The 72,089-nt window shown below is 46.2% G+C and overlaps 1 protein-coding gene across 1 annotated transcript; it reads right to left on the bottom strand.

The window, feature by feature from the left end:
• Positions 1-13,560: 13,560 nt before the first annotated feature.
• Positions 13,561-55,132, bottom strand: UBE2G2 (ubiquitin conjugating enzyme E2 G2). Its single transcript, XM_068096276.2, has 6 exons — positions 54,859-55,132; positions 52,896-52,931; positions 47,750-47,795; positions 43,311-43,429; positions 15,803-15,943; positions 13,561-15,048 (listed from the first exon to the last, which is right to left on the bottom strand). Exons 1-6 carry the CDS (start codon positions 54,899-54,901, stop codon positions 14,936-14,938), a joined length of 498 nt encoding a protein of 165 aa, XP_067952377.1. The 5' UTR covers positions 54,902-55,132; the 3' UTR covers positions 13,561-14,935.
• Between the last annotated feature and the right edge of the window lie 16,957 nt (positions 55,133-72,089).

Here is a 72,089-nt window from a genome sequence, read left to right as displayed (position 1 = left end):
TTGCGAATATGGAATTTGGCCTCCATATCCGCTTGTAAATATTCCCCTATTTCCCCAATACTCCCCAACTATCCCCAATCCCCCATTCCCTAGTCCCATTGTCTGTAAACAACAATCAGTAGAGCCGACCTTCCCCTTATTCCCCCATTAAATGTCGTGCCCAGGTCCACCGCACCACACGTAGACAACTTTCGGACATCTTGCTAGTTATACTTAGTCTATGTCAGTTAAGGCCTCGTTTCCATTAATTATGACTCTTCGTTGCACCAGAATGTGATTATATGGCATCAGTAGTGAGTTTAGGACCTTTCCCATACCTCCTTCCATCTTCTTCCCCAACAATTACAACAACAACAGAGGAGATGGCGGCGGCGCGGGGGAGGATGCGTCCTCACACCGGCTCGATTAGCGCCATTGACCACGCGCTCCACGGGGTTACCACGGAGGGGCTGGCTGTCAGCTCCTCCTCAAGGGCGGAGCCTGGTAACCCCCCGCACCCAATCAGAAGGGCGGACCGATTCCATCTGGGGCGGCGCTAACGAGCCGAGGGCGTGTCACTCCCCGCCGGATATACGCGGCCCCGCGCCGGATGTGACGTCAGATGCGCCCCGCCTGAGAAAGAACGTTGCCTGCGATCGCTGAGAGGAAGAGAACCCGCCTGTGAAAGAACGTTACCTCCGAGCGCTGTGACCTCCCCGCATCTTTGGACCGGACCGAACCGTGTTGATTCTGCCCCGAGCCCAGGTGCACCTGGAGCCACCGATACCTGCCTTTCCCTGCCATCAACCCCCGTGTGAGTCAGCCGTTGTCCCGTTTATCTGTCGTCTGTCCGGGGTCAATATAAGAGTGTGTCTAAGTGCCTGTCTTCCTGTGATATACCTCTAGCCCCTGTAATCTAACCTTTCCGTACGAATACAATTGAGAATCGAAACATTGGTGTCTGTCATTATAACCCAGCCGGGTGTCTTCTTTTTCTTATTGAGCCAGCGTGGCGCGGCTTCGTCAACGTTCGAGTACAATCGGGTAATTTGTGCGGACACGACGGCCATTCCGCTCGGCCCATCTTAACATCAAAGTCGTGTCTGTAACAATATATATATATATATATATATATATATATATATATATATATATATATATATATATATATATATATATATATATATAATATTATATATATATATATATATATATATATATATATATATATATATATATATATATATATTATATTATATATATATATATATATATATATATATATATATTGTTGTGAATATGAGAATGTTTTTTTATTTTGTTGTGGTGGTAAAATGTTGTAAAAGGTTGTTGTAAATATCACCCCTCCTCCCTCCGTTGTGGTTGTATAAAGGTCAAAGGGCGTTCCCGTAGTTAGTCCATAAAAAACATACATGCAGGACACGATATATCTTTTCTTTTGATAGTTATCTCTTATTCTGTGTTTTAGGATAAGGCTGTGTCTCCCATTAATTAAAAGTACTCCATTGCACCAGTGAAAGAGAATAGACCCCCTTTCCTTCCCATCCCCAAAAATCTCCCTTTCCATCCCCTCCAAAACCTCCAATGACCTCATATTACATCCCCCTCTCATCATTGGCGAGCCTCGATTGCCCATATTACCTCCCCTCCAATAACCACCATTGACCACGAGGCTCGAGTCAGGGAAGAAAGGCGTGTCTCCACCTCGTCAGAGGAGGGGAGGGGCGCGCCCGCCCGTCGTCGTCCGGGGCGGAGCCCGAGGGTCGTGCGACCAGCCAGGGCCGAGGTGAGCGCCCCGATGGGCGTGTCCAAAGCGCCGGGGGCGTGATCGCTGGGAGCGCTATAAAAGGGCGCAACCGGAAGTGGGAAAAAGAGAGAAGAAGAAAGAGAGATGCACTCTGGGTTGGAAAAAGAAGGGTTGTGAAGAGAGGAGGAGTTGGTTGCAAGGAGTTGGTCACAGTCGGTTGCCAGAGAGAGGAGTCGGTGGTGAGAAGTGAGAGAAGCAAGAAAGAGTTTAGGGTTGAGGGTTGAGGGACCAGACCAGTGAGACAAGTCCTGGGAACGCAGCGGACGGAGGCCGCCGCAGCCGCGCCACCCCACCGCCAAAGGGGGCCTGAACGGCGGTTCGGAGCAGGGCCGAAACGGAACGGCGGCTGCTAAACGCGCCGGTTGTGCTGCAAGACCCCCCCTTGGACCTTTCCTCTCCCGCCAGCCATCCACCTTCTGCCATCCCTGGCATTCCCCGTGTGAGTCGTCTTTGTTTGTTCTGTCCTGGGTAATAAGTTAAGTCTGTAGATAAGCTAAATTTGCACTGTGTCACCTGCGTCTTGTACTTGTAAATAAACTGAATTGCTTTTTGTTGCTTGTGTGTAAATAGTAGAAATAAATTCAGTAGTAATATTTCAAACCTTTTTTTTGTCTCCGTTTTCCTCTTGCATTGCGTCGCTTTTGTCTTTTCCCTCATTGAGCAGCTAGGGTGTGATACAACCAACGTTCGGGTGGAATCGGGTGAGTTTTGTTAGGTCGCGGTTTTAAACCACCGCTCGGTCTATAACATCCAAACCGCGATCTATAACAATATATATATATATATATATATATATATATATTCCATCTACTTATTACATGCGCAAAAAGTGACCCTTTTTGTTTTTTCAATTGTTGCTTTCCATGCTTATGTAATATGTAGATAGCCCCTTTTCAGTTTCTTACATCATGTTGTGGGCCCCAGAGATGGATAAATACGTCGTTTTTAGGTCATCTCATCTCGATATTTTCTTATAGAACTTTATAGAATTTGTCTTATAGATGCAATCAACATTTGGGGAGGGCATGAAATATGTAACGATTTTTTTTTTTTGAATTGACCCCCGGTTAATGCCCCAGTGGTTGCGTACTTCGGCTCACAGTGGTCAAAGCAGATAATTTCTTTTTCTCAAATTGGGTCATTCCTGGTGGAATATTTTTGCTATCTCTCAAATTTTCTTTCGGTGGGAAGCGTGTGGATTCGAAACTTCACTCTAGTTTCGATTATCATTTAATCAGACTTTGTCTAATGGTGGTAATTGAGTGGCGTATTATGGTTAGAATGAGTCTGCTCTGAGTCTGGGAGGTCAGTGGTTGATAACCCCAGACAAATCATACCAAATACTTTTAAAATGGCATGTGCTGCTCCTTTGCCTGAAGCTTAATATTTAGAAAGGATACATCATGGACAAATAAACATAGGTTGGCAGCCACTGTGCAGGTTTTTTTATTTTCATTTGTTGGGATACAAGATCGAGGCTCGTGTAAGAGCTAACATTAATCACAAAAAAAACAAATGGACACATCAAACATAATAACTGGAGCGGGAGACAAGATGGGGAGAGAGAGGGAAGCACACAAGTACAACATTCGAGAAGAGGGACATCGGGAGATCTGTGGGAGGGAGAGGACTTGGGGGGAGGAGGCATGGGAAGGAGGAGGCATGTGTCTCATCATCCAGGATGCCTAAGCTGTGGAAAAAAACCAACATGCTCACTCTCTTAAGCCCAACAAGCCTAGTAATGACCCAAAGCGCTACGAGCCAATATCACTGCTATCCGTGCCCTTCAATTTCCTCAAGAGCCTCATCCTAAACAAGATGGAGCCTATTATAGAAAAGGCTATCACACAGAAAGAAACAAGCTTCAGGAAGAGCCAGAGCACTGAAGACCAGGTCTGAGCTGCAACTGACCTCACAGAAGCAGCTGTTGAAGTTAACCATAAATGTGGTGCTGTCTTCATTGACCTGTCATCAGCATACGCCACCGTTTGGCAGCAACGTCTCTTTCTGAAATGCCAGTTTGCTTCAGAACTACTATCTGATCAACTTCATCCAAATAATGATATCCAACCACTGCTTCTGGGTTCACCTGAATGGACAGAAAGCATCACCTGTACCATAAAATGGAGATCCTCAAAGCTCTGTTCTAACACCAGTATTGTGCAACGTGTATCCCTCAGAGCCCCTTGGAGTACGGGCACCATATTTACATATGCTGAGGACTTTGCAACCCAGCACACAAGACCTTTGAGGAAGTTGAAGACCCTCTGTTTGAGGAAGCTGTTTCCCAAACACAAAGGAAACTTCAGCAGAACTGCAAGACAAAAAATCAACTAGAAGTGTGGTTTAACATCCCGCTGCCCTTCACTCGCATACCTCAGCATCCAACTCTATCGGGCCCTGACTTTCAGGCAGCATGCAGAACGGGTGGTGGGGAAAACAGCCACAGTAGTAAACCTAATCCAAAGACTCTGTTTATGACTGGGCAGCAGCCTTTCTCCCATCCGCACCTCAATACTCATACTAGTGTATGCTCCTCGAGAATACTGTGTCCCTGTCTAGGGTAGAAGCCACCACACAATGAAGGTTGCCATGCAACTGAATACATCTTTGAGATCTAGCAATGGCTGTCCACGGAGCTGTCCACCCACCCACCACCTTCCATTTCTTACAGGCATCCAGCCCCTTTACATCAGGTGCACAGCTATCACAAGACAGGCAGCCTTCAGAGCTTAAAACAACCCAGAACCTCCATTCCTCAATATACTTGTGGTAAAATTTCCCCCCTTGCAGACTGAAAAGCCGTACCACTTTCATCAGCGTCCTGAACCTGTATTACATCTGATGACACGTCTAGCAGACGCACATGGCATCTCAACCAGTAGCGAACCAACCAACCCGGCAGCTATCTGCAACAACTCCCCATTTCCACTCAACCTCCAGGAAGGATTTCCAGTCGGGATTCTCACTCACCTACATTGCCATTGTGGTGCTGTCTGCTTCTGTGCCAGAATAGCTTCCCCCATCCTGCTCGAATCATTTTGCATGACATGTGGATTCAGTCTTTCGAACAAGGCAATGTTTTGGTTCACCACTTGAAGCAGTTTTGGTCAATTTAGCAACATGTTCACCTGACCACTGAGAGTCACCACATTGCAAATGTAGGCCCAACCCAACTCACCACCTGGCAGGGCAAAAAACTAGAGCCTGACACTGGCTAAGGACATCAGCCATCATGTCATAGATCCAGCACTGAAGCCAGAAGAAAGAAATTGTAGTATAGCTCGATTAATCTTTGTAGCCTCCAGTTTTGAACTTCAGTATATCAGTTATAAAGCACTGACATCTAGTGATAGACAAACACCGTGATCAATCCGTGGAATTCAACACATCCATTATTTGGAATTGAAAGTACAGGGTGGCCTGAAAGTCACTTTACCCCTGCTATAATTCTCGCAACTCCTTTACTCCCCCTCCACAGTATGCGGCGATACTGACTCACTGAGGTGGGAGCCAATAGTAAGATAGATGGCTTGGCAGACACAAGTTGTTAGAGTCGAAGAGTGGTTGGTTGCTTGTGTGGATGAAAGATGTCCAAGAGGACTTGATGACAAATTAAGTGGTGCAAGGAGAATGACAGAGGGCATACAGATACAACTAGAATGGTACTTGGTAAATTGCATACCTCCACCAGGCTGAGGTTTACGTTTTGTATCCCATTGATAGGCCGGATCTGCATCTGGACCTTAACCAAAATTGAAACGGCTTGTTCTTGTCACCTACCCAACTCATCCACTTAGTTTTGTCATAATCCGTTCACAACTGTGAGATATCCTGCTCAGATGGACAGACAAACAAAAAGGAGTAAAACCAACCTCGGTTCACATTCGGTGGTGGAGGTAATGACGGATTAATTGTTTTAAGTACAATACTGCACAATGAAACTTGTATATCAAAAGAGTTTAAGAACAAATGCTCTATGGGGGAGGTGGCAAATCGAATTTCAGGCCACCTTTTATAATCGCTGGCACCCTGCCCCACCAAAACAGACATGCTTTTGGTTATCAAGAGATACTGTCAATATTAAACTGGTACAGAGAACATGCTCTGTTAGACACAATGTCAAGCTTAAAGCAAATCAGAAACAAACTTTATTCAACATACATTGTTCAAAATATTTGAGCTGTGCTGTGGAACTATCCAAAGTGCTTTTAGCTATTTTGCTAAACGAGGTTTCATGGTTAATTGATGAGGTGGCAAATCAGAGTACAATATAGATGTTCCAACAAAACCAAATTATGAGCAGTACATGTTGTTTTTAAACAAATAAGTTGAGAACTCACATGTTAAGGGCGTATACTTACCGATTGTGCTGTGCTGGCACAGAGACGAATGGGGTACACACTGGTGTCATAAGCACATGAGGGCTCAATGTGGGTAACGGTCCAGTTCCACAAAGATAATTGGACCTTATCAATGTAAAAGTAAATTAGCCAAGTAATTCTCAATTCCATTGTGCATTTTAATTTCAAGTAAGGCATATAATATTGTACATATACATACACATATACACAAATATATATATATATATATATATATATATATATATATATATATATATATATATATATATATATATATACATATATACATATATACATATATACATACATACACACACACACACTACATGGCCAAAAGTATGCGGACACCCTTTCTAATTGGTGGATTCGGTTTTATTGCTGACAGGTATATATAATCAAGCACACAGTCATGCAATCTCCATAGACAAACATTGGCAGAAGAATGGGCCATACTGAAGAGCTCAGTGACTTTCAAAGTGGTAGGATGCCACCTTTCAAACAAGTCAGTTCGTCAATTTCTGCCCTGCTAGAGCTGCCCCGGTCAACTGTAAGTGCTGTTATTGTGAAGTGGAAACGTCTAGGAGCAACAACAGCTCAGCAGCGAAGTGGGAGGCCAAACAAGCTCACAGAACGGGACCGCCGAGTGCTGAAGTGCGTAAAAATCATCTGTCCTCGGTTGCAACATTCACTGCCGAGTTCCAAACTGCCTCTGGAAGCAACGTCAGCATAACAACTGTTCGTCAGGAGCTTCATGAAATGGGTTTCCATGGCCGAGCAGCCGCACACAAGCCTTAGATCACCATGCGCAATACCAAGCGTCAGCTGGAGTGGTGTAAAGCTCGCCGCCATTGGACTCTGGAGCAGTGGAAACGTGTTCTCTGGAGTGATTAATCACGCTTCACCATCTGACAGTCTGACGGACTAATCTGGGTTTGGTGGATGCCAGAAAAACACTACCTGCCCGAATGCATAATGCCAACTGTAAAGTTTGGTGGAGGAGGAATAATGGGCTGGGGCTGTTTTTCATGGTTCGGGCTAGGCCCCTTAGTTCCAGTGAAATGAAATCTTAACGCTACAGCATACAATGACATTCTCGACGATTGTGTGCTTCCAATTTTGTGGCAACAGTTTGGGGAAGGCCCTTTCCTGTTTCAGCATGACAATGCCCCCGTGCATAAAGTGAGTTTCATACAGAAATGATTTGTTGAGAACTTGTGGAAAGGTGTGGAAGAACTTGACTGGCCTGCACAGAGCCCTGACCTCAACCCCATCGAACACCTTTGGGATGAATTGGAACACCGACTGGGACCCAGGCCTAATCGCCCCAAATCAGTGCCCAACCTCACTAATGCTCTTGTGGCTGAATGGAAGCAAATCCCTGCAGCAATGATCAACATCTGGAAGAGTGGAGGCTGTTATTACACCAACCACATTTCCAAGCTGGCCGCCAAAGCCAGTCGCCGACTGGGCATCCTCCATCGTGCGAAGTCCTTCCTTGGCACACCTGAGCTCACCACATACAAGGCGTTCATCCGCAGCTCAATGGAATGCTGTTCCCCCCTCTGGGCCGGTGCTGCTGCCTCACACCTCGCTCGGCTTCACGCTGTTGAAACCAAAGCTTTCAGAATCATTGGAATCTGCTGTGATGAAGCTAACTCCAAGGGCCTTTCACTCACTCACCACAGGCAGGTTGGTGGTCTTTCTGTCTTCTACAGACTCCTCTCTGGCCTTGCTCCCCCAGCTCTCTCTGTGCTCTGTCCCCCAAATATTCCTACAGGTCGCACAAGATCGGCCAGCAACCCTCTCATGGTTAAACTGCCAAAATCTAGGCTCTCTGCTCACCTTCACTCTTTCATTCCCCTTTTCTCCCGCCTCTGGAACAAACTCCCCCACTCCCTTCAATCCCAGTCCTCCCTCCAGGTCTTTAAAACAGCTGTTCACCACCATCTCTCGTCTTCCCCCATCCAAAACCTTGATGTTTTCTACCCCCGCTAATTCACACCAGATCCACTTTTTTTAAATTCCAACTTCTTTACTGGAAGTCCTTGCAGTGTCCATGTGTTTTATACTTCTCCCACCTCCCCCCAAGCCCTCTCCCTCCCACAGTTCTCTCGATGTCCCTGCTCTCAGATGTTGTTTGTGTCCTTCCCCCTCTCTCCCCATATTGTCTACCGCTCCCCTTATTTTGTGTTTTATGTGTCGGTTTGACTTTTTGTGTGATTAATGTTAACTTTCACGAGCCTCGATTTTGCATACAACAACAAAAAACAAACAAAAAAAAAAAAACCATATTAATGCCCATGGTTTTGGAATGAGATGTTTGACAAGCACTTACGGGTGTGATGTTCGGGTGTCCACATACTTTTGGCCATGTCGTGTTTATCAATTAATGCTCTACTATGTCAAGCTTGCGAAATATGAAAAACTGAAGAAAATAAATTCCAATGCAGCAGGTACAGGTAAGCATCAGTGGGTACGGAGGGAAAACTGCCATTTCAGGACATGCTTTGCTAAATGATGTGGAACGCAGGCATTCAGTTTAACCTTAGCAACGAGTTTGCAACACTCAATCCTTTTTACATTTGGTAGAGTCGTGATGCAGAACAATTCCCGCAAAGAGCAGCTTTTTTTGTCCCACAAGGACTTTTTTTCGATTCAAAAAGATAGAAATTAAATACCGCACCTGCAGTTTAATTTAACGATCATGCACATTCAAGCATTCTCCATGAATACTCTATCTAAATTCTCTAGTCTTCTTTATTAACCGAATATGGCAAATTCGATCAGAGCTATTGACGAAAGGATAAGCCAAATCATGGGTTTTCACTATACCGGAAGCAAATGCACTGAAGGACATTACACGCAGAAGTTGAAATTTGGTTGGGTTTAAAGCAAAATATTGTTGCATGTCAAGTTATTTTCTGAGAGGGAAAACTAACAAAGGGAAGGGAGAGGGGGCCAGTGGTGAGTTGTGATAGGTCAAAAGTAAAGTGTAATGCCATAAAAGATTGCAAATTAAGTAAGATGAATAGGATGGGCAATTTAATAATTTTAGGGTCACGTTAATTTTTTTTTATTAATGTGGCAGGGCTGGAGGGAGAGGAGTACACAGAATGATGACAAAGCAACTTATCAATAACTTAATATTTAAGCATATACACTACCGGTCAAAAGTTTTAGAACACCTCAATTTTTATTGAAATTTATGCAGTTTAATGTCCAGTGAATAACCTGAAATGGTAAAAAGGTAAGCAGTAAACTGCTCAAGGTTAAATAAAATTTTAGGTTAGCAAAAACAGGAAAATAATGTAAATTGCAGTTACAGTCACGTGAAAAAATAAGTACACCCCATGACTTTTTCTCAACATGACTTTTTTCAACATGACCCATGACTTTTTTTCAACAAAAGCTTTGACCTTTTCAACATATTTCAACATACAACTATTTGATCTTCATTTCAACAATATTGAGAGATAAAGGTGATATAATATAACAAATATCATGAAACATTTACATTTTGTAGTCGATTGCATAATTTAAATAAACATAAATGCAAAGTTCGCATGTGGAAAAAGTAAGTACACCCCATGAAATGTTTTTTTAAAATCTTTTTAACATATGTGGACATATCAATATTTGATCATTTAAACAGTATCTATAGATAAAGGTGATCTAATTGAAAAAAAAACAATGGGAAATTTACTTTTCAATAATTTATTCAACAAAAAATTAACAGAGATGCCATTTTCTTCTGTGGAAAAAGTAAGTAGACCCTTGGCTCTAATAGGTGGTATTGCCCCCTTTGGCAGAAACAACCTCAAGTAGGTGTTTCTTATAACCGTCTACCAGTCTCTGACATCGAATGGGAGAAATTTTTGCCCACTCCTCCATGCAGAATTCTTTCAACTGTGCGATGTTTGAGGGGGTTCTTGCATGCACAGCTCGTTTCAAATCCCCCCACATCTCGATGGGATTTAGATCCAGGCTTTGACTTGGCCATTCCAGAACCCTCCATTTCTTTCTTTTCAGCCATTCCTTGGTGGATTTACTGGTATGTTTAGGGTCATTGTCATGTTGCAAGGTCCACCGATGGTTGAGCTTCAACTTTCCAACAGATGGCGTCACATTATCCTCAAGCACCCTCTGGTACAATGAAAAATTCATAGTGGATTCTATGATGGTGAGCTGCCCAGGCCCTGATGCAGCAAAGCTGCCCCAAACTATAATATTTCCACCACCATGCTTTACAGTTGGTATCAGGTTCTTGTGGTAAAATGCTGTCTTTGGTTTTCGCCAAACGTCTTCTGGTACTGTGGCCAAATAGCTCTACCTTTGACTCATCTGTCCAGAGCACATTGTTCCAGAAGTGCTGGTCTTTGCCGAGGTGTTCATTGGCAAACTTTAGTCTTGCCCTGATGTTCTTTCTGGACAGCAAAGGTTTCCTCCTGGCACACCTCCCATGTAGATCAAATTTGTGCAGCCTCTTTCTAATGGTAGACTCGTGCACTTTGACATCAACAGTGGCAAGAGCTACCTGTAGGTCCCGTGATGACATTCTGGGGTTCTTAGAGACTTCTTTCAGCATCTTGTGGTCTGCTCTTGGGCTGAACTTGCTGGGGCAGCTTGGCCTGAACAAGTTGGCAGTTGTTTGGAATCTTCTCCACTTGTAGATGATCTTCCGGACAGTCGAATGATTGATTTCAAATTGTTTGGAGATCTTTTTAAATCCCTTCCCAGACTTGGAGGCATCCATAACCTTCTTTCTGAAGGCCTCCTGAGCTCTTTTGATCTAGGCGTGGTGACGCTGCACACTTCAACAACAAAGAGCAAACCAAACTAAATGTCTGAGGTTTAAATAAGACAGGTTCCTCCAAGATCCTCTCTAACGATGTTCTAATCATTTGCACCTGAGCTGGTGCACCTGATTCTAATTTTAGGTATTTGAAGTAGTGATAAATGTAGGGGTGTACTTACTTTTTCCACCTGTGAAATTTGCATTTATGTTTATTTAAATTCTACAATGGACTACAAAATGTAAATGCTTCATGATATTTGTTATATTATATCACCTTTATCTATCAATATTGTTGAAACTAGGGCATGCCCGTACTATATATATATCTAAAATTATATCCCCCCCCTCTATTTACATGAAATGGTTTGGTCCAAAGCGAACGGCTTGCGAGTACGGTGACAATCCCCCCCTTCTATTTACATGAAATGGTTTGGTCCAAAGCGAACGGCTTGCGAGTACGGTGACAATCCCCCCCCTCTATTTACATGGAATGGTTTGGTCCAAAGCGAACGGCTTGCGAGTACGGTGACAATCCCCCCCCTCTATTTACATGCAATGGTTTGGTCCAAAGCGAACGGCTTGCGGAGTTTGGTAAAGAAATCGCCATAGCTCGGTAACTACTTGTCCGATTAATTTAAAACCTTGAAAAGGCACATCCTCGGGTCCCCAGCAATATACCTGGCAAGTTTCAAGTATATCGGACCGGTAGTTGTCGAGAAACAGCGGACACGGACACACACACACACACACACACACACACACACACACACACACACACACACACACACACACACACACACACACACACACACACACACACACACACACACACACACACACACACACACACACACACACACACACACACACACACACACACACACACACACACACACACACACACACACACACACAGAGATTACTGGAATTATAGATAGATGAAGATCAAATAGCTGTATGTTGAAATATGTTGAAAAAGTCAAAACTTTACATGGGGTGTACTTACTTTTTCACATGACTGTATATTGTAAAAACAGACCTTCTTCAGGGAACAAGAAATGGGTTGACAACTTACAGCTGTTCTGCAGCAATGTAAGTAAATTAAGCCTTGAAAGTTGATGCAAACAATTCCTACAGGTGTCCCAACCCCTGCTGATTACTTGATTACAAACCCCCTGTCTGTATAAAAGCAGTATTGGAACAGACTGTTATTACACCCTCTGAAGCATTATTTGGACAATATTGCACTGCAGGAAGTAGTATATTGGAAACTGGAGGAAAATCTGACAGGAAGAGGTCTGGCAGACCCAAAGCCACAACAGAATCAGAAGACAAGGTTCTGAGAGTCAACAGCTTGCATGATAGGTGGCTCACAGGACAACAGCTTCAAGCACAGCTTAACACTGGTCGAAGTAAGGAAATCTCAGTTTCAACTGTGAAGAGAAGACTTCGAGTTGCAGGTTCGACAGGTCGAGTGGCAGTAAGAAAGCCATTGTTAAGGTGGCAAAATAAGAAAAAGAGGCTTGCCTGGGCCATGAAGCACCACCAGTGGACTACTGAAGACGGGAAGGTCTTATGGACCGATGAATCAAAATTTGAAATCTTTGGTTCATCACGCAGTGTTTTTCTACGCCGTCGAGTAGGCGAAAGGATGGTTCCTCAGTGTGTGACACCAACTGTCAAACATGGAGGAAGCGTGATGGTCTGGGGCTCTTTTGCTGGATCCAGAGATGGCGACTTGCACAGAGTGACTGGCACCCTGAACCAAAAGGGCTACCACAGCATTTTGCAGCACCATGCAATACCCTCTGGTATACGCCTAGTTGGTCAGGGGTTCATCCTACAGCAAGATAATGACCCTAAACACACCTCCAGGCTATGTCAAAACTACCTTCGAGGAAAAGAACAAGACGGTAGGCTTCAAATCATGGAATGGCCAGCACAGTTTCCAGACTTAAACCCCATCCAGCTGGTTTGGGATGAACTGGACAGAAGGGTGAAAGCAAAGCAACCTACAAGTGCAACATTTTTGTGAGAACTTCTGCAACAGTGTTGGGAAGAACTTCCCGAACAATATTTGATTTCTATTGTAGAAAGAATGCCACGGGTGTGTTCGGCGGTTATATCTGCAAAAGGTGGCTACTTTGCAGAGTCAAAAATTTGAATTAAATTTTGTTAAACAAAACTATTCCATGATTTCTTTTTTATCTCCAATTGTTTATTTGTTCTATGCTTAATTTCAGAGTACATTGAGACATTAAACTGTAAATTTCAATAAAAACTGGAAAAATTGAGGTGTTCTAAAACTTTTGACCGGTAGTGTATACAGGTGGGATCACAGTGCCAAGTTCAACACAGGCCTCAATTTACTTTCCTCTATGAAAATATCTACTGATTTTTGGGGACAATTAACCCAAACACAAAGGAAAAAATGCTATGTAAAGGAAAATGTCATTGATATGGAAAATGTCACCGAAATGGGGGCAAAACAACACCACCACAAAAACATAAATCTACGGAACTGGTCAAAGAAGGTAGAGCTGCATTACCGCATGTGCTTCTTCACATCATCCTTAAGAATGGTAGACAGAAAAAAAAATTGAAGCAGGATTTATTTGTCCAGGTCACTATAGCCCAAAGACATTGTTCAAAATATATTGTGAAATCTTTCATATACACAAGTCAAAGCAGATGGGACTACCATTAACATTTCCTCCAAGGCGTACTCTGTGATGAAACACCAATATAGCTGTGCCTCCAAAGCACTAAAACCAAATGTTTTCAAACAAATCCCATCTCAAAAAAAATATGTCAAATTAAGACAAGACAACCCGAATGAAAATAATACACTGAAAAGAATAAAATTCTACCAGTTTTTGCTGCGCATATTGCAATCATTCTTTGTGAAAAAAAAATAAAAGGTTTTTGTTGGTGTGTGTGTGTGATGTGTGTGTATATATATATATATATATACACACACACACACACACACACACACACACACACACACACACACACACACACACACACACACACACACACACACACACACACACACACACACACACACACACACACACACACACACACAACAGTATCTCCAAGTAATTTTTGTTGTATAGTTTCACAATGGAACAGGACCCACACCGTTGAGCTCGATACAATCTAATAAGCTAGAATGACAGGATATTCATGGTGTGCTGGTCACACAAATAACAGAACATTAAGATATAAAAGTCAATTGAAGGGATGTATTTGGAAAAAAAAAAAATGTAACAGCAGAACACCATGATAACTGGCATACTAACAATTCATTCCAATAAAATTATTTTTACAAAAAAAATCTCAGAATTTCTTTTATTGGAGGGTCACTTAAGTGGATACCAAACTTTGTCTGTCGTATTTTACGTAGATGGCACATTGTTAGTCATTAAATTGCATTTTCTACAGCTCATTAAATATTAAAACACAACTTTTTCAATAATCTATGCACTTGCAAACACCAATCCGTTACTCTCTCAAAACTCAAAATACTATTTGATGACAATTAGTTCCAAAGGAAGCAACTGAAAAGCGATTTAAACAAACAGTATTGCTTCTAACGCAACATTCCTACACACCAAACCTGAACAAATTTCTTATGACAACTGAGGAGAATAGATGCAAATTCTAATTTACCAAAATGGTGGATCATTTAATTAAAAAACAAAAACAAACAAAAAAAACATCCATTGGTACACTCGAGACAAGCTCAAAGCCGCAAAATGTGGTAAACTTGCCAGAGTGCGCCTCATGTCAGAAGGACATCGCTGTGCTGTGTGTGGAAACTCGCCAGAGTGCACCTCGTATAGGAAGGACATCACTGTGCTGTCACAAATGTGGTATGGATGAAAAGTGGGCGGCCCGCAAGAAGGGGTGAGGGGAAAAACCGCATGAGTCCGACAGGCAGAGCCATGTGCTGCGGAACACTCAAAGGCCCAGAGATTTGCGTACGAGCTGGTGAGCGATTTTGTCAAACTGTGCACGGTCCTCCCGCCACATCTTTGAAGCATCCACATTGGCACCGCTTTCATCATTGGGTTCTGAAGGTACACGCAATATCCCAGTACAACAAAATAAATAAATAAAACAATCATGGTAGCGAAAAACTTGCACAACAGAAACAACTGTCAAATTACACAAATCTTGGGCCCATTCTCCAAAAGTTCAGTTCACATAAATCGTTAATTATCATCCAAACTATTATTATCATCTGTATATATTATATAATGCAGAGTGTGGCATCTGCCCGTGCGTTTGTACGTCTAACTGTCTCCCATTTCCGGCGGCCACTTCCCGCACTGCATTTGAAAAGCTCTGCAGGCAGGCAAAGCTTAACATTTAACCAGACGAGCATTGCAAACGAGATACATTTTCAGTGTATAAACACAACTTGGAATCGCCTGGGGTTCATATCTCGGCCCAGCTACAAACTGTCATCCTGGTGTTTCACAGACTGGGAAAATCAATGTGTTTGCGACCCTCTGATGGACGTTAAACTGGGCATCCCATCTGCTGACATAAATTGGTGGGGGGTTAAAGATCTTAACAGTGTCCTTAACGAAGAAAGGACAAGTTATGTGTGTGTCAGTGTGTGTGTCAGTGTGTGCGTGTATGTATGTGCATCTCCTCCATAACTACAAAACCATGAAACCACAAAATGTATCAGTGGACCACAAAATGTAAACTGTTCAGCCTGGCAGAGGATGCGCTCTACTGAACGCCGTTCAGGTTAAAAATTTGTTTTAACGGCTTTCAAAGTAATTTCTTTTTTCAAAATGTGCATAAATCAAGCACCAGCCAGCATGCTGACAACTGAGAGCAAGATCTTCTCCACACTCTGCACGGGGCTCCAGCGTTCAGCGCTGCTTTCGTATCCCATGGGGTCATCTCCAGGGGCATGCAAGATCGAGATGCACACTCTACCGTCTGGGTAAACTGCAAGACAAAAACATTCATAAATATTTCATACATTTAAAGGGGAACTGTGGTGAATTAAATTTCACCGACGCTGATAATTACAACAACATTGCAAAATCCACCAACATCATCGTTTTGTAACCCAGGGAAGTACAAAACACACATTTTAGTTTCCTTTAATATGCCAGGCCTGTGGTTGCACGGCATGTACAAGTCCTAACTTAGGACCAAAAATAAAAAGTCAATTGAAAGCGCCAAAAAATGACAATAAATGAAAATTGGGTCATAGGTTGGTAATTTCCTTTCTCTGTTGTTAAAAAGTACATTCCTAGGGCAGAGTCCTCTTCTCTTCTCAAGGATGTAAGATAAACAAATATATAGATAAACAAATTATATATACATACATATATATATATATAGTGTTGCGGATATGAGGATTGCATTTTTTTTGATTGTGTGTATTGTAGTGGTAAATTGTTGTGTAACATTGGTTGGATATGGCCCCTCCTGCCTCCAGAGTTGTGTAAAGGTAAAAAGGGCGTCCCGGTAGTTATTCCATGAAACACCACATTGCAGGACCCGATAAAACCCTTGTTCAGTAGCTTATATCTTATTATGTGTTTTAGAGTAAGGCCTTGTCTTCCATTAGAATAATACTCCATTGCACCGAATCAATTAAGAATAGCTCCCCTTCAATACTTCCATTTCCCAGCCAAACTCTCCATCTGCGGGTAAAGCAGTTCACAAGCGTGGGGTGCACGCCCTCTCATTTCGCTGCTATAGTGAATATGTGCTCCGTGCTCTGTTTGAACAGGAGGGGCGGGGTCGCCCGGGCGAGGCAAGCCCAGGGCGCGCCACGAAGGGCGGGGCTGTTCAGCCCCATGCCCAAATAAGGAAACAAGCCCGTGGCTCGCCACGAGGGGCGTGCCGTCGGCGCCATGCCCAAATAAGGAGACAAGCCCGTGGGATTACCATACAAGGTCACGAAACAGAGCACGGGGGAGGAGGGCAGTACCGAAACCGAAGAGGGCGTGTCAGACCCGTGCTGAAGGTTTGGAGAGAAGGGTGCGACGATCGCAGGGACAAGCTACACGAGGGATACGGCAGATGAGTCCAGGTGCGTAAGAGGGCGTGTCAGTCCCGCGCTGGAGAGAAGTGAGAGGAAGGGAATACGAGCTGAGCTGCGTGAAGAGGTACACGACAAAGAAAGGGTCCAAGAGAAAGCAGAGGAACTTTTACAAGCGACCCAAAGAGATACGGCAGATGAGTCCAGCCCCGTTTCAACCAGCCGCGTGAAGCCCTGACGGGGCAGCGAGTGACCCTGCCGGCGTGCGCTGTAAAGCCGAATACCAGGAGCTGCCGGCGTGCGCTGTAAAGCGGTTTACAAGGAGCTGCCGGCTCCCCGCTTCCCGCCCGGAGTGGACCTGCTCGCTGTGCCCTGTGATCCCACCTGCTCATCCTTTCCAGCCATTCCTGCCTGCAAGTTCCCCATTTGCGTACGTGAGTTTGTTTTGTTCGTGCTGTCCTGGGTAGTAACTAAGTCTGTATAAGCTAGTAATTTTCACTTTGTCACCTGCGTTTTCATGTCCGCTGTAAATAATCGTGACTGCTCTTTTTGCTTATGTGTGTAAATAATAATAAACCCCGTTACTCTTCTGTACGTCTTCTTCTTCTTCCTCTTTGCATTCGTCGTCTTAGTCTTTTCCCGATTGAATAGCGGTGGCGCGATACGGCCAACGTTTGGGTGAATCGGGTTTAGTCGGGGAACAACTGTTCGGTCGCGGAGCCTCCGCTCGGCAAACATACCATCCTTAACCGCGTACCGTAACTATATATATATATATATATATATATATATATATATATATATATATATATGTATATATATATATATATATATATATATATATATATATATATATATATGTATATATATATATATATATATATATATATATATATATATATATATATATATATATATATATATATATATATATAGTAACGGATTTGAGAATTCTGTATAATTGTTGTAAATGTCACCCTCCGTGTGAAAAGGTCAAAGGTCGTCCCCATTAGTTAATTCATCGCATACACCTAGCTAATCTTAGAGCCTCTAAATAGTTATTCCCTTATTATGTGTTCCAGTTTAAGGCTGTGTCTTCCATTAGTTGACACTCCATTGCACCGAATCAAATAAGGATAGCTCCCCTTCAATAATGACATTTCCCAGCCGAACTCTCCCTCTCTGGGTAAAGCAGCTTCACAAGCGTGGGGTGCGCGCCCTCTCATTTCGCTGCTATGGTGAATATGTGCTCCGTGCTCTGTTTGAACAGGAGGGGCCTGGCTGTTCGGCCCCATGCCCAAATAAGGAGACAAGCCCGTGGCATTGCCATATAAGGTCACGAAACAGAGCACGGGGGAGGGCTTCTTTTTTTTTCTTTTTTTTTTTTGTATACTGAATCGAGGCTCGTGAAAGAGCTAACATTTATTTCACAAACAAATCAACCAGACAAACAAAATATACAAAAAGAGGGAGCAGAAGACAAGATGGGGAGAGAAGGGGAAGCACACAACCAAAACATTTGAAAGCAGGGAGAAGTGTGGGAGGGAGAGGGCTTGGGGGCAGGAGGCATGGGAAGGGGAGGGGGGGGGGGGGGGGAGATGTACAAAACACAAGGGGACCGAAATTAGCGGGGGTAGAAAAGATCAAGGTTTTGGATGGGGGAGGATAAGAGATGGTGGTGAACAGCTGTTTTAAAGACCTGGAGGGTGGAGTGGGATTGAAGAGAGAGGGAGTTTGTTCCAGAGGCGGGAGAAAAGAGGAATGAAGGAGTGAAGGTGAGCAGAAAGTCTTGATTTTGGCAGTTTAACAATAAGAGGGTTGCAGGCAGATCTTGTGCGACCTGTAGGAATATTTGGGGGACAGAGCCCAGAGAGAGCTGGGGGGGGGGGGGGGGCAAGGCCAGAGAGGAGTCGGTAGAAGACGGAAAGACCACCAACCTGCCTGCGGTGAGTGAGTGAAAGGCCCTTGGAGTTAGCTTCATCGCGGGAGATTCCAATGATTCTGAACGCTTTGGTTTCAACAGCGTGAAGACGAGCTAGGTGTGAGGCAGGAGCACCAGCCCAGAGGGGAGAGCAGTATTCTATTGAGCTGTGGATGAAAGCCTTGTATGTGGTGAGGAGCTCAGGTGTGCCAAGGAAGGACTTTGCACGACGGAGGATGCCCAATCGGCGACTGGCTTTGGAGGCCAGATTTGAAATGTGGTTTTCCCAGGAAAGATCATGGCAGATAGTGAGACCCAAAAGCTTGAGTGACAGAACTTCTTGGAGGGGATTATTCAGAAAGTGGATGGGAGAGTTGTCCAGTCGGTCTTTTCGGAGAGACATCGTAAGAGTGTGAGATTTGTCAGGATTGAAAGACATGTTCCGCTTGTTTGCCCAGTCTGTGATTTTGTCCAGGTCTGCAGAGGGTGAGGAGGCTGCAGACTGCCGATCTGAGGGAAGAGGAATGGAGCGACAGAGAGTAGAGTCATCAGCAAAGAGATAGAGAGGCTCACGAGGCTAACGCCTTCCGCGCCAACCAATCACACGTTCCCTGTGACGTGGTTATAGCTTGTCTCACGCGATGTTGCTAGGCCAGCTGGTGGTGCGGCTGGCGGCGGCCATCCGGCGGTGCCCCGATCTGGCTTCCTGCCGGTCTTCTTCCAAGGTCATTGTAAGGGAAGGGGAATTATTTAATGTTCGCTAAGGGCCTATCTAAGTGTTTATATGAGTATGCATTGCCATACGGGACAACGGTTTGGCGACAGGGACGACGACGAACAAAGGAATCTTATCCATAATCCCTGCACTATTTAGCACGCCCTGCTCCCTCGAAGCGGGGACACCAACACAGCTTATCCCGACAAACCGGACTAACATAGAACTTATTACAGGGTAGATTCCCTATCACGACAGTCGAAGCACCTATACAGATCTACCTGGCTCTAGATATCAATCTACCCAAATTCATAACATTAGTTTAAATGAAGATCAAATATTGATGCGTCCACATATGTTAAAAAGATTTAAAAAATATTTCATGGGGGTGTACTTACTTTTTCCACATGCGAAATTTGCATTTATGTTTATTTAAATTATACAATGGACTACGAAATGTAGACGTTTCATGATATTTGTTATATTATATCTCCTTTATCTATCAATATTGTTGAAATGAAGATCAAATAGCTGTATGTTGAAATATGTTTAAAAAGTCAAAACTTTACATGGGGTGTACTTACTTTTTCACGTGACTAAGTCAAGAAGGTTTTGATCATTTTAATTCAATCAGAGCAAAGCTGTTTTTTACATCCTATGCACATTATCACACATACGCACTTCTGTGTTCTCAGAGCTCATTTTAGGGTTCTCCGAGCTCACTTCCTGGAATGGTGTGTGCGTGGCCGCCACTCAATGGGAACTGCACACTATAGTTCTAATATGTAACCCCATTGTCTTATCACACTAGCTGCATCAATTACTCTTACAACACTGGTCTGCTCAACACTACTAGAGGCATGTAGCACAAGGTGAAAACGACCGTTTCCGGTTAAGAGCTGCTGCTGCTACAATGAGTGCCAATAAACCGGTTAGACATCTCAATGAGCCTCATCTGTTGTCTCGATGCACCTCAGACGAGGGCAGAATGAAACAGATACTCTAAATTTAACAGGCTTGCACATTTTTAGGTGTGTGAGAGTGGTAGGTGAGGGATGAGGGAGGGGGTTTGTCCAATCATAATCCAGACAAGCACGCTTTCCAGAGGGTTGGTAAATATGCAGGTATGCTATGTATGGCTACAGCAAAAGGTCAGGTTCTATTTGGTCTGATATGAATACACACTACATTGCAGGCATTGAGAAAAACCGGATTGTGACTACCTCATTGAAAGAGAATGCTTGGAACACTTCAGAGCAAGATGATGAGATAGAAATTACTCCACAACTTATACACCAACTGTTTTCCCCACACCAAGAGCCAAACAGGTGGCAGATTGAAATCATAGTTCCAGACAGATGATGAGTTTTGGGTCATGTAATGGAGAGCAGTTTCCTGCCCAAGTGCAGCTGAGGTGAGCATTAGATACTATGGTTTTAACAAAAGGGCAGGGAACAACTAATTATCCCAGGACGGTAAGAGTGGGAGTTATCATTTCACTTTTGGAGAGCATGAGAACACCCAACCAATGTTGCAGACTTCCTCTCCGGGCGCAGTCAAAGTGTGGCCCTGAATAGAATTCTCTCATCTCCCCTTCCTGTTCAGGCTGGAGTTCCTCAATGCAGTGCTCGGGGCCCTGTGCTTTTTCTGGTCTTCATTAATGATCTCTCCGACTCCCTGGAAAATCCTCTCCATCTCTTTGCTGATGACCCCACTCTCTGTCACTCCATATCTCATCCCTCAGATCGGCAGTGTGCAGCCTCTCACTCTGCAGACCTGGATAAAATCGCAAGCTGGTCAAATAAGTGGAACATGTCTTACAATCCTGACAAGTCTCACACTCTCACTTTGTCTCGCTGAGAAGACCATATGGAAAACTCTCCCATCTACTTTCTGAACAATCCTCTCAAGGAAGTTCTGTCACTCAAGCTTTTGGGTCTCACCATCAACCATGATATTTCCTGGGAAAACCACATTTCCAAGCTGGCCTCCAAAGCCAGTCGCTGACTGGGCAACCACAGTCATGTGAAGTCCTTTCTGGGCACTTCTGAGCTCCTCACCACATACAAAGCTTTCATCCGCAGCTCAATGGAATACTGCTCTCTCCTCTGGGCTGGTGCTCCTGCCTCACACCGAGCTCGGCTTCACGCTGTTGAAACCAAATCTTTCAGAATCATTGGTATCTCCCACGCTGATTCTGAGGGTCGGTGTTTCGGTGTGTGTGTGTGTCTCTGTGTGTCTGTGTGTCTCTGTGTGTCTCTGTGTGTCTCTGTGTGTCTCTGTGTGTCTCTGTGTGTCTCTGTGTGTCTCTGTGTGTCTCTACGATTTGGGTGTGGCGTCATGGCGGCTGTGTGCGCTGAGCTGCGAGTACTGTGCTGTGTTATTTGTCTTTCATATCCCCCTTTCACTCCATTTGTGTCCTTGTACGTGTTTGTGAAGTTTTCCCCATGTTTACTTTCTTTGTTGAGACAGGAGAGAGAAAGAGAGCGCGCACGGTAGGTGATTTGCAGGCCTGTTCAGGACCTCCTGGTTTGGGCCTGCTCTTCCATTTGCCGTGTTTATACTGTTGCGAATATGGAATTTGGCCTCCATATCCGCTTGTAAATATTCCCCTATTTTCTCCAATACTCCCCAACTTTCCCCGATCCCCCATTGCATGTAAATAACAATCAGTAGAGCCGACCTTCCCCTTATTCCCCCATTAAATGTCGTGCCCAGGTCCACCGCACCACACGTAGACAACTTTCGGACATCTTCCTAGTTATTCTTATTCTATGTCAGTTAAGGCCTCGTCTCCATTAATTATGACTCTTCGTTGCACCAGAATGTGATTATATGGCATCAGTAGTGAGTTTAGGACCTTTCCCATACCTCCTTCCATCTTCTTCCCCAACAATTACAACAACAACAGAGGAGATGGCGGCGGAGCGGGGGAGGATGCGTCCTCACACCGGCTCGATTAGCTCCAGACCATGCGCTCCACGGGGTTACCACGAAGGGGCTCCTTGTCAGCTCCTCGTCAAGGGCGGAGCCTGGTAAACCCCCCGCACGCACCCAATGAGAAGCAACGTGCCGATTCCACGAGGCGGAGCTAACGAGCCGAGGGCGTGTCACTCCCCGCCGGATATACGCGGCCACGCGCCGGATGTAAAGAGAGATGCGCACCGAGCTTGGAGAAGGAAAGCCACCTGCGAGCGCTGAGTCAGATGCGCCCCCAGCTTGAGCAGACAAGACGCCATCCGAGCGCTGCGACCTCCCCGCATCTTTGGACCGGACCGGACCGTACTGTACCCTGCCCCGAGCCCAGGAGGACCTGGAGCCATCGATCCTGCCTTTCCTAGCCATCAAACCCCCGTGTGAGTCAGCCGTTGTCCCGTGTGTCTGTCGTCTGTCCGGGGTTAATATAAGAGTGTGTCTAAGTGCCTGTCTTCCTGTAATATACCTCTAGCCCCTGTAATCTAACCTTTTCCGTACGAATATACTTGAGAATCGAAACATTGGTGTCGTATTGTGTGATTGTAATCCAGCCGGGTGTCTTCTTTTTCTTATTGAGCCAGCGTGGCGCGGCTTCGTCAACGTCGAGTATAATCGGTAACTTGTGCAGACGTGGTCATACCAAAACCGCTCGGTAAACTAACATCTAAGCCACGTCTGTAACAATTGGTGTCGAGGAGTGAGATTCGGACCCGGGACTAAATTAGTTAGGCCCAAATTTTGGGAGGGAAAATCGGTTCGGAGCGCGTACTGCGCTCGACAAAATCGAGCCGGAGCGCGGTCCCGCGGTTACTGCGCTCGACGAAATTATAACGGCGAAATTTCGAATTTGTGTTACGAAACTCGAATTTTGAAAGTCGCGCCATGGCGGATCAAGACGGCTGGGGTCCGGTAGGGGAGAATGAAGCAGGGTCGGTCCAGGACCAAATTGAGGGACATGAGGGACATGAGGAGAGCGAAACAGCGAGGGTAGCAGGCACGCAAAATGGCGCCTCGCAAGAGCGCGCGGTAGCCGAGCCCGCTGTATCACCGGGCTTTAACATGCAGCCGATTGACATACAGGCCCTCATTGCGCAGCTACAGGCAGCTGTACAGATGAGTATGGGGAGCCAGATTGAGCGATTGGGTGAGCGGTTGGGGAACCGGATGGATGCTCAGAGTGAGCAAATGAGGGTTGATAGTGGGCGAATGGAGGGCCAAATGGGGGTAATGGGAAACCAAATGGGGGTAATGAGGGACGAAGCGAGGGGTACCGGTGAGAAGTTAGACAATAATTTTGAGGAGTTAGACAAGAAAATTGGGAAGTTAGACAATAATTTTGAGGAGTTAGACAAGAAAATTGGGAAGTTAGACAATAATTTTGAGGGGTTAGACAACGGGATAAAAGAAGTGAAAAATGGGTTAATGGGGGTAGAAAATAGAATGGCTGCCCAGGAGAATCAGATAGAGGGAGTGAAAAATGGGTTAGAGGGGTTAGAAAACAGTATGGAAGGCAAATTGAGGGACATGAGGGACCAAGCGGAAAGGGAAGTTAAACAAATGGAGCAGCAGATAGAGGGGGTCAGAATGGGGGTAGAAACCAAACTGGATGCTCACAGGGAGGAAATGGAGCAGATGAGGGTGGCATCTGGGCAGGAGATGCAAGTGATGGGAGAGGAGATCAGAAGAGGAGTGAGTGAGGAGGTCGGAGGAGTGCGCGAGGAGGTGAGGCACTGTAAGGAGCACATGGAGAAGGAGGTGAGAAAGGGGACTGTAAAGTTACAAGGGGGCATAGAGGACCTGACGCAGGAGGTGGAGCAGCTGACGGTGGGACAAACGGAGTTAGTGGAGCAGGTTCAAAGGAACACTGCGGTATTAGGAGGTTTAAAAGCGACACAAAACGACATAAAAAACGACTTGATAGCGACGAAGAGGGAATGTCAGATGGTACGTGAGGGACTGACAACGAGGTTGGACGAGGTGATAGAGGTAATGGAGACGAAGGACCGGCAGGTGAGGACGCACCTGGAAACGGTCAAGGTAGCCTTGGAGGACGAGCTTGAGGAGACGTACCGGGGAATAAAAGAGGTGAAGCACAAATTAGAAGAAGTGGAAGAAGGGATGAGTGAAATTAAGAAGCGACGGAGAGGGGATAAGAAAGAGATAAAAGAGGAGATAAAAGAATTGGTCCAAAGTCTGTGTTTGGATCGTGATGATGTGCTCATTAACCGGATGAGGGATTCGCAGGTGATGGAGGAGAAGCGAAGAGGAAGAGGACCCGGTGTAAGTGGTGACCAATATGGTCGTGCGTATGATGCGCCAGGGGATTTAAGGAGCTTGGGGGTCGAGATGGACCCGGGTGTTCGTGAGAGGCCGTTGGTGAAGTGTGCGACAGGTCTGGTGTGCGAAAGAGGAGGTGTGCGAGAAAGTCCGACTCTGGGGTGTGTGAGGAAAAAGTGCGTGCCAAGGAGTAGTGAGGGTGCTGGCGAGAGTGAGTCGGTCGTAGCGCGTGTGCGAGGGAGCACATGGAAGCGCGGTGTGGTAAGTGTTACAGAGGGTGTGACGGGAGAGTGTGCGCAGGAGTGTGCGCGAGAAAGGTGTGTGACGGACAGGTGCATGAGGAAAGAGTGCGCTGTCAGAAGTAAGGAAGAGTGTCCACCTGTGGTGAGTGTTACAGAGGGTGTAACGGGAGAGTGTGCGCGAGAAAGGGGTGTGACCGACAGGTGCATGAGGAAAGAGTGCGCTGTCAGAAGTAAGGAAGAGTGTCCACCTGTGGTGAGTGTTACAGAGGGTGTAACGGGAGAGTGTGCGCGAGAAAGGTGTGTGACGGACAGGTGCATGGGGAAAGAGTGCGCTGTCAAGAGTAAGGGTGAGTGCGCTGTCAGGAATGGAGGTGAAAGTAGTGAGAGTGACATGGAGCGTGAGTTAGTTGTGACAGGTGAGCGAGGATGTACACCTGGGATGGAAGGATGCACACCTGGAATTGGTGGTGAGGCACGTGGTTGGGTGTGCGAATGAGGGCACACCTGTGATTGTCACAGAGGAGGTGACCGAGGAGGGGGTGCGAAGCGGTGTATTGGTGAGGTGTGCGAGCAACGAATGTGTGCCAAAGTGTTCGGTGGTCAGGTGTGTGACCAAGGCTGTGAGTGGAATGGGTGTGCCTGGGTGTGTAAGGAAAGGTACGAGGAGCATGAGCACGGCTGGATGTGTGAGCAAGGAACGGGCTTCGGGGTGTAAGCATGCAGGTGAAGCATCGACATTAAACGGGTTAGAGGTTAGAGCGACTTTTAGCCGAAGCAGGCCCTCGGTGCGTGCCGGGCCTCGCTTTGAACGGCCGCGTCCAGGCTCCACTAGGCGGAGCTGGCAGCCCGATAGAAAGGGTCGTCATGGCGACCACTTTTTGGTGAGACGTGCCGGCAGGTCGAGAGCGGGGCATTGGATGGCTCCGTGCCGAGGTGGTGCGTGGGATCTCGGCACGGGTAAGCCCCCGTCCCTGCACCGAGTGCCGGACGCATCCAGCCGCTGGCACAAAACAACCAGCAGCCATTGCTTGGCTTTACGAAGCCGGGCTTTGGACAGGGATTGGCGCACCGAGAGGTATTAGTGAGTCGACTGGGTGATGAGGTTAGTGTTTTGGACCCAAAATTAGAGAAAAACAAAATTTGATGATTGGCAAAGGATTGGCAGTAGTGATTGGCAGATGATGGGCAGTGATTGGCCAAATTTTTGATTTGTTGAAATTTGATGTGCAAAATTGGTAGTAAGAGACCCCCGATGTGGTGGGATGGCAAATCCACCATCCTTCCCATGTAGGGGGGCAAAGGAGCAATAGTTTATGGGGTGTATGGCAGTGAAAACTAGCCCGGGTGGGTTAGGATATTGTGTGTAGGGATCTAGAAGATGACCTTAGGTAACGTTAAGGTTAGTTAGTGACTGATACCTGTAGTGGGGACGCAGGTAGATTAGTGTGGATTATAATGACGAGGGAGCGCAATAGTTTAAAGGGACGACTGGGAAGCGCAAGTTTCAGAAGGGAGTAGTTAGCTGAGATGATGCCGTGTTTGTGAGAATTGAACAGGTGTGATTGCACAGGTGTGCAACTGGACAGGTGTGTGGAGCAGTGTATGAGTAGTGAGTGTGTGGATCAGCGCGAATGCGCTTGGGGAGAGAAGGGTGCCGGTGGCACCAGGTGTGAGAGCACAGGTGTGCAGGTACAGGTGTGTGGAGAGAGTTGGAGTAAGTGGTACGGAGTGGTGTGCATGGTGCGAAGGTGTGGATGGGGGAAGAGTGGACCCCCATCACGGATACCCGGGGCGGGTAGTGCAAGTGTTAGGTAGAGGGTGCAGGTAAATTGTGGTTGGATATTGGCATTTGTGGTGCGGTTGCAGAATGGTGTTGTGAATGGGTGCATTAGTGTTGTGGAAATGGCTGGGCGTGTAGCCTGTTAGTGTGTGTAGTTGGTTGGGCACTCCACCACTGTGAGGATGTCGGCCAGGTGAGGCCGCAGGTGGGCTCTGGGAGCCGGTAGAGTTGTGGATGGGGCCCGAGGATCCGGAGGATGGACCCGGGTAGCCCAGTGCCAGAGAGGGCACCGAGTGGGGAGAGTGCCAGAGGGCCTTCCCCAGGTAGTTAGGTTAGGGTAAGGAGCAGGTAAGCTCGGAGGCAACCGCAGTGGTGGAGGTGTGCAGGTGGGTAGACCCACTGGGAGAGGTACACGCCACAGCCCAGAAATTGTGCGAGGGCACCGGGAGATGAATCGGGGGAGTGAGACCCCAAATTGAAGCGCACCACAGTTTGGCCAATGGGAATTGGTTTTTAGAACCCATAGTGTAAGGGGGCCAATGGTTTGGCCGGAGAAAGACCCCGGGTAGTGTAAAGTTGTTAAAGTCATTTAGGAAATAGTTAGGATTGAAGAACCTGTCGCACCATACGCAGCCACTTACCTGTGGTGATGATGATGACTCCACACCTGTGTTTTCTTTGTTTTGTTGCAGGAGATGAATCGCTGTGTGGATTTGTGAGACGCATCACGACGTGGATGAGACATTGGAGTGATTCCATCTCTCCCTCCCTAGGAGGGACTGATGATGAATTGGTGATGGCAAATTATGATGTTGAGTTGGAGATGGCAAATTTTGATGAGAGTTGAAAATGGCAAATTTGATTGGTTAGGAGGGAGAGAAGACGAATTTGGTATATGGGAGGAACGGGGAAGACAGTAGGGATGTTTGTTGATTTGTAAAGTAGATGTTTATGGGTAGTGTTGTGTTGTGTGGATACAGTAAGGGGTAAGGGAGGGGCCATGTAGGTTACCTGGTGGGGGGGGGGCGTACGATAGGAACGTACCTGTCTCACCTGGTTCCCATGTGCCCCCAGTGTGCATCACCTTACATTGCGTGCACTTTTGCGCCCTTACCACCTTACTCACTTGTCTGCTTCTTTTGTCTCCCACCTCTGAGGATCTGGCTTTGGGGTAGAGAGAGAGGAAAGAGAGGTGCTGGCTGCGCAGTTGTGGGCCTGCACTTTCGCTGTTTGCTGCCGGGATCGATACACCATATGGACCGCAATGTTTGTGGCCACCCACAATGGACCGCAGTTCGTTTGCGGCCAAGCACCACCCGGGGATGGACCTATGGGTCAACGTGGCACCTATGCCATACAGGTGAACCACTTTTAGTTGACACCAAGTGCACCACAAGAAGAGCAAGAGACACCTGCAGGGTTAGGGGTTGTCGAATTTATTTTTATTCCAATGAACAATGGTGACTGCACCAATTGGTGGTGGGGTGGTGCTGTTGATGCTCGGGAAGGGTGCTCTGCACGTTATTAAAGGCCGTCGGCCACAGAGCACTCGTGGGTTGGTGTATCGATGTTGGCAAGCGCGCTCTCTCTCTATGCATAACATCTGCATGTGTTCCTCCAAAAACAGGTCCTGGATCGTAGTGTAAATAGCAGCGTAGTCTTGTAAATAATGCTCCCTACCGGCTGTATGTTTAGTTTGAGAATTCTTTCCGGATTCGGTTATCCTGTGGGTGTGTTTCTGTGAGGAGAAGGGTGCAACGTCGCAGGGGGACATATTTACTCATTTGTGAATATCTGTAAAACTGTCGCACTCAGGGTAGAGTTAATAGTAGAGGGAACTACATTGCGTGCCACACTAAAGTAGGTAAAAATTTATCGGGTCGGGACGCCCCGAGGGTAGAGAAGGGTGCAATGTTGCGAATATGGAATTTGGCCTCCATATCCGCTTGTAAATATTCCCCTATTTTCTCCAATACTCCCCAACTTTCCCCGATCCCCCATTCCCTAGTCCCATTGCATGTAAATAACAATCAGTAGAGCCGACCTTCCCCTTATTCCCCCATTAAATGTCGTGCCCAGGTCCACCGCACCACACGTAGACAACTTTCGGACATCTTCCTAGTTATTCTTATTCTATGTCAGTTAAGGCCTCGTCTCCATTAATTATGACTCTTCGTTGCACCAGAATGTGATTATATGGCATCAGTAGTGAGTTTAGGACCTTTCCCATACCTCCTTCCATCTTCTTCCCCAACAATTACAACAACAACAGAGGAGATGGCGGCGGAGCGGGGGAGGATGCGTCCTCACACCGGCTCGATTAGCTCCAGACCATGCGCTCCACGGGGTTACCACGAAGGGGCTCCTTGTCAGCTCCTCGTCAAGGGCGGAGCCTGGTAAACCCCCCGCACGCACCCAATGAGAAGCAACGTGCCGATTCCACGAGGCGGAGCTAACGAGCCGAGGGCGTGTCACTCCCCGCCGGATATACGCGGCCACGCGCCGGATGTAAAGAGAGATGCGCACCGAGCTTGGAGAAGGAAAGCCACCTGCGAGCGCTGAGTCAGATGCGCCCCCAGCTTGAGCAGACAAGACGCCATCCGAGCGCTGCGACCTCCCCGCATCTTTGGACCGGACCGGACCGTACTGTACCCTGCCCCGAGCCCAGGAGGACCTGGAGCCATCGATCCTGCCTTTCCTAGCCATCAAACCCCCGTGTGAGTCAGCCGTTGTCCCGTGTGTCTGTCGTCTGTCCGGGGTTAATATAAGAGTGTGTCTAAGTGCCTGTCTTCCTGTAATATACCTCTAGCCCCTGTAATCTAACCTTTTCCGTACGAATATACTTGAGAATCGAAACATTGGTGTCGTATTGTGTGATTGTAATCCAGCCGGGTGTCTTCTTTTTCTTATTGAGCCAGCGTGGCGCGGCTTCGTCAACGTCGAGTATAATCGGTAACTTGTGCAGACGTGGTCATACCAAAACCGCTCGGTAAACTAACATCTAAGCCACGTCTGTAACAATACGTTTAGCCTTTTCTTGGCTAAATACTTCATCCATATTATTACTTTTCCTTTTCCTCCACTTGCTAGTTTTGCTTGTGGCAGGTTTGTTTTGATTTTTCAATTTACTTCATTTGTTAATTTTACACAATGGCAAACGTACGTTTGCACAATAGTGTGTACGAGGCACTTACTCCAAAGAACGGGGTCATAGTTTGTCCGCCGGACAGAGTTAGTGTTGACGACGTTATAATGGGTTTCGGAGAACAAATTGGGCTCGAAAACATTCGCGCAGTGTCGAAAATGAATCAACGTGTCATGCTCTTCCTGTCCGAAGAGCGATACGTTACTCAGACAGTCGAAACTGGCTTGTCTGTCGCGCCGGATATCTTTCTTACTGTGTGTCCTTTGGACACACCTGCCATTAAAATTATTATTTCGAATTTACCACCTTTCTTTAAAAGCGAGTAGATTACCTATGCTTTAAACTGTTTTGGGACGGTCGTGTCAAGGATCTCAATGATCCCCTTACGTTTGCGTTCTTCTGGCGCTTCAGTTAGACAAATCATGTCTTTCCGACGTCACTGTTATATTGTTTTAAAGAATAATGCACAATCGCTTAGTGCTGCTGTGACTTTGAAGCACAAAGATCGCAGCTACCAAATTTACATCGCTACTGAGGCAATGACATGCTTTATTTGTGGCGAGCACGGACATTTAAAGAATGCTTGTCCGAATCCAAACATTCCCGGTGGTGAATCTCAACGTGTGGAACCTAACCGGGAATCTCAACACCTGGAGCCCAAACCAAGCACCAGTGGTACATATAGAGCCGTGGAGCCCAAGCCAAGCACTAGTGGTACATCTAGAGCCGCGGAGCCCAAGCCAGGCACGAGTGGCACATCTAGAGCGGAGGAGTGTACAGACACCTCCCATAATCAGCCCCGTGGTGCGAGTGCAGAACTAAAGGGACATCAAGCGGATGACGAGGGTTTTTATCACCGTTCAATCTCGGAGAAACAAGCGCCCAAACATCAATGGTCACGATGTAACGGTGAGCTTTCCGAAAAAACTGGCGCCGTCGGGCAAATGAAATGGCTCCCATTTAGATGCAGCTGCCCCGTTTGCTGCCGTGGAAATGGAAAACAGATTTGCCGTGTTAGCTACGGAGGATAATAATAACGCTCCTGATAACGAGCAAGACAAACACGAGCACGAACAAGGAGGTAGTGTCGTGCCCCAGGAGATACAAGGAGGTAGTGTTGTGCCCCAAGAGGTACAACGAGGTAGTGTCATGCCCCGAGAGGTACAAGGAGGTTGTGTTGTGCACCAAGAGGTACAAGGAGGTAGTGTTGTGCCCCAAGAGGTACATGGAGGTAGTGTCGTGTTCCAAGAGGTAGCTGTGACAACCCCTGTGGTTGCCGATACTACAACCATGGACGTCAGCAATGAACCTGTTTTGGTCCCTCTCCCTGCTAAGGGTGAAGTGTCTGAGATGTCTGCGCCACAGACAACCCCGGACATGATGGAAGCAGAGCGTGTATGTTCTGCTTCGGAAATAGTTTTTCCCCTCCCAGAAGAAATGGAAATACCTGCTCCACCGGGGGAGCACGGTATTAATGTAGATCCCCAATCAAACTACGATTCTGATGGCGCGTCGTCGCTTGCCTCTGGTGGTAGCACCGAGGTCTGGAATGATCCAGGCTTATCCCAGGAACCAGAGAGTGGTCCGACTGTGCCCCCCCAGGAGATCCTAAAGTTTTACATCACGCTTTCCGTATAGTCTAGGCAAGAAATTCAAAAATGTGCTTATTTAAGCTGCATGAGGCATTTTTGAGGAAAAGCAAACAAATAGGTTTTTCTGAAAGGGATTTTCGTGCTGAATATGAATATCTTGTTTGTGTTTCCCAAAATTGCCTAATTAGGTCATTAATTAAGGTCAAAGGTCAATAAGTGCAAAATTCAAGTTTTCACAGAAATTATTTTATTTTTAATATCCAATACAGTGGCGAAAAAGTTTATCGAGTATCTATCATATTAAGCTGGTCATATTATTTGATCCCTGGTGTTGGGCTAGCGGCTAGGGTGCCGGCTTAGGATCCTAGGATCCTGGGTTCGAATCTCGGTCGATCGCCGAATTAATGCCAGGGGGGTTGACTCAGCCTGTCATCCTTCCGAGGTCGGCTAATTGAGTACCAGTTCACTGGTAATTCCCTGTTTGTCGTTGAAGGCGGCAAAAAGGGTTGGCGTCAGGAAGGGCATCCGGCCGTAAAACATTGCATCAAAAAGGGGACCAAAAAACAACAACTACCACGGTCCCCGAAAAGGCCAACCCCCGCTTTGCGGGGAAAAATGGCCTCTAAACGGTGGTTATCATATTAAGCCATATATTGTATGTCAAAGATTTGAATTTAATGGAAAGTGTGAAAAATGTTTGCTTCTGAAGAGAATATCTCCGTAACGGTTGGACTTTTCATGCATTACCATATGGGCTTAACCCCTTCAACTTTTGATATGTCAATGCACTAGTGAAATGGTTTTCCTGGCTTCTAAATTCTGGCTTCTTTTTTTCTCCAAAGGTGAATTACTATGGAACCAGTTATAAGCCTGAAGCGCCAGAGAGAGGTATCCTTTGAGCTGTGTATCATATGTCAGCTGAGTGGTCGAGCTGAAGATGAGCCGTTTAACCAGACCGAACGGGGCTTAACTACCGTAAAAGAAGCAACGGAGATGAGGAAGAAGCTACGGAATGATGATTCTAGGGCTGCCGTTGACAGGCTGACATCGCTCTTCGCAGAAAATTCAGAACCTGCGCCAGAACTCAAGTGGTACAGAGTGTGTTATTCAAAGTACACACATAAGAACAATATTAATGCTAAACTATCCAATGAACAGCGTGTAATGAACAGTAGGCCGACTGATGAAGGTAGACCATAACGATACTTGCGCAGCTGTTGTAACAAAATGGACTGGAAGTTATGCAATTTCTGTCAAGACCCGAAAAGCAAGAAGACGAGTAACATATCTACTTTGAATACGAGTTCAAACGTATATAATAATGCAAAATATGTTCATGAGGTATTTGTACGCATTGCAGATACAAATGACTTGGTTGCAGCTGAAGGATGTTATCATTCAAACTGCCTGAATAAATTCTATAGAGATGCTAATATAGCCAAAAGTGATAACAAATCGACTGACTTGGCCATAGTTTGGCTCTGTCAAGAACTGAAACATTCTGCCACGAAAGGTCATGTTCTTGAACTTTCCTCTGTGCTTGAAAGATACAAAGATCTTTCCAGCAAGGCAAACTGCAAAATACCATTGTCGTTTCTTAGCAGGATTACAACTTTCAAAGATACTTTAGTGAGGTTTGTTAGTAATAGTTATGAATTTGTAGTCATGTGCAATGCAATACCATCAATAAGATGCAATACCAATACCATCAATGCAATACCAATACCAATGCAATAAGACAAACCCTCTTAGTTCCAACAATATTCTATCATGTACCTGTGTCAGAGACAGTAAATGAGCCTGTCCAAGAAACTATTCCTATTTTCAAACCAGATGATGATGAGTTTAGGTCCATAGTTCATGTAGCACTGAAACTTCGAAGTGATATATTGTCACACCCAGCCTTCAAGGGTGCAAATGTAACTGAAAAAGCTGAAGTAGCTAGTATCCCTCCATCTGTAAATATGTTTGTTAATATCTTACTTGGTGGCCAGAATCATATTGATCAGGATTTTAATGATCATGACAGCAACGAAGTCGATGCAATCAAGAAGGCAAGAGTCCTTAGCATTGGGCAAGACATGGTTTATGGCGCTTGTGGGGACAAGAAAGCCCCACCTAAGCATGTTGGTTTAGGTCTTACTTTGCATCAAGCAACACGATCAAAGAAACTTGTCAACCTATTCCACAATGCTGGTCACATTGTTAGTTACAGCAGGATTCTTCAGTTTGATACAGCGATGGCAGAGACTACATTACAACTTGATCCACAAACTGGGGCAGTAGTTCCAACAAATTTGGTTGCTGGTAGGTTTGTTCATTTTTCTGGGGACAATCTTGACATTAATAATTGACATTAATGTAATGATTGTACATTAATGATGGTAAAAACACATTTCATGCAACCCAACTAGATGCATGGCAGAGGGGACCTGCTGGCGACAGTGCACTTGAGAATATTCAACCATCAAAGACTACGACTCTAAAGATTCCAGCATCATTGGAAGAAATTCATGAAGCTAATGCTACCAGAGGTGGCACTCGTCCAGACTTCGGTGACGTAGAAATAAATTGGTTTCATCCAACAGAAGAATATCAAAACAACCTCGAAGCTAGTTCTGCACGTGACATGGCATTTCTGCTTACTCGTCAGGACGTTGAGCAAAAGCCTTGATGGACAAGTTTCAACCAATCAAACCCCAGCCATGACGAACCATTAAAAAGTACAATTGGTTATATGCCCATCATTCTTGCTCCAGCTCATGAATTGTCAACCCTGAACACCCTTGTGCTGAGGGCACTTCATGTTGCTAGGTCCCTGGGGAATAACTACGCTGTAGACACAGTGGATCAGGGCTTGTTCCCACAGCTGATGGAATTGAAATGGACAGTCCCAGAATTCAAGGACACTTTGATACCAAGGCTAGGTGGCTTGCATACCTCTATGAACTTTTTGAAAGTTATTGGACAGCATACGGGAGACATTGGATTAGTAGAACTGTGGGTTGAAAGTGGGCTTCTTGGTCAAAACACAGCTGAAAAGGTAAAGGATGGCAAAGCGTATGCTAAGGCAGTTAGGGCACATAAGTTAACCTGGCAAGCTCTTTGGCAATTATTGATTCCACAGGTACGAAGGTATATTGAGGACAAAGACACTGAAATAGCCCAAGAACTGGTCAAAGCCATTGAGACTGAAGACCACAATACTCTTCTGGCGATCACACATTCCCCAGAATTTCGACAGCATGTGGCTGTTTTCACAGAGACCAAGCAAAACGACAAAAACTTTAAGTACTGGTGGGATTACATGAGTATGGTGTCTGTCTTACTCTCTTTCATCAGAGCACAGCGTGACGGAATATGGGAACTCCACCTTGCAGCATTTCGTGAAATGATGCCGTTTTTCCACAGATATGATCACACCAATTATGCAAGATGGGGATGTGTGTACTTATCCCAGATGAAGCAGTTACCTACCACAGGAGAGAGAGAGCGAGTTTCAACAAAGCAATTTCGTGGTGAAGGGATCGAACCAAAGATTCAATCAGGTGTCCCCTGATCACAGCTTGGAATGGCTCAATGGTATTGGAAAGACAAGTGGTGGCATTGTAGGGATAACTAAAACAAATACGGCCCTTGCAAGGTGGACGTTGTCAAACAACCAAAGAGCAAGCATTTCAAATCAGACATACGAGATGATGAATGTTGGTTTGGATACTGAGTGGACCCCGAATGAAGCAACATCAGCTAGAATTTCACGAGACAACAATGACAAAGCAAACATTTTGAATGTCTTGATGAGGTTCAGTGTTGCATGTAGACACTGTAGATCAGCCCAAAACCCTTCTGAATATTGCCACAAAGGACATGGCCACCATTGAAATATAGAAGTCACTGTTGAATGCAAAGCAGCTGGGGCAGAACCAGTTGGACACCTTCGTAAAAGACAGGTGTATTGATGCGAAGGTCGATTTCAGGGATAAGTTGCCAATGGTAAAACCTCTTACTTTTTCATCCTTGTATGAAGTGCACACAGCAACAAACACTTCCAAAGGAAAGATGGAAACTTTGAAAGCTGACAGGAACTTTATGCAGAGACTCATCACAGCATATCGGGCAGGTAGACCAGTTGATTTGAGCAAGATCTTAAACCATGAATTGATGAACGTACCAGTGAGCATTGCTGACACATCTGGCTCGCTACGGACCGGTACCAAATCCATTCTATTTGATGTGTTGACGAAAGATGTGACATCACCCCCAGAAATCACCATGAGAAAACCTGCTTGTCTTATCATAGATGGACAAGCCACGATTATGTCATTGGGAAAGCCATGTGATGCAAAAACCTTTGGCGATTATGCTGATGTGTTTGTCAAACTAATTTTCAAGCAAGGTAGAGCATATGATAGGATTGATGTGACTTTCGATCGATACCAAGAGCTCTCAATCAAAACTGGAACAAGGGAAAAACGGACAAAAAAGTCCAGGCCAATTCGACGATTGATTGAAAATCGAGATGTCCCCCTTCCAAGCAAATGGACAGACCTCCTGGCATCCACTGACAAAGAGACCTTTCTCTTTTTCTGTCCAATGCACTCATTGCATCCGCTCCAAGTGAGAAGACAGTTGTTGTGGGTGGAGGGTTCGTTAGCGAGACAGATGTGCAAAGTGCTGATCCTGACATGAACATTGAGTTGTTGGAAGGCAATCATGAAGAAGCGGATACCCGAATTATACTCCACTGTATTCAAAGTGATGCACCAACTATTGTGGTGTCAGCCCGTGATATGGATATCCTTGTTCTACTTCTAGCGCATTTTGACAAGATGGTTTGCTCACAGTTATGGCTCAAGGCTGGCACCTCTAAGAAACCGAAGTATGTTCCAGTTCATGATATCAGGAAACAACTCGCCCTCGATGACCACACATTTGAAACAATCCCAGCATTCCATGCAATCACAGGGTGTGATACGGTATCATACTTCTCTGGACACTCAAAGAAGTCAACATGGGATGTATTCTTGGAACACCATCATCTACTAAGGGGTCTTGGCAAGTCTCTGAGTCTGTCCAATGAAGTGTCCAATGATGCTGAGAGATTTATATGTCGCGTATATAAGACATCATCCGAGAACTGTGACCAGACCCGTGTAAAGCTGTTCAGTAAATGTCAGGCACCAGAATCGATGCCACCATCCAGTGATGCTGCACATCACCATATACAGCGTGCAAATTACCAGAGCTTCATATGGAGAGAAGCGTGCAATCCAAACCCAGTAATTCCTTCCCCAATGGACTCTGCTGGATGGAAGCTCGCTGATGGTCTTCTCTCACCGGTGCTCACATCTTTACCCCCTATCCCAAAAGCATGCAAGGACATTGTACAGTGTGGCTGTACCAAGGGTTGCACACCAGTGATAGGTGTTCGTGCAAGAAATTGGATTTGAAGTGAACGGACGCATGCAAATGCAGTGACTCTGAGACCAACATGCAAAAACAAGACTAAATAACGCCAATGCTAGGATATTGCCACAATACGGTTATTTGACACTTCATCAGTGTTGGTTTAAGGGGGTGAAATATAAATATAAAATATAGAAATATAAAAAAGGTGACATTCCTTTCTAATATATTGTCAGATATATTGTTGTCATATATAGAGAGGAAACCAAAATCAGTTTTGGTGGCCTACGTTGGAAAAGAGAAATCCATGCGACCAAAATTGAACCGTTATTGAGATATTGGCAATTGAACCGTTATTGAGATATTGGCGATAGAATCAAGCATTCCTATCATATTTTTCATTTAATTTGAATATTCGGCACATAATATGACGTTTAATTTGAATGATATGTAGAAAATTCTTGTAAATTCTTCTAGGGGACGTCAAATAAGACCTTACAAAAATTTCATTAAAATTCGCATTTTGTACTAATTAACCCTTGACCCTAATTGGTAGCTAATTATGCAAATTTCGCAAAATAAACAACAAAGTCTCATTCCCCTGAACCTAGACAATGATGCTATGCCATATATTCTTTTCACTGGTGCATTTTGACATGAAACATCAAAGGGAAATCGACTGACATGGCACTCCGTAGAAAGGTCAACCGTTACGGAGATATTCTCCATAGAAGTGAAAATTTCTTTCACATTTTCCATTAAATTCAAATCTTTGCCATGCAATGTATGGCTTAATATGATAGACATTGGAAAATATTTTTTACCACTGTATTGAATATTAAAAATAAAAATTTCTGTGAAAACTTAAATTTTGCACTTATTGACATTTGACCTTAATTAATGGCCTAATTAGGCAATTTTGGGAAACACAAACAAGATATTCATATTCAGCACAAAATTCCCTTTAAGAAAAACCTATTTGTTTGCTTTTCCTCAAAAATGCCTCGTGCAATCACATTTGCTGGAAATTGAACCAGTCTAGTAAGAGAAATGTTAAAATTCAGGATTCCTTCCCTGATCTGCACAGTTTTATCACCCCCGCAAAGTTGTATGAGTGAATGGGAAAGAATAATGAAAGGAAGGTGGTTCTTCAGTAGCTTAGAGTGTCCTAGGGCTGGGGTAGCCATTTATTTACATCCTTCTCTCTGTAATCTCATTGTTGATTTTAATGAAATAATTAAAGGATACTTAATCTCTCACTTTCACTCTTAATGGTTTTAAACACATGATAGTGAACGTCTATGCACCTGGTGCTGCCTGGTGTTGGCTTAGTGGTTAGGGTGCCGGCTTGGGATCCTAGAATCCTGGTTTTGAATCCCGGTCGATCGCTGAATTAACGCCAGGGGGGTTGACAGCCTGTCATCCTTCCGAGGTCGGCAAATTGAGTACCAGCTTGCTGGGATGAATGATCACGGTGTGTACCCCGATTTAGAATAGGTACACCGTATCCCTGCGCATCGAAGAGCGAGCGTGACCAAGGGTTGGCGTCAGGAAGGGCATCCGGCCATAAAAACATTGCCTCAAACAGGGAACTGTGATTGTCATGCCTCCACTTTCCGGGATCCACTTCCACAATAATTTTCCCCCGAATAAATGGTTAGATAAACATGTCATTCATTTATTTCTACCTTCTTGTACACTAATACAAATGGCAAACAAACAATCAACAGACAGAAATATATATATATATATATGTATATATATAAACAGAAATCGGGCGCTACTTCTGACTCACCCTGTATATACAGTCACGTGAAAAAGTAAGTACACCCCATGTAAAGTTTCGACTTTTTCAACACATGTCAACATACAGCTATTTGATCTTCATTTCAACAATATTGATAGATAAAGGTGATATAAGATAACAAATATCATGAAACATTTACATTTTGTAGTCCATTGTATAATTTAAATAAACATAAATGCAAATTTCGCATGTGGAAAAAGTAAGTGCACCCCTACATTTATCACTACTTCAAATACCTAAAATTAGAATCAGGTGCACCAGCTCAGGTGCAAATGATTAGAACATCGTTAGAGAGGATCTTGGAGGAACCTGTCTTATTTAAACCTCAGACATTTCGTTTGGTTTACTCTGTTGTTGAAGTGTGTGGCGTTACCATGCCGAGATCAAAAGAGCTCTCCGAGGCCTTCAGAAAGAAGGTTATAGACGTCTACGAGTCTGGGAAGGGATTTAAAAAGATCTCCAAACAATTTGAAATCAATCATTCGACTGTCCGGAAGATCATCTACAAGTGGAGAAGATTCCAAACAACTGCAAACTTGTTCAGGCCAGGCCGCCCCAGCAAGTTCAGCCCGAGAGCAGACCGCAAGATGCTGAAAGAAGTCTCTAAGAACCCCAGAATGTCATCACGGGACGTACAGGTAGCTCTTGCCACTAGTCAGGTTCACTATGTTTTTTCGTTCAAAATCATGGTAGATTAGCAAACCTATACATTTTTGGAAACGTTATTACATGGAAAATCTGAAAATCAATGTTTACATTTGCCAATTCCGACCAATTCCATTCGACCAATTCCATTCGACCAATTCGACCATTCGACTAAATCGCTTCGATCGACCATTCGACTAATCGCTTCGATCGACCATTCGACCAATTCGATTTACCAATCAATTTCACCGACCTTTGCTTGTGTGGAACGGACTGTGAAAACGATGCGGACTATATTGTCGGATACGACACACAGGACAGTGATGACGAACTCTAAATGGCATATTCTGTAATCGTGCATGTTTGATGCCATTGACTGCCTGTGTATATTTTGTCATTGACTGCCTGTGTAGATGTGAAGTTATACTGACTGCATGTGTATATATGATTTTGCTGACTGCCTGTGTATGTTTGGTGATATTAATTATTGTGACACATTTTGATGTTATTAACTGCCTGTACAAAATGATAACATGTATTTGATTATGCAACTTATCGCGAATATAAAGACAGTATTTTGCAATTCAAAACCTTTGATTCGTGTCTTACCATTCCCCATAGCACTAATTTGATACTTTCATCGGATTCCTTGTCCCTGAAAATATAGGTTTAGTATATTTTTTAGAGTTTTTAGGGTAATTAGAGGCAGAAATAGAACAAAATATGTATTTTACAGTGGCCATTTTGAAAATCCAAAATGGCCGCCATACAGGTATCTCTCCAAATGTAAACATTGATTTTTAGTTTCCTTATGCTATAAACTTTAGGCTAACCCCCGCTCTAGCAGGGAAAATGGCCTTTAAAATGCATGTTGTTGTTGTGTGTTATGCTATAAACTTTCCAAAAATGTATAGGTTTGCTAATCTACCATGATTTTGAACGAAATATAATTTATTGACATAGTGAAGCTGACTACACTGTTGATGTCAAAGTGCATGAGTCTACCATTAGAAAGAGGCTGCACGAATTTGATCTACATGGGAGGTGTGCCAGGAGGAAACCTTTGCTGTCCAGAAAGAAGATCAGGGCAAGACTAAACTTTGCCAATGAACACCTAGGCAAAGACCAGCACTTCTGGAACAATGTGCTCTGGACAGATGAGTCAAAGGTAGAGCTATTTGGCCACAGTACCAGAAGACATGTTTGGCGAAAACCAAAGACAGCATTTGACCACGAGAACCCGATACCAACTGTAAAGCATGGTGGTGGAAATATTATTGTTTGGGACAGCTTTGCTGCATCAGGGCCTGGGCAGCTCACCATCATAGAATCCACTACGAATTCTTCATTGTACCAGAGGGTGCTTCAGGATAATGTGAGGCCATCTGTCGGAAAGTTGAAGCTCAACCGAAGGTGGACCTTGCAACATGACAATGACCCTAAACATACCAGTAAATCCAGCAAGGAATGGATGAAATTTTTTTGGGAAACAAGCTGTGCATGCAAGAAACCCCTCAAACATCGCACAGCTGAAAGAATTCTGCATGGAGGAGTGGGCAAAATTTCTCCCAGTCGATGTCAGAGACTGGTAGACAGTTATAAGATATGTCAGAGACTTCTGACAAAAAGGTAGACAGTTATAAGAAACGCCTACTTGAGGTTGTTTCTGCCAAAGGGGGCAATACCACCTATTATAGCCAAGGGTGTACTTACTTTTTCCACATGCGAAATTTGCATTTATGTTTATTTAAATTATACAATGGACTACAAAATGTAAATGTTTCATGATATTTGTTATATTATATCACCTTTATCTATCAATATTGTTGAAATGAAGATCAAATAGCTGTATGTTGAAATGAAGATCAAATAGCTGTATGTTGAAATATGTTGAAAAAGTCAAAACTTTACATGGGGTGTACTTACTTCTTCACGTGACTGTATATGTACATATTATATATATATATATATATATGTACATATTATATATATATATATATATATATATATATATATATATATATATATATATATATATATATATATATATATATATATATATATATATATATATATATATATATATATATATATATATATATATATGAAAAAAAAAAATATATATATATATATATATGATAAACTAGCAGAAGTACCCGGCATTGCCGGGCGGGGGAGGGGAACGGGGGGGGAGGGGAGGGGAGGGAACGGGGGGGGGTGGAGAGAAGAGTGGGAGAGGGGAGAAGAGGGGGGGATGGGGCGGGTGAGGGATGGGAGGGGGGAGGGGTGGGGGGAGGGGGGAGGGGGAGGGGGAGGGAAGGAGGGGAGGAGGGAGGGGGGGAGGGGGGAGGGGGAGGGGAGGGGGGAGGGGCCGGAGGGGGGAAGGGGGAGGGGTGGGAGGGGGGATGGGGAGGGGGATGGGTGGGAGGGGGTGGGAGGGGGGTGGGGGAGGGGTGGGAGGGGGGTGGGGGAGGGGAGAAGGGGAGGGGGTAGGGTGGAGGGGGTAGGGTGGAGGGGGTAGGGTGGAGGGGGAAGGGGGGGATGGGGGAGGGGGGAGGGGGAGGGGGGAGGGGGAGGGGGGAGGGGGAGGGGGAAAGGGAGGGGGAGGCGGAAGGGGGAAAAGGTAGGGGGAAAAGGGAGGGGGAAAATGGAGGGGGAGGGGAGGGGGAAAAGGGAGGGGGAAAAGGGAGGGGGGAGGGGGAAAAGGGAGGGGGAGGGGGAAAAGGGAGGGGGAGGGGGAAAATGGAGGGTGAGGGGGAAAATGGAGGGGGAGGGGGAAAATGGAGGGGGAGGGGGAAAATGGAGGGGGAGGGGAGAAGAGAGGGGGAGGTGTAGGGTGGAGGGGGTAGGGTGGAGGGGGTAGGGTGGAGGGGGTAGGGTGGAGGGGGTAGTGTGGAGGGGGAAGGGAAGGGGGGACGGAGGGGGGAGGGGGAAGGGGGAGGGAAGGGGATGGCCAGTCAACAATGACGTTGCAGTTCTCATGGTCGGAGAGCAGCACAACAATCGGACATAGTCCTGCATATTCGCAACAGCACGAAGCGGGTTTTGGAGACTCACCGATCCTGTGACGTCCTCCAGTACCGGCGTTGCCGGGCGGGGGAAGGGAGACCCGTACATTCCCAACCCGTACATTCGCCCTCTCGACTCAAGCTCACTCGGACAAAAGCCTCGCACAAATTACACCGTGAAGGCCCAATGGTCATGTCTATGCCACAAATCACGGGCGCACTGAATTGAAAATATATAGAACGCTCATACTCCGTGAAAAGTGAAGCCGCCGTGTCGCCATCTTGGTCAGCACGACTCGACCAACTCGCTTCGCGGATCTAGTTTTGTGCGGCAATAAACTGCTCCAGTCGGTTACGGAAGGGTTGTGGAAAGACGTTTCACAGCTGTTTCAAAGACATTAAATTCATATCGCACAAAATCGATACAAAACACGATCGCATAAAAGGTGAAAAAACGTGTGACGTGTGACGGGATGGAACATCACGTGATCGCTCTGAGCGAATCAGTCTGGCGGCGGTAATGGAACATCACGTGATCGCTCTGAGCGAATCAGTGAGCTGCTCTGGAACCGGCTGAGATTAGCGGGTACTTCGCTGAACTGCGCTGAGGTAAATATGAATAAAAAATATGGATCGTCAAATATTTTGAGTTTGGCCATGTTCGTCCGAGGCTCAATGGCCATGTCTATGTCAAATATCAAGCACGTAAGCCTCTCCGTTTAGGAGTCTATCGGTAGCATTACACACACACAAACTGTTTATTTTTTTTATTTTTTTTTATTTTTTTTCCATGTTGTTCACTTACTGTTTGGATGGAACATTTCACAGGTGAAACGCATCTTCGGAGGGCTCAGTGGGTAGTCTGGAGGGAAAGTCATCACAGCAGGAAACACACCACCCTCAAAGCAGGTTCCCTCCGGCCCCCTGAATAAAGTATTACGGATGAGTGAAAATAGAGTAAACGGAGAGGTGATTGGGGAGAGGTGGACGCAGGTGTGTACACAAAAAGTATGATGTTCACAATTGACAAAAATGTGTGCAGACCATGGAGGCAACAAAGGTGATCCCAAAATTTTCACCACACTTGTAACTCTTCAAAGAAAAATGTTGCAAAATTACATTTACACAGGTTATTGTTTAATAATAATTTCTCAGACAATATATTTTATATCAGGGAATTCAAATAATAACATCTAGTTCCAAAGATGTGGCCATTCCAGACAGCTTCAACAAAGAAGACTTTCAAATTCTCATTAAATTTGTGGTGACGCGAAAGGAAAATGCCTATGAAAAACAGAACGCAACTAAAACGGCACTCGGTCGAGCTCATGCCTCCACCAGGCTGAACAGTTTACGTTTTGTATCCTATCGATATGCCGGATCTGATCCAGATCTGAACCAAAATCGAATTGGCTTGTTCTCATCACCTAACCAACTCATCCACCTAGTTCTTTTTCCGAATCCGTCCATAACTTTTTAAAGATATATCGTTTTGGCCCCATCTCTCAATGGTGAAGAATAACAAAGAATCATAGTATCCAGATCCAGATACAGAGCTTCAACAACAACTAATGAATTTGTTCTTGTCACACACAATCTGTCCACCAAGTTCCATCTGAATCTGTTCATGTTTTTTTAGATATCCTGCTCACAGTCAGACAGACAGACAAAGCCCAAAAAACAACCAAACAGGGGTGAATACATAACCCCCTCCACTTTCATTGGTGGAGATAAAGAAATCCACCAAGCTCATGGGAAAACGTGTGCATCCACTGAAGCGACCACCACATCGATTGACGTTTCAAGGATGATTAAGAAAGGCTTCTGTGCTTGGATCAACATCAAGGAGAAAAAGGATTCCCATGCTGGACAAAGTGCATTCATGATGGAGATTATACAAATGTGACACAAATAAAGATTGGTGATAGTAAAACGTATTTTAGGTAGATGTGGTGACAGAACTTTTGGGATGACTTGTATATTAATGATAAAATCTTCATAGAATGGAATTCAACCAATACAGCAATTATTTAATGATGCTATGAACTAAACGAATGGAGGTTTAAAGCCACATGTTTTTCTTAGGTGGAGAGAAGTGATCAAGATGCATTAAATCTTCAAAATATTTACGATTGGAACATGAAATCATACTTAAACCAAATTCATACTAGAAGCGCCATAATAATCCTTATATCCCTGGTGTTGGGCTAGCGGCTAGGGTGCCAGCTTAGGATCCTAGGATCCTGGGTTCGAATCCCGGTCGATCGCTGAATTAACGCCAGGGGGGTTGACTCAGCCTGTCATCCTTCCAAGGTCGGCTAATTGAGTACCAGTTCACTGGTAATTCCCCGTTTGTCGTAAAAGGCGACAAAAAGGGTTGGCGGCAGGAAGGGCATCCGGCCGTAAAACATTGCTTCAAAAAGGGGACCAAAAAACAACAACCATGGTTCCCGAAAAAGGCCAACCCCTGCTTTGCGGGGGGAAATGGCCTCTAAAGGTGGTTATTATTTTATATATATAAGCGCCATAATAATCCTTCACAATACAATTATCACCACACTTTTGAAGAAAAAAAAATACGGGATATTGCAATCGGTTCCCTGTCTGTCTGTCATTCCGTCCGTCCATTCGTCAAACTAAACCCCTAAACTGTTGTGCAGAAATTCACCAAACTTGGTAGCTATCATCACCACATGGCAAGAATGTACGAGAACAGTATAAATTTTGGCCCTGCCCCATTGGGCCCTGGGGTAGGGTCAAATACCAAAAAGAAACATTAAATATGCAACTTTTTTTTTTTTTTACAGCTGAGAGGTGAGTGTGGCACATCCTATGCAACTCTGGGCTATCAATGATCTGAGAGTTCAGCATATTCACTAATGAATCAGTGAAATTATATCAGCAATGGACTGTCAACCATTCTTGATTTTTTAATTGACATATGTGGGAAAATTACACACCCAGACCACGAATCAAACCCAGGTCCTCTGGTGAACAGTAACAGTGTTCTACCATCTGAGCTATCTGGGCGACCCTGGCCAAGCATGCAATTTTCCCACACATACGATTGCCACTCTCTTTCTTTCAATCCTTCCAGGGCACTCACTGCCAACCATAGGAGCACCAAACCTGTCCATTTATTTATTTGTGTTTCTAAGCTCCAAGTGGTGTTTATAATAGCGGACATGGATTTGTACCCCAAATGGAGGAAGACTCTCCCGTGTTCAGGCCATTGGTGCTCCTATGGTTGGCAGCAAGTGCCCCAGAAGCAGCGACGGAGAGTGGCAATCATATGTGGGGGGAAATTGCATGCTCAGTCAGGGTTGCCCAGGTAGCTCAGATGACAGAGCACTGGTATGGTTTTCCAGAGGACATTGGTTAAATTCCTGGTCTGGGCATGTAATTTTCCCACAAACGTATGTCATTTAATTGTCATTCAATTAATTAGTTATAATCCTGGTCATTTATTTAATTCTTGATTGTGGATGGGGGGGGGGGGGGATTTTTTCAGTTGAATGAAGATGCTCAAACTATGATACGGTCTTCCTTGTAGGTGCTATATGACAAGTTTGTCAACCGAATGTCCAAGAGTGTGAAGGTGCAATATTTATTGGTTTGAAGTATCGGGATAAGCTTAGACTCCCTCCTGAGTTTAACATCCCATTGGCTGGAAGATTCCTTTAAAATAAAATATGCCGTGGTGCACGCTCAGTGTCTCACACAGGAGAGCGAGTACCTTTGTGCCAGATATGTTGAGATATTTGAAGAATGGCTTAGGAAGACAGCAGCTTCACCTCATTCTTTGTGACAACACAGCCAACATTGTCAAGGTTATGAGGGACGAGTCATTACCAGATATAGGTTACTTTGCTCATACCCTTCAAATGACTGTACACAAGAGCTGTTATTGACAAGTCTATTGATGAGCCTCTTATTACATTTACTGAGGGAAACTCTTCTCAGTGGTGGGCTGAAAGCATGTGTCGATTTCCTGTTTTGGCTCATCTCACCAAAATATACCTGTCTGCATCACCAAATTCTGTCCCTTCAGACAGGTTGTTTTCAACTGCTGGAGATGTGTGTGATGGGAAGAGGAATAAATTGGCTACTGATAAAACAGATGCTACTCTTCATTAAGAGCAAGTTGATACAAGTGTTGTATCAACTTGCTCTCACAAGAATCTGTCTGTCTGTTGACAGATTGATTGTTTTGCTGTTGGCTATTGTTGCCAATATCCTACAAATAAAGTTGCATTGGCTCACTTGCACAAATTGCCAGGTGTTTTGTTAAATATCAGTATCAGTTTCTGCATCAGTCGATTTGGAATGCAAATATCTGTTATCGGCATATCGGTGCAACATTAACCAGACCCATATTTTCTCAGTATGTCAAACCACCCGGCCCCCATTATTCACGATACTCAAAACATCAGTGATTACAGGCATGTACAGTAGAGCCCTGCTCGATCATGTTCTGTAAGACTGGGTGATCAGCCGATAGGCAATGCAGGGGTAATATAAACAAATGAGAATAACAGAATTTGGTTTGATACAAGCCTCCCCATATGTACACTGGACAGTATATGTTTGTTGAACCATAACAACAATAACTATACTATAAAACTGTACATGGATAACTTAAAACTAGAGCGAAGACAATAGAGCACCACCACAAATCCCCACGTTTCCCACCTAAAGCAACGTTCAAAGGTGGCAAAACATTCCACTAGGAATGACCCAATGTTAATTTTGACATACATTTCTTTGTCCCCCCCCCCCCCCCCCCACCCCCCCGTTTTGACCCTAAGTCTGGGCCATGAACCACAGGTAAAATCCCCCCCAAAAAATCGTTACATATTTCATGCGTCCCCCAATGCTATACAAAGTTTCATGAAAAAATGTTTTACAATGTACCCAAAATTGCGTTCTTTTGATATTTGACACTTGACCCCACCCAGGGGGTGGGGCCAAAAATGATACCTCATCTTCTTGCCATGTGGTGATCACAACTACCAAATTTGGTGAATTTATGGACAACCATTTAGGAGGAGATAGAAGGACAGATGGGAAAATAAATTGAACAATTGATGAAAAAAAATTCCGAACCATTTGTTTTTGCGTGATCCATTGAACTACAACGCAAGGATGCGGATTCAAGCGGTGTCCAACTATACATTGACAATTTAACGTACTTGAAAGAAACAACAGTGGTCAACGTGAAAGTAACAAAATAAACCAACTTACATGATCAACGCTTCCCATTCAAAGAAGTTTTCTTCATCCACAGGCCCTACAACATTAAAAGAACCATATATATTAAATATTATATATTTTTAAAAGTTATATTAAAAGGATGTTTGCACAACAGAAATGAAAATAGACAGACTTTAAAACACAATTATCTGGCTTATTATTCTCCCAATGGTTTTTATATTTTTGTGTTAATGGGTCAGGGATATCATCATCTTAAAGACTTAAACAGATATAAAACACACAACATACATTTTAAGGCCATTTTCCCTGCTAGAGCAGGGGTTAGCCTTGCGGGGCCCATGACAAACTTCTCCATTTTGCCCTATTTTCTACATCTCCCCTTGTTAACCCCCTTGCCCGCATTTCTTCTTCCACTACCTTTAGCCAAGTCTTTCTCAGTCTTCCCCGTCCTCCACTTCCTTCTACATTCATTTCCATCACTCTTCTCAACCAGTCACTTTCATCCTTCCTCAACACATGACCAAACCATCTCAACCTGTTTCTCTTCACAGCATCCATCACAGGCTCTATTCCCATCATCTTTCGCAATTCATCATTTGTCTTCCTCTCTCTCAACGATAGTCCACACATCCACCGAACCATTCGCATTTCCACCCTTTCCAGCCTTCGTTGCTGCTCTACGTTCATTACCCATGTCTCGCTCCCATAAATCACAACACTTCTCACACATGCAGCATACACCTTTCCCTTCAGCTTCAACGGCACTCCCCTCATCATCAGTACGCCACTCAGTTCCCGAAACTTCTTCCATGCACATCTCACTCAAGCAACCGTCGCCGAGTCTGATCCACCATCTCCATTTAGCATGTCTCCGAGGTAGCAAAATGTTTTCACACCTTCCAGCTTCACTCCATCTCCAAGATCCAACTCAACATTTCCTCGATCTGCAGCTCCCTCTGTGCACACCTTACACTTGAATGTAGCTGCCACACTGGTTAATGACACTCTCAGACCACTACATTTTTAATGAACCCACTCAGCGCATATTGTACATCGAATTGAGTTCACTCCGACACCCTTCCTGCCCACAGCACACGGCCACTTCCCAGTTCTTTCCACCTCACCACATGATTTACCACTTGCCATCACCTTCGTCTTTCCGATATTCACCTTCAGACCTTTTGCCTCCATACATTCCTTCCACTTGTTCATCTTCTCCTTCAGTCCATCCATACTCTCCCCAATCAACACCAGATCATCTGCATAAAACAACTCCCACGGTAAACCCTCCTTTACATTCCGAGCCAGCACTTCCATCACAGCTACAAATAGTAGTGGACATAGTACCGACCCCTGATGCACTCCCACCTTCACCTCAAACTCACCAATGTTCCCGTCCTTTGTCCTTACAGCTGTGCGCGCTCTCTTGTACATTGCAATCACCACTCTGATCAACCATTCCTCCACTCCTAACTTCCTCAATGCCCATGCCACTACTTTGTGTGGAACCCTATCGAATGCCTTCTCCAGATCAACAACCCCAAGAAACAACTTCTTCCTCTTCTCCATGTACTTCTCCTGCAACTGCCTTACAATAAAAAGCATGTCTGTCGTTCCTCTTCCTGGCATAAATCCAAACTGCATTTCGTTGCTCTTCACTTTCTTCCTTATACTCTTCTCCAACACCCTTTCCAATACATACATTCCATGCTCTAATAACTTTATCGCTCTATACGAGCCACAGTCCAGAGGGTCACCTTTCCTCTTGTATAGAGGGATGAGGGTACTCAGTTCCCAACCCACTGGAATGCGGCCTTCTTTAACCACCAGATTACAGATCTCTGTCATTCTCTTCACACCCCAACTTCCCGCTGCCTTCAACATATCTCCCACAAATCCCATCGGCCCTCCCGCTTTTCTACTCTTCGTTGCTTTTAATCGCTTCCTCAAGTTCCTTCTCAGTTATCTTCTCTGCCGGGACTGAAACTGGGTTACTCTCGATGTTGCCATCCCATTCATTCTCTGCATTCAACAGCATTTCCATATATCTCTTCCATCTTCATTTAATAGAAGGCAAAATACAGGGAAAATCCTGATAAATCTCACACTCTTACGATGTCTCTCCGAAAAGACCGACTGGAAAACCCTCCCATCCACTTTCTGAATAATCCTCTCCAAGAAGTTCTGTCACTCAAGCTTTTGGGTCTCACTATTTGCCATGATCTTTCCTGGGAAAACCACATTTCAAATCTGGCCTTCAAAGCCAGTCGCCGACTGGGCATCCTCCGTCGTGCGAAGTCCTTCCTTGGCACACCTGAGCTCCTCACCACATACAAGGCTTTCATCCGCAGCTCTATGGAATACTGCTCTCCCCTCTGGTCTGGTGCTCCTGCCTCACACCTAGCTCGTCTTCACGCTGTTGAAACCAAAGCGTTCAGAATCATTGGAATCTCCCGCGATGAAGCTAACTCCAAGGGCCTTTCACTCTCACCGCAGGCAGGTTGGTGGTCTTTCCATCTTCTACCGACTCGTCTCTGGTCTTGCCCCCCCAGCTCTCTCTGGGCTCTGTCCCCCAAATATTCCTACAGGTCACACAAGATCTGCCTGCAACCCTCTTATGGTTAAACTGCCAAAATCAAAACTTTCTGCTCACCTTCACTCCTTCATTCCTCTTTTCTCCCACCTCTGGAACAAACTCCCTCACTCTCTTCAATCCCACTCCACCCTCCAGGTCTTTAAAACAGCTGTTCACCACCATCTCTTATCCTCCCCCATCCAAAACCTTGATCTTTTCTACCCCCGCTAATTTTGGTCCCCTTGTTTTATACCTCGACCCCCCCCCCCCCTCCCCTTCCCACGCCTCCTGCCCCCAAGCCCTCTCCCTCCCACACTTCTCCCTGCTCTCAAATGTTGTGGTTGTGTGCTTCCCCTTCTCTCCCCATCTTGTCTTCCACTCCCTCTTTTTGTATATTTTGTTTGTCTGGTTGATTCGTTTGTGAAATAAATGTTAGCTCTTTCACGAGCCTCGATTCAGTATTTAAAATAAAATAAAAATAAAATAAAAAATTCTTAAACTTCCTTTAAATCTGAATTCTAAAATTTAATCTTAAACAGATATCTTCAAAAAAATTCATAATTGTGTCCCTTTAATCCGAGGAGCCAGATAGAAGCCACTCCTGAGAAAAAGGCACATGACAGCACACCTGGACTTTACAAAAAGCACGTGAACGACTCTTCGAGCACATGAGGTAAAATATAGTGTGGTCTCATGAGATGAAAATTGAACTCTGACCTGAATGCAAAGTGCTACATCTGGTGGAAACCAAGCACAGCTCATCATCCATCTAACACCATCCCTACCATGAAGCATAATTGTGACAGCATCATTCTATGGGGATGATTTTCAGTGGCAGGGAATGGGAGACTTGTAATGATAGAGGGACCAATGAATGAAGCCAAATACAGGCAAATCCTTGAGGAGAACCTGCTTCAGAGTGCAAAAGACCTTAGACTGTGGCACAGATTTACATTCCAACAGGACAATGACTCCATGCATACAGCCAAAGCAACATTGGAATGGCTTCAGAACAAGAACATTAAAGTCCAGCGAAATGGACCAGCGAAAGGCCAGATTTGAATCCCATTGAGATTTTGAGGAAAGACTTGAAGATTGCTGTTCCCTGACACTCCCCATCCAACTGACAGAGCTTGAGCAAATCCATAAGGAAGAATGGGAGAAACTCCCCAAATCCAGATGTGCAAAGCTGATAGACACACCCAAGAAGACTCGAAGCTGTAATCGTTGCCGAAGGCGCTTCTACGAAGTATTGACTCAGGGAGTTGAATACTTATGTAAATTAGATATTTCTATCTTTAATTTTTAATTATTCTGTCAAAATTTCAAACAAAAAAATTCCACTTTGACATTAGAGGTATTATGTATAGATCAGTGACAAAAAAAAATCTCAATTTAATCCATTTGAAATTCAGGCTGTAACAACAAAATGTGAAAAAGTCAAGGGGTGTAAATACTTTCTGAAATTTAGTTCAAATCCCATAGCCAATGTATCACATTAATAGGAGTTTTAATGTGACCTCTGACCCTTGACCTTTTAGAAACAAATAATCTATCATGGATGGCTGCACTGACGGAGGTTTACACATACTTGTACCAAGTTTGATTAAAATCTATTCAGCTGTTCTCAAGTATCATATTTTAACTGATATGACCTCATGACCTTTTGATGCTGAAATCCAATGAGTTTTTTGTTTTTTTTGTATACAAGATCGAGGCTCGTGAAAGAGCCAACATTAATCACACAAAAAGTCAAACCGACACATAAAACACAAAATAAGGGGAGCGGTAGACAAGATGGGGAGAGAGGGGGAAGGACACAAACACAACATTTGAGAGCAGGGACATCGAGAGAAATGTGGGAGGGAGAAGGCTTGGGGGGAGGTGGGAGAGGTATAAAACACATGGACACTGCAAGGACTTCCAAGAAAGAAGTTGGAATTACAAAAAAAAGTGTATCTGTGGTGAATTAGCGGGGGTAGAAAAGATCAAGGTTTTTGATGGGGGAAGATAAGAGATGGTGGTGAACAGCTGTTTTAAAGACCTGAAGGGAGGAGTCCTCCTCCTCCCCAAAAACCAAAAAGCAGCAGGCACGACTTTCGACAGATGCTTTAGTCTTTAATTTTTTGGTGCTGGTGATCCTTTGTGGCGGTACTCCATTGACCAGCTCTTACATTCATGATCGTAATGGTGCACCCAACTCTCATCCCCAGTCGTAATGTTGAAAATGATCTGGTCGCCTTCACATTCATAGCGCAACAACATCTATAGAAACTGAATAACCGCACGCTGCTTTAACTGCACTGACAACATCCTGTTGCCCACTGCTATCTTGACTAATGTCGGAATGAGATATCTCGTGTCAGAATCACAAAACTTCGCGCCCAATGGCAGGAAGAAGTAATGTATGAACTCAGCCTAGAATCATTTCAATATCTTTACATGTTTTTGAGAAAAGGAATAGGAGGCATTACTTTTTAGCACGTCCTCGTATAATTCATGTTAATGGACACGAATATTGACAGCGGGGTCTCCATGTCTCACGTATGATTCATGTACAAGCCCATGATAATACACAAAACAATGAGAATGACTCCTCACCTGCAACAATGCCTTCTGGCGGGTTCAGTGTTAGCTCTAAAAAGTGAAAAGGGAAAATGTTATTCTAACAAATCATACAATGTGAGGCAAAAAAAAATTTAAGTGCTAAATTGATTCAAAACCGATAAATTGATAAACATCAGAAAACAATTAAAAAACAAGAACGGTACTCGGTGGAGCACACATCTCCACCAGGTTGAGCAGTTTACGTTTCATATCCCACTGATAGGCCGGATCTGTATCTGGACCTGAACCTAAATAGAATCGGCTTCCTCTCGTCATCTAACCAACTCATCCACCAAGTTTTGTCATAATCCGTCGACAACTTGAAATATCATGTTAAAAATAATTTTTGACACCGTCTCTCAATGGTGACGGATTACTTTAAAAATCCTCGGATCTGGATATTCATCCAAATCAAATAAATTCGCCCTCGACAGACATGCCACCTGTCCACCAAGTTTCATCACAATCCGTCCTTCACTTTTTGATATTGTGCTACATATCATTTTTGGCCCTATTATTCTGGTGAAGTATCACAAAAAAAATTATAGGATCCAGATCTTCACCAAAATGCAATCAATTCTTGCTCGTCACACACCCAACCTGTCCACCAAATTTTCGTCTGAATCCGTCCACAACTTTTTGAGATATCCTGCTCACAGACAGACGGGTGAAAACAACCTCTGTTCATTTTTGGTGGCCGAAGAAGTTAAGAGTTTATAGAACTTATCCTGCGCAGTCCTGAGAAATGACATGGGCGGGGTCTGCAAGCGGCAAATTTGATTGGCCATGACGTAAAATGGCGTACTATTTTGTCCATGTACTACTTAAACGAAAAGTTTCTTAAAGTGCAGAAAAGGTGATTCGTGTTCTAGTGTTCAAGGATATCATTCAATTGAAATAAAACAAGGATTTTCAAGGTTGTAGAAAACAATTGTTTGGAAATCTAACGTCGTTAATGCAGAGACTTGTACACCACCTTATTTAACACATCACATTAGTTCTTCGAGCCTGCTTGCGTTCTTCGAGGTCCTTAAAAACAGTAAGTTCCCCATTTGGAATGACTTTCGATTTTTTTTTGACTGCCAGACAAGCAGACAGACCAAGTTCATCTCGCTCCTCTCTGCGCGTGCGCAATTGGGACGAAGCAGACAGACCAAGTTCATCTCGCTCCTCTCTGCGCATGCGCAATTGGGATGAATTCAGGGCTGGAGAACTGATAAATTGCAGGTAAATTTTTCTATTCATGTTCAAAATACAATATTCAATCAAAATCAAGTTGTCCCTCTACCATAAACTGCCATTTGTAGACAGACAGACAAAGTGAACCGAGTGGTTCCTTAGCCCCGATTTTCGCTTCGCGCGCGCGGGGTTACAATGGCATCGACAGAACACGAACGGAGGACATCCTTTTGTCCACAAATACAATACAACGATTGGCCAGCAGAGGACAATGCAGATGTGTTGAGTCAACAATACAAAGCCATTCCAGATTGCTCCACACTTGGTGTACAATGACTCATTGTGTGACGCCTTTTGGCTTCGAGGCAGAGAATCGTCATTCGAACAAACACACCAAAATTAAATAAATAAATAAATCCGATTAGGCATCACGTGACCAGCCCTTTAACGCTTTAACTGTGCGAGGACACCGAGTGGTCGTGAACGTGACCAATCGAATCTTGTTGCCAGGGGCACGAAAATGTAATTACAATCACGGAAGGAAGGAAGAAGTTAACTTTTACCAAAGAGACCAAATCAATGGTATCTGGGAACACGTTTGGGGAAATAAATTAGGGAGAGCAAGAGAATAGCATTCGAGCTTCGGCAGCCGCGGCCAGAACCCAGGGGACAGGGCGTGTAACAAGCGGAAGAGGCCGCACCGAGTCGCGCCATCCGCGGATAAAGAATCTAGTCGAGACCGAGGCCTCCCGGTAATGCGATGCCAGGCCGGACTTACGTTTATACTCGGCCATGAGACGTTTGAGAGCCGTGCCGGCCATGCTTTATCCCTCCCTGTCTCGCCTCACACAACGACGCACCGACGGCACGCCAAACAACTCCTGTAGCTTCAGCGAATGAACCGATCGCCGTTGGCGAGGAAGCGAAGCACGTCAAACAAGCCGATGACGACAGTACACATGCGCATCACGTCCTGTGTACTGAGCACAGTTAATACAGCTCTTCTTCCTCATATGATCTTCCTCTTCCCTTCTTCTTCTTCTTCTGCCAATGATGCTTCTTCTTCTTCTATTAAAAACCAGATGTATCGTTCTGCACTCAGTTTCCATCTACTTATTACATACGCATAAAGGAGATTAGCCTGAGGAGGATCTGGTGCAGACAGGGCCGGAGAGTTTGCGGGTCCCAATGCCATTTTGTGAGGGTGGTGGGGTCTACAGCGTCGACACCCAGGTACTGGGCCTCCAGACTTCTCGGCTAGTACTAGTAGTCTAGTCTCTAGCAGTCTAGTGGATGGTGGTGCAGACATACTGTCATGTACGGTATTTATAATTTACTTCACGAACACAAAGCGAAAAGCGTGGTTAAGCAAATGGTGTTACTTTGTCATGTCTTTGTCCTTCTGTCTACAAAGTCGATTCGAGTTTATGATCGAGGAACAACTTATTTAAATTGAATGTTATATTTTGAACATGAATCGGAACATGAATGGGAAAACGAATATGCAATTTAACAATACTTTGGTTCTGAATTTGTCTAGATCGCACATGCGCAGTGAGAGTGGGATAATTTTTAGCTCACCTGGAACGTAGTTCCGGAGAGCTTATGGGATGACACACCGTCCATCAGTCCGTCAGTCCATCAGTCCATCCATCAGTCTGTACATCAGTCCGTCCGTCAGTCCGTCCATCAGTCTGTCCATCAGTCCATCCATCAGTCTGTACATCAGTCCGTCCATCAGTCCATCCATCAGTCTGTGCATCATTCCGTCCATCAGTCCATCCTTCAGTCTGTCCGTCAGTCCGACAATCAGTCCGTCCTCAGTCTGTCCATCAGTCCGTCAGTCAGTCCAACCGTCCATCAGTCCGTCCGTCCATCAGTCCATCAGTCTGTCCAGTCCGTCAGTCCATCCATCAGTCCATCCATCAGTCTGTCCATCAGTCCGTCCATCAGTCCGTCCAGTCCATGAGACCATCAGTCCGTCAGTCCATCCATCAGTCCCTCCATCAGTCTGTCCGTCAGTCCGTCGATCAGTCTGTCCATCAGTCTGTCCATCAGTCTGCCCATCAGTCCGTCCATCAATCTGTCAATCAGTCCATCCATCAGTCCGTCCATCAGTCCGTCCATCAGTCCGTCAGTCCTCAATTTGTCATTCCATCCGTCTGTCAGTCCATCCATCCATCCGTCAATCCATTCGTCAAACCATCAGTCCGTCAATTCATCAGTCCGTAAACACTTCCAACTTCTTTCCGAAACTGTTGATGGGATTGTGACCAAACTTGGCCAAAATTATATTTGGTTTGTTGTGACTAACGTTTGTTCACGGCATTAGAAAAATCGGGGTCTATGGAGGGGGTAGGGTGTTTTGCCACCCACAAGAGGTTTTTTTTGTTTGTTTAAAGTCTTATGATTACGTACGTCAGTATGATTGCAGCACATTTCACTACAAGCATAACATTTGACAAACAGATGCCTTTTTGCACTCGAAAGAGATATAGATTATGGAGGCTCTTGGGGGAAAATCGTGAATATTATTCGTTATTTTTCAAAATGGCCATCTGGTATTTATGCTAACTATACATGTAGTGCTGCTTTGTTAAGTTGGCAGATTGTTTTTTTAATGAAAGTATACAATGAGACAATGAGTTAGTTTTAGCATATATGGTATATATGTATATATATATACTACATGACCAAAAGTATGTGGACACCCCTTCTAGTTCGTGGATTCGGCTGTTTCAGCCACACCCATTTCTGACAGGTACGTATATACGAGTATAATGAAGCGCACAGCCATGCAATCTCCATAGACAAACATTGGCAGTAGAATGGACCGTACTGAAGAGCTCAGTGACTTTCAACATGGCACAGTCATAGGATGCCACCTTTCCAACAAGTCAGTTCGTCTAATTTCTGCCCTGCTAGAGCTGCCCCAGTCAACTATAAGTGCTGTTATTGTGAAGTGGAAATGTCAATGAGCAACAACAGCAAAGCCGCGAAGTGGTAGGCCACACAAGCTCACAGAACGGGAAGGCCGGGTGCTGAAGCGTGTAGCATGTAAAAATCGTCTGTCCTTGGTTGCAACACTCACTACCGAGTTCTAAACTGCCTCTGGAAGCAACATCAGCACAACAACTGTTCGTCGGGAGCTTCATTAAATGGGTTTCCATGGCCGAGCAGCCGCACACAAGCCTAAGATCACCATGCACAATGCCAGGCGTTGGCTGTAGTGGTGTAAAACTCGCCGCCATTGGACTCTGGAACAGTGGAAACGCGTTCTCTGGAGTGATGAATCACATTTACCATCTGGCAGTTCGACGGACAAATCTGGGTTTGGCGGATGCCAGGAAAACACTACCTGCCTGAATGCATAGTGCCAACTGTAAAGTTTGGTGGAGGAGGAATAATGGTCTGGGGCTGATTTTCATAGGTCGGGCTAGGCCCCTTAGTTCCAGTGAAAGGAAATCTTAACGCTACAGCATACAATGACATTCTCGACGATTGTGTGCTTCCAATTTTGTGGCAACAGTTTGGGGAAGGCCCTTTCCTGTTTCAGCATGACAATGTGCCCATGTACAAAGTGAAGTCCATACAGAAATGGTTTGTCGAGATCGGTGTGGAACAAGTTGACTGGCCTGCACAGAGCCCTGACCTCAACCGCATCGAACACATTTGGGATGAATTGGAACGCCGACTGCGAGCCTGGCTTAATCGCCCAACATCAGTGCCTGACCTCACTGATGCTCTTGTGGCTGAATGGCAGCAAATCCCCACAGCAATTTTTTAACATATAGTGGAAAGCCTTCCCAGAATAATGGAGGCTGTTATAGCAGCAAAGGGGGGGGACTAACTCCATATTAATTCCCATGATTTTGGAATGAGATGTTCGATGTTCGCGTGTCCACATACTTTTGGTCATATAGTATATATATATATATATATATATATATATATATATATATATATATATATTGTTACGATTTCCGCACGACCCTCCTGCCCTTACCAAGGGGAGATTAAGCCCCTTGTTGTTTTTGGGTCGGCGCAACCGAGAGACTTGAATCGTCCCTCCCGGGCATACGCAGGGTAGGGTTCCGGGACGATGTTCGCACGTACCTAAGTACCTGCGCCGCCGCGGAAGTGGGGAATCAAGCCTCGCATGAGCCACGCGTAATTTGAGTACACCAAGCGGATTGCGTACCACGTGGTCCGTGCAGTTACCTTTGGTATTGGAACCCGATTAGAGCGGATTTATTCGTACCATGCTTTGTCAATGATGGGAATGACTGGGACGATCGAATGGAAGAAAGAACACAGGTTTAATTACTATTCACACTGGTATGTACAAGGCGAAGAGACACAGAGCAGTCTTATACAGTCTTAAGTTAAACCCAGACACGGGCCCGATCACACTCACAGGGGAAATGAAGGGAGGATGATGTTCACTCGCTCTGAACGCGCTGAGTTGGTCGTCCAGGAACGGCTTCGCCCGGCGTGGCTCTCCCCGGTCACAGCACGCCCCGTGATGAAGGCAAGCAGGCGACGAGAGGGGTCCTTTCAGCGCGTCTCTCGAACAAAGGGCAGATCAGGCAGGCGGGAGGGAAATATACGCATCTCTCGCCAGGCTGGGCGGTTTCTCTCAGCGCGATTAATAACGGCACGCTCTCACTCGCGTAGCCCAATCGAGATTCTGCCTCAAGCTCAACCGAGCGTTTAATTTGTAAGAGCGCTTTATAACTCGGTTCATGCGCGTCTTCTCTCAGAACTCAACTCTCACAAGCACCTCTCCCACCAGAACTCAACTTGGTTCAGCTCACCTCTCGCAGAACTCCCGTGGTGGCTTCGCGCAAAGGGTTATATGGCCAACCCCCTTAGCTCTCTCGAATGTTCTAACCACGCCTTGTAACGCAGTGCCACAGCCACTCTCTTTGAGCCCTGATTGGCGGCTCGCTCTTACCGTCGGCTTCTCCTCCGCCCTCCTTCGGTCTTGCCTCGACTTGCCAGGCCTGCCTCGTGTTAATTTGCGCCAAAAGCCAAAGGCGGCATAAGGCGGCATAAGGCAAGGGAGTGACCTAACTCTCATTATTCTACTCAATGCACAACTGACACAGGAAAAGGACTTTTCTCACACATACTAAGAAATAACTGAACTATAGCGAGGCTACGTGTTGTAGTGTGACTAAACTATGAGGGGGAAATTAACCTTTATTGTACAAACTCAAAACCGCAACACTACCCCTCTCCCTCGTCAGACTCGTCCCCGAGTCGAACCCAACATAATGAAACGACCGGTTTTGAGAATGATCTGCAAAATTAACTTTACTTTTACATGTGACATATAGGTGTGGTTCCCCCTAACATTTATTCTAACCCGTGGGTGCGACAGTTTTATAACACTAAATATGTCCCTCCTATTGCATTGAGTAGCTATCGAACAGAATCACGCCCACAACTAACCGAATCCGGAATTTGTCAAACTAAACACCTAGCCGGTGGGCAGCATTTTATATTTACAAGCACAAAAAAACTTAATTTATTTACAATTCTATGACCCAGGACCTGTCCTTTTTGAAGAGAAGATTGGAGGGGAGAGAAAGCACAGCAAAAACACAAAATACACTCAAAAATTCATAACACTTGCTGCTTGCTTCTTGCATCTTGCTTCTTGCTTCTTCTGTGTGCCTATCAAACCGGCTAGCCCCCGGACCAGCATACAGGCCATTCCTGATCTTCATGGCTATCCACCTTACAAATCTTCTTGTCCCTAGCACACCATAATAAAAATGCACAACAAATGCGTTTATTGTATGTCTTTGCCAAGCAGGGCCAACCTTATGTGGTCCGACTGCGTGACATTAATGCCACTCAAAACAAGTGGTCCGAAGATGCAAGGTGATTTGGCAGCAAAATGCTGCACAGCAGAGGTGTAAGGCCACAAGACTTGTGGTCCATATGTATAATAATGTGCAGCAAAGTTTTTGTGGCAGCAAAATGCTGCACATGTGCAGCAAAGTTACAACAAAAGGATATGGCAGCAAATGCTGTGCCGTTCGGCTGCACAGGTGTAGCAAAGTGCAGAAAGAATGCTGCACAGGTCGATGGTGCTGCACAGTAACACCTCCGAAATGGTCCTGGGGTGGGGGGGGAGACAAAGGACGACCAGCAAAGCGGAAAGGACGCAACGGCACACAGCAAAACAAGGTAATGCAGCACAAGGGGCATGGAAGAGCGAGCAGAGCAGGCTCGTCCCTAGCCGTCCGTACCCCCCCCCCCCCGCCCCCCTCCCCCCATCGTCGGCTTACACTACCCTAGCCCTCCTTGTATTTACAAAGTCGTCTCTATGTCTTGTCTCCCATATCCCCCTCTACACCAAATTCGTCTCCAAATCCCTCCCAGGAAGGAAGGAATGGAACAAACACAATGTCTCATTACGTCATAATGCGTCTTTACCACTCAAACAGTTTACCAAGCCCTGGTGTGGAGCTTCGTCCTCCTCGGTGATTGGCTGTGGATGGTGCGAAGGGATTTCACATCCTAACTACACGACTGACATTTACTTTTAAACTACCCGGGGTCGTACCCTGCCAATCGGCCTCTTTAAACTATGTGGTTCTAAAAACCTGAATTCCCATTGTCCACTCTGCGGTGCCCTCGAAATTTGGGGCTGACTCCCACAAATTTTCACTCTGTGCCCTTGCACAATTTCGGGGCTGGGTCGTGTGGCTCCACTAGCAGGTCTACCTACCTGCGCACCTCCGCCACCGAAGTCGCCACCCGAGCTTACCTGCTCCTGTGACTACCTAAACTGGGGAAGGCCCCTCCTGGCACTTTACCCCCTGATGCCCACCTTGGCATTGGGCAACCCTGGTCCTTCCCTTGGATCCTCGGGCCCCACTCAACAACTCACAACTACCCTAACTGGCTCCCAAAGCCTACCTGCGGCCTCACCTGGCCGACAAACTACCAGTGGCGGAGTGCCCCAATAACCATACGCACCAATTAAACCACATGCCCAGCCATGTCACTGACTCATGTACCCAACCAAAACACTACTTTCCACTACCTGCACCACATGTGTCAATATCCATACAAATTTTGCCTAAGCCCTCTACCTGGCTTTACACTACCCACCCCGGGCATCCGGGAATGGGTTCCATCTCCCCCCCCCCCCCCCCATTCACTCCTTCGCACCATGCATTCCACACCTTCTATCTCACACCAAGCATTCCACACCTTTTATCTCACACACCTTTTGTGCTCACACACCTTTTTCCATACACCTTTTGTCCTCACTCCTCCAACCAATTCCATTTATTCTCACACACAACTCCGTTTATTCTCACACAATTCCGCACCAAGCACACAGCATCATCTATCTGACTGGTTTTCCCCCTAAACTCGTGCTTCCCCGTCGTCTCGTTACATTATGCACTCCCTTCATCATTAACAACCATCTAAACTACCTACGTCCCCACTATCTATCTATAATTCCAGTAATCTCTGTCTGTACGTTTGTACGTTTGTCTGTCTGTGACCGCTGTTTCTCGACAACCACGGGTCCGATATACTTTTAACTTGCCAGGTATATTGCTGGGGACCCGAGGATGTGCCTTTTCAAGGTTTCATATTAATCGGACAATTACTTACCGAGCTATGTCCAAAAAACGATTCAACCAATCAGAGAGCAGCGAACGATCGCGTGTGCCGGCGTTGCGAATGGACCAAACCATTCCATGTAAATAGAGGGGGGGGTTCTGTGGTCGTTGCGAATGGACGAAACCATTTCATGTAAATAGAGGGGGGGGGGATTGTCACTGTACTCGCAAGCCGTTCGCCGTTCGCTTTGGCGTTGCGAATGGACCAAACCATTTCATGTAAATAGAGGGGGGGGATATAATTTTAGATAGATATATAGTACGGGCATATATATAGTACGGGCATGCCCTAGTAGGTACAATGTCACGACTTAAATCTTGTCCCTACAGTCTTCTAGATCCCTAACATTATCCTAGCCCTCCCTCGGCTAGCTTCGGTGCCCCATGGAGGTAACCATTGTTGGCACCCCCATGTGCCTATCACTGCCATCCCCCTAAACTAATGCTCATGAGCCCTGTCCGTGTGAGGAATGGTCAAACTACCATTCCCCCACGTAGGGTACCATTCCCCAACACTACTCCCCCCAGTCCTCTGAACTATGAGCCTCCGTCATCAGAGGTACTGGGTCCTGCCTCGGCCTCTAAGGCCAAGGCGATCCATGAGGGCGCCTGTTCGCCCGTATAGGGTCTCACTCGGTCGGCATGGACGATCCGAGGGAGGGCTCATGGTCCCATCTTGATCTTAATGACCACGTCACAAATTTGCGCCAGGACAACCCCCGGGCCTTGCCAAGGCGAGGTGAGTTTGGGGCACCTGCCCTTCCGCCTCCGTGGATTGAAGAACCAAATCTTCATCCCCGGAGAATACTGACTCCCCTGGCTCCGGTGGTCATACCTGCGCTTCATCTTGGCACCCGCCAGCTGAAGCTGGCGGCGTGCGAAGGCATGGACTCTCTCCATGCCTTCCTCCAGGTGACGTGCATAGCCCTCCCCCGGCAGTCTATCAGGGGTTTCTGGCACGGGACCGCATAGCAAGTCGGCGGGAGCCCACAACTCCCGCCCGTACATAAGCAGCGCTGGACTACATGCGGTGGCCCCGTGCTGGCTAGTTCGGTAGGCCATTAACAAATACGGGAGATGTTCGTCCCAGTCGTCCTGACGGGTGGTGGTAAATAATGTCAATTGTTGGGCCAGGGTTCAATTGAACCTTTCCACCATCCCGTCAGATTGAGGTCTTAAAGGCGTTGTCCTTGTCTTCCTAATTGACAGGAGCTTGCACACATCTTTTAATAATTGGCTTTCAAAATTTCGACCCTGGTCGGTGTGCAGCTCCTCCGGAATCCCATGCCGACATACAAATCCTTCCATGAAAAGCCTGTGCGACCACCCCGGCTTCTTGGTTGGGGAGGGCATAGGCCTCCGGCCACTTGGTGAAATAGTCCATAACTACTAGGATGTATTTATTACCTTGGTGGGTGTGGGGTAGTGGTCCTAGAATATCCATAGCCACCCGCTCAATGGGGGCCCCCACCTGGTGTTCTTGAAAGGGGGCCATCATCCTCCGTGCTGGTCCCTTTTTAGCAGTACAGGCGTCGCATCTCTGACACCAGTCCTGTATATCGCGCCCCATATTTACCCAATAGAACCTCCGTCGGACCCGAGATGTAGTCTTTGTTCTGCCCAAATGGCCGCCAGAGCGGGTACCATGCACCTGCTGCAAAATGGTGTTCTTAAATTGCTCTGGGACAATCACCAGCCAGGAAGTTTTCTCAGAAAGAATATCTACCCACTTGCGGTACAAGATGTTATTTTTCAATTCCAGGGTTTGCCATTGAGCCCAATATGCCTTTGTTGGCACCCCGAGGGGGGTGACCTCTTCCCCATGAGGTCTTCTCCCTAATCGAACCCATTCGTGCACCGGTCCCAATACGGGATCCTCCCGCTGGGCCGTGCTCCAAGCCAAAGTTCCAAATTCCTCATCGGCGGTTAGCGGCAAGATTGGCCCTCTCACCCGGGTTGCACGGACTATGAGGGTAGGGGTGGAGTCTGCCAATTGTTCCCTGTCCTCGTGTCTCGCACAAAATTTACAGTTTTCCCCCAAACAAGGACGTCGAGAGAGTGTGTCGGCATTCCCATGGGCCTTTCTGGCCCTATGGGTCACACTGAAATCGTACTGCTGCAACTTTTCCAACCACCTTGCAATTTGGCCCTCTGGCTCCTTGAATCGGAGGAGCCATTGCAGGGAGGAATGGTCAGTTCGAACCAAAAATTTCCGCCCGTACAATTACGAGTGGAAATGGCTCATGGCAGCCAGCATAGCCAATAACTCTTTTCGAGTGACGCAATAATTTCGCTCGGGCCTACTCATGGCCCGACTATAATACGAGATCACTCTCTCCATGCCCCCCTGTGTCTGGGACAAGACCGCGCCCAATCCCTCCTGGCTTGCATCCGTGTCCAGGGTAAATGTCCCGTCACTGGTGGGGTAAGCTAGAATGTGTGCGGATGTCAAACACCCCTTCAATGCTAGGAAGGCTTCCTGGCACTCCCTTGTCCAATTAAACCTCGTCCCCTTCTCCGTAAGCCGGTGAAGGGGCCGGGCCATCTCTGCAAATTTTGCCACAAAACACCTGTAGTAGGAGCAGAGTCCCAGAAATCCCCGCAACTCTTTGATGTTACGCGGTGCGGGCCACTCCTCTACTGCTGTAATTTTGCCTGGGTCTGTTTTTACGCCCTCGCGACCAATGACGTGCCCTAGATAGGCCACTTCCTTGGCAAACAAAGTGCACTTTCTCGGGCTCAACTTTAACCCTGCCTGTCTGAGGCACCCAAACACCTGGTCCAAATTAGCTATGGCTTGGGGAAATGTTTTAGCATGCACCAGGACGTCATCCAGGCACACCAGGCATGACTGCCATGGCATGCCGCCCAGCACATGCTCCATCAATCTTTCAAAGGTGGCGGGGGCGTTACACAAACCAAACGGCATCACAGTGAACCGATACAGCCCCTTACCTGTGGAAAATGCCGTTTTCTCCTTCCCTGCCCTATCCATCTCCACCTGCCAATACCCACTCTTAAGGTCCAAGGTTGAGAACCAATTTAAGCCCGCAATGGCATTGAGGGTATCGTCAATTCTTGGCAGGGGATACGAGTCTTTGAGTGTCACGTTGTTTAGTTGGCGATAGTCCACGCAAAACCGCGTGGTTCCATCTTTCTTTTAAACCAACACAACTGGTGACATCCAAGGACTTCCCAAGGACTCAATGATACCTGCATTGAGCATTTTTTCTACCTGCTCATCAGCTTCCTCCCTCTTGCTCCAAGGGAGCCGTCGGGCGGGCTGACGAATAGGCCGGGCCTCACCGGTGTGGATCTGATGTTTCACCAGGCCCGTACGTCCAATATCCTCGGAGGACAAGAAGAAGATGCCCAAATGGGTTTCAATTAATTTGTGTAAGGCCCACCCGCTGGGTCTCCTCCAACTCTACACTACTCCTGTTTACCATCTCACAAATGGAATTGGGCCAATTCCTACTATTTCCTAGAGACTCCATCTGGGACCGGCTCGGCTGGAGGTTCTCGGCCCTCACTGCCGCGACTTCATTAACTGGGGTGCAGCCGGCTATCTTCGTGCCCCGTCCTATAGTGCGTGGTTCTGTACTTACATTAATTACTTGGACGGCCACCACCGGCCCGTCCGTTTATACGAGGGTGCGGCCCACGACTAAACCCGGGACAGACAGCGCTGCCACCGGTTCGACTAGGCCGCAGGACTCCTGCCAAGTTGGGCGAGCTAGCCATCGGGCCGGCACTATGGCCTCGGCCCTTGGGGGGATGGTCACGGCCTCAGAAGCCTCCAGCTCTGTCCTTTCGGCCGTGCTCACCCCGTCCAATGGCAGCTCATCTATTCCCACTTGCAGGGTCCCCCGGCACAAATCGATTTTACAACCGCTGGCAGTCAACAGGTCCAGCCCGATTAGGCATGGGTCGCACACCTCCGCCACCCAAACTTCTATCTCCCTCTTTACCGATCCCAACTTGAGGGTTACAAAACCTCGCCCTATGATGGGGGCCGTTAGCCCAGTAGCCAGCTGCAAACTATGATTTTCCAGACGCTGGATTTTATCCCAGCCGTCTGCACTCGAATCAAGGACCACAGGGCTGATGATCGTGGCGCTAGCTCCTGTGTCCACCACGGCGTCTACCCCCACGCCGGCAATTTTGCACCGAATTGTCAAGCTACCTGTACCAATTTGGCCACAATAGATGACCTGTAGCATCAATGAGGGCTCTTCTCCATCCCCTACTGCCGAACATGGCCCTACATGCTCGGCACCTATTAGTCTCCCGGGCCCTGGCGGGGGGGTGTCTGGGGTCGGCTAGTCCGACCCGTTCGAGGCGGAGTTGATGGTCCCGGCTGCCGGGGTCCGTCCCGGTGCGGGGCTCGGTACTCCCATGCACGGTGACTCACCTGGTTACAATTATAGCACCTCACCTGGTAAGGTGCTTGCCTCCAGAATTCCAAATTGCCCCCCCTGTAAGTCTGAATTGGGGCATTTGTCCGTGGCCTACCGTGTGCCACCGCTGGAGCCGCCTGCCACGGTCCAGATCCCGCCAGGCGCTGGTCCACCAGCCTTCGGACCATGTCTTCCAGGTCCGGGCCCCGTTCAGGGGCGGGCCCTCTCAGGCCCACCACTAGCCACGGGCCCTATCTGTCTCACCGCCACTGCGTGGCGTTCGCTCCCCCGGGCCAGGGGCCTCGCTGCCTCCCAACGGGCGGCAGCATCGGCCGCCTGGCTCAGGGTCTGCGGGCGCCACATGGCGAGCTGTTGCCGAAGATCGGGGTCCGGAAAGGCCTGGATGAAATGGTCCAGCGCCAAGCTCGCTTGAGAGGTCGCGGCCATGTCCGCGTGTGCTATCCCCACTACGCGGCGAATGTCATAGACCAGCTCCCCGATGGTCTCCTGGGGCTTTCTTTTTCGCACCGCTAGCTGAGCTTTAACAAGCTCGCTCTGCTGTTCCACGCCAAAACGATTAATTAAGGCTGCACGGAGGTCCGACAAGGTGATAGCACTCGGTGGTAAAGCAGTCAGGACCTCCGCCGCCGCGCAGGGCTGCCACGAGGTGTACCCCACCTTCGTCCGGATTCCAACCGTTACCCCTACTCAAGTGGTCGAATTGCGCCAGGGATGCCCTCAAATTGCTCTTGTCGTCATACGGCGCGATCGGAACCTTATGGCCGCCCGACGGTCGGACCCCGTGCGCCGCTCCCTGCGGAGTTAACGCGGGTCCGAACCGTTGGGGCCCCATAGTACACCACCTCCTGGGGGCTCGCGTGCGTCACCCGCCCCTCTAAAGACTACCCCGGTCGGAGTCGATGCCTGGGCTACCTCTTCGCAACCCGCTTCCCATTCCATACTCGCACACCCCGGCGCACAAACACCTTTCGCACACCCCATCATCGGACACTCTGGTGCACACCCTGGCGTACACTCTTTCGTTACACGCTCCGTAACGGTTGCACACCTTGCTATTGGCCTTTCACGAATGCCCGGGTCTATTCCAACTCCCAGCCTCGTCGAACCTCCCCTCACCCCAAACACATTCCCGCCATTATTGCCACTCACCTCGGCGCTTCTTCCTCCACACTTCTCTTCCAACACCTGCAAACTTTTTATTTGGTCAGCAAGCACGTCATCACGATGTGAACACAGACCTTGCACATATTCCATCACCTCCTCCTTTATTTCTTTTTTAGTCCCCCTCCGTCTCTTCTTAATTTCACTCATCCCTTCTTCTACTTCCTCCAGCTTCTGCTTCACCCCTTCTATCTCCCGGTGCGCCCCTGCAATCTCCCCTTCTAAGACTACCCTGGTCATCTCTATATGTGTCCGAACTTCTCGTTCCCTCGTCCCCAACGTCTCTACCATGTCATCTATCCTTCTTGTCAGCCCCTCGTGCACCATCTGACATTCTTTCTTTGTCGCTATAAGTTCTTTCTTTATTTCCCTTTGTGCTGCTTTCAGCCCCCCTATCACGGCAGTATTCCTCCCCACTTGCTCCCTTAATTCCTGCTGTCCCACCGTCAGCTTTTCTACCTCCCGAGTCAATTCCTCTATACCCCCATGTAGTCTGGCCATACTCTTCCTCAACTTCCTCTCCACGCGCACCTCGCACTACTTCACCTCGTCGCGTACCAATGCGACCTCCTCGCTCAACCCGTGCCTAATGTCCTCCCCCATCTCTTTTATTTCTTTCTTCGACGCCACCCTCATTTTTTCCAATTCCCGGGTGGATTTGTCCCCCATTTCCTTCAATTGACCACCCATTTTGTTTTCCAACCCCTCCATGTTACACCTTGCTTCGTCCCTCATTTCTTTCAATTCCCGGGTGGATTTGTCCCCAAATTTAAGAGAGTGAGCCTGGTGTTGGCTTAGCGGTTAGGGTGCCGGCTTGGGATCCGAGGATCCTGGGTTCGAATCCCGGTCGATCGCTGAATTAACGCCAGGGGGGTTGACTCAGCCTGTCATCCTTCCGAGGTCGGCAAATTGAGTACCAGCTTGCTGGGATGAATGATCCCGGTGTGCATCCCGGTTTAGAATAGGTACACCGTATCCCTGCGCATCATAAGAGGCGACCAAGGGTTGGCTTCAGGAAGGGCATCCGGCCATAAAAACATTGCCTCAAACAGGGAACCATGATTGTCATGAGGCCCGCAAGGCTAACCCCCGCTCTAGCGGGGAAAATGGCGTTAAAACGATCATTCATTTTCATTCATTCATTTGTCCCCCATTTCCTTCATTTGTTTCTCTTGGGTGTCCATTTTCCCATTTATTTTATTTATGTTATTCATAATTTGGGCCAGGTATGACCCAATGTCGAGCCCGGTCTGCACAGCGGGCCCGGCTGCCACCGCCACGTGCGAGGCGCTGCCATTTTCTACCCCCACCGGCATTTGACCGCCTTGGCTAGCCATGGTACGAATATAAATTTGGCTTTTTGATATTATATTTCGTCGCTCGTAATTTTCGAGTGCGTGAAGCGCACTCCCGGTCCAATCCCACTCCTGACACCAAATGTTACGATTTCCGCGCGACCCTCCTGCCCTTACCAAGGGGAGATTAAGCCCCTTGTTATTTTTGGGGCGGCGCAACCGTGAGACTTCAATCGCCCCTCCCGGGCAAACGCAGGGTAGGGTTCCGGGACGATGTTCGCACGGACCTAAGTACCTGTGCCACCGCGGAAGCGGGGAATCAAGCCTCGCACGAGCCACGCGTAATTTGAGTACACTTAGCGGATTGCGTACCATGTGGTCCGTGCAGTTACCTTTGGTATTGGAACCCGATTAGAGCGGTTTTATTCGGACCACGCTTAGTCAATGATGGAAATGACGGGGACGATCGAATGGAAGGAAGAACACAGGTTTAATTACTATTCACACTCGTATGTACAAGGCAAAGAGACACAGAGCAGTCTTATACAGTCTTAAGTTAACCCCATACACGGGCCCGATCACACTCACAGGGGAAATGAAGGGACGATGATGTTCACTCACTCTGAACGCGCCGACTTGGTCGTCCAGGATCGGCCTCGCCTGCCGTGGCTCTCCCCGGCCACAGCACGTCCCGCGATGAAGGCAAGCAGGCGGCAAGAGTGATCCTTTCAGCGCATCTCTCGAACAAAGGGCAGATCAGGCAGGCGGGAGGGAAATGTACGCGTCTCTCGCCAGGCTTGGCGGTTTCTCTCAGCGCGATTAATAACGGCGCGCTCTCACTCGCGTAACCCAATCGAGATTCTGCGTCAAGCTCAACCGAGCGTTTAATTTGTAAGAGCGCTTTATAACTCGGTTCATGCGCGTCTTCTCTCAGAACTCAACTCTCACAAGCGCCTGTCCCACCAGAAATCAACTTGGTTCAGCTCACCTCTCGCAAAACTCCCGTGGGGGCTTCGCGCAACGGGTTATATGGCCAACCCCCTTAGCTCTCTCGAATGTTCTAACCACGCCTTGTGACGCAGTGCCGCAGCCACTCCATTCGAGCCCTGATTGGCGGCTCGCTCTTACCGTCGGCTTCTCCTCCGCCCTCCTTCGGTCTTGCCTTGACTTGCCAGGCCTGCCTCGTGTTAACTTGCGCCAAAAGCCAAAGGCGGCATAAGGCGGCATAAGGCAAGAAAGGGACCTAACTCTCATTATTCTACTCAACGCAAAACTGACACAGGAAAAGGACTATGCTTACACATACGAAGAAATAACTGAACTATCGCAAGGCTACGTGTTGTAGTGTGACTAAACTATGGGGGAGAAATTAACCTTTATTGTACAAACTCAAAACCTCAACAATATATATATATATATATATATATATATATATATGACGGGAGCCCCCCCCCCCCCCCCCCCCCGGAACTCAAGAAGAGGCACCTTTGAAGCAGCAAGTGAGGTTTAATAATCGAGCAAACACAATTGTGGAGCACGTCTTGAAATCGCAGGGCCTTGTCACACAAGACCGTGCAAGTCCAAGCCGCACTAAAAACTCAGCAAAAGACAAGTTGTTATATAGATGAAATAACAGAAAAAAACGCTGCACTGAAGTATGACCTCAGACAAGAGAGATTAAATTTGAAGGCACAGATGTGTGAAAGCAAGATATTTCTCAAGCCACTTTTCCCAACAAGCTGGGCTTTCAAGGCCCAGGGATGCGTTTCTCATAATAAAGTTCAATGGTGTGAACATTTGGCAGTTAAACATATTGAGCCAAGCACATACAAACCAAAGGAACAAATCAAAGGATACATCTTACATCATACTCTGTTCGAGGTTAACTGGCATCTATTCCCATAACTTTCTCCCTTTAGAACAGGGGTCGGCAACCTTAGGCACGCGTGCCACCATTGGCACGCGGCAGCGTAATCATTGGCACACTGGCGAAAGCAGTGCCCTCTCCGCTGCATGCCAAATCACCTCTTGAACAGCCATTGGCTGTTGCGCATGTTGCACTACAACAGTATTCTGGTGTGATGGTGCAGGGTGATGAGGTAGATGGATCAGAGCAGAGTCACTATTCGAATTCCAAATTCTTTCACTGGAATAATAATCAAAGGTGCACAACATGAGATGCCGGCCTGGCACATTCAAACACAATATTCGCGGCAACCGGATGTGCTGTATGAACAGTGGTGTTGTTCACAGCAGATGGTCCGAGGCTGCATCTCCACTCATTATTATTATTCGGACTGGTTTCTGAGTTTTAATACTAATCTCATCATTATTCTGAATTGTATAATAATCGCAGATATAAAACAGGAGATGCAGGCTTGTTGCCTTCCGATACGCCGTTCGTGGCAACCTCACGTGGTGTAAGAGCGACTGTGCTGTTAACACCCAGTGGTCAGCGGCTGCATCTCCACTCTTTGTTATCATTCTGGCTGCCTTCTGCGTTTTAATATTAATCTCGTCATTATTTTGAGGTTTTTTTTGGGGTGGTAGTAATGAAAATGGTGGTAGTAGTTTTTCTCGTAACACGCGGCCTGTCTTATTTAGTTTGATTGACGGTACGGCCTCCCGCTCACATTTCCCACAGGAATTGCAGTGAAGCGGTTCAGGTTTGGTAGATGATAGCAACCCCGCTAGCTAAGAAAGCTGAAGTAAAGGTTCGGGCATTCCAGCCCTCATGGACAGAAGAGTGGGGTTTTGTTTTTCAGAAGGACCATGCTGTGTGTACTTTATGTTTTGAAAATGTTTGTCGAACGTCGAGTGTTAAGCGCCATTTTGAGACAAAGCACGAGAAAACTTTCAAAGATCAGGCAGACAAGGCAGAATCCATCAAACGTGCCGTGTCCAGGTATGGGAAGCAAGCCAACACCCTCAAAATCTTTGCCATTGCTAAAAACCATGCGACTGAAGCAAGCTATCGCATTGCTCATTGCATTGCGAAACGCGGAAAGCCATTCACTGATGGCGAATATATTAAGGAGGCTTTTCTCTGTAGCTCAGAGGTCCTGTTTGAAGGCTTACCAAACAAAGAGACAATCGAATCAAGAATAAAAGATATTCCCATGTCAGCTAGAAGTGTTGAGCGACGCATCGAAGAAATGGCAGAAAATATCAACGCGCGCAGCAAATAGCTTGGTTAAAAGATGCTGTGGTATTTAGCATTGCACTTGACGAGAGCGTGGACGTGAATGACATACCACGTTTGGCAGTCATGGCAAGATACTGTGATTCGACTGTAAGAGAGGAACTCTGCTGCTTAAAGCCAATGTCGGACACAACAAAAGGTGAGGACATAGCCAAGGTGTTTATGGAACATTTTGAGGAGCGAGGGATTGACATCAGGAAGATTTTTGCAGTGACAACAGATGGCGACCCTGTCATGGTCGGGAAACAGAGGGGAGCTGTCAGATTAATTGAGGA

This window comes from Myxine glutinosa, chromosome 1 (assembly GCF_964187855.1).
Source record: "Myxine glutinosa chromosome 1, kmMyxGlut1.1, whole genome shotgun sequence".
Classification (NCBI taxonomy): Eukaryota; Metazoa; Chordata; class Myxini; order Myxiniformes; family Myxinidae; genus Myxine; species Myxine glutinosa.
This window is presented reverse-complemented; position numbering and strand designations above follow the sequence as displayed.

Bases quoted from the DNA above. Each gene is read 5' to 3' on its own strand.
- UBE2G2 (XM_068096276.2), bottom strand. From the start codon at position 54,901: ATGGCCGGCACGGCTCTCAAACGTCTCATGGCCGAGTATAAAC. The intron at 15,944-43,310 runs GTAAGTGAACAA...TTTGTCTTGCAG, and splicing joins TGAAATGTTCCATCCAAACA to TTTACCCAGACGGTAGAGTG. The intron at 15,049-15,802 runs GTGCTTGATTTA...GTGTACCTTCAG, and splicing joins AGTTGTCAGCATGCTGGCTG to AACCCAATGATGAAAGCGGT.